This window comes from Cherax quadricarinatus, unplaced genomic scaffold (genome assembly GCF_038502225.1).
Source record: "Cherax quadricarinatus isolate ZL_2023a unplaced genomic scaffold, ASM3850222v1 Contig1389, whole genome shotgun sequence".
Lineage (NCBI taxonomy): Eukaryota > Metazoa > Arthropoda > Malacostraca > Decapoda > Parastacidae > Cherax > Cherax quadricarinatus.
The window spans coordinates 13,952-86,040 of NW_027196415.1; the positions used below are offsets into that span (position 1 = coordinate 13,952).

General features: G+C 41.9%; 2 protein-coding genes across 5 annotated transcripts in view; both read left to right on the top strand.

Moving 5' to 3' along the window:
- Positions 1-16,603: 16,603 nt before the first annotated feature.
- Positions 16,604-42,957, top strand: LOC128684546 (uncharacterized). The gene is made up of 8 exons (XM_070080973.1): positions 16,604-16,891; positions 18,034-18,172; positions 18,416-18,653; positions 19,269-19,461; positions 20,120-20,251; positions 22,944-23,084; positions 32,491-32,840; positions 41,447-42,957. Exons 1-8 carry the CDS (start codon positions 16,604-16,606, stop codon positions 41,601-41,603), a joined length of 1,638 nt encoding a protein of 545 aa, XP_069937074.1. The 3' UTR covers positions 41,604-42,957.
- Positions 42,958-52,066: 9,109 nt separating this feature from the next.
- LOC128705906 (glutathione synthetase-like) overlaps positions 52,067-72,089 on the top strand; it is a 23,502-nt gene continuing 3,479 nt past the window's right edge. The window contains exons 1-5 of one of the 4 annotated variants that reach the window (XM_070080974.1): positions 52,067-52,183; positions 63,301-63,416; positions 65,578-65,695; positions 69,878-70,061; positions 70,917-70,992. In XM_070080974.1, the coding sequence (XP_069937075.1) occupies positions 63,357-63,416; positions 65,578-65,695; positions 69,878-70,061; positions 70,917-70,992 (438 nt within the window). In that variant the 5' untranslated portion in view covers positions 52,067-52,183; positions 63,301-63,356. Of the gene's footprint in view, positions 52,198-52,291; positions 52,343-52,493; positions 52,607-63,300; positions 63,417-65,577; positions 65,696-69,877; positions 70,062-70,916; positions 70,993-72,089 lie in introns of those variants that run through there. The other 3 variants (XM_070080976.1, XM_070080977.1, XM_070080975.1) reach the window with 3 other exon arrangements.

A 72,089-nucleotide genomic window follows, 5' to 3' on the forward strand; every position in this document is an offset into this window, starting at 1 on the left:
GCAAGACTAAGATAAGTGACCAAGGTGCGAGGACTAAGTGGCTGACCAAGGTTCTAGGACCAAGTGGCGTGACCAAGGATACAGGACTGAGTGGAGAAACGATGTGTCCTGGACAAACTGGAGTGACCAAGATTACAGGACTAAGTGTAGTGAGCTGGGTTTAATTACTAAGTTGAGTGTCCAAGGTTCCAAGACAAAGTGGAGTGACCAAGGTTTGAGGAAAAAATAGAGTGACCAAGGTTGCAGGACTAAGTGGAGTGACCAAGGTTCCAGGACGAAGTGGAGTGACCAAGGTTCAAGGGAAAAGTTTAGTGATCAAGGTTCCAGGACTATGTGGAGTGACCCACTATTACAGGACTAAGTGAAGTGACTAAGATTCCAGGACTAATTGTAGTGCCAAGGTTCCAGAACTTAATAAATTTACCATAGTTCCAGGACTAAGTAGACTGACGAAGGTTCCAGGGCTAAGTGGAGAGACCAAGAGTCCATTACTGAATGGAGTGACCAACGTTCTAGGACTAAGTAGAGTGACCAAGTTTCCAGGTCTATATTGATTGATCAACGTTTCAGGACTAAATAGAGTGACCAAGGTTCCAGTGATAGGTATAATGACCAAGGTTCCAATACTAAGTGGAGTGACCAAGGGTCCAGGACTAAGTGAAGTGACCAAGGTTCGACGAATATCTGGTTGACCATTGTTCCAGAACTATGTGGTGTGGCCAAAGTTCCAGGACTAAGTGGAGTGACAAAGGGTCCAGGTCTAAGTGGAGTGACCAAGGTTCCAGGAATAAGTGGACTTAGCTGGGTTCCAGGATTAATTGGAGTGACCAAGGTTCCAGGACAAAGTGGAGTGACCATGGTTTCATAATTAAATAGATTGAGCAAGGTTCCAGGAGGAAGTTGAGTGACCAAGGTTCTAGGACGATGAGGAGTAACCAATGTTCCAGGACTAAGTGGAGTGATCAAGGCTCCAGGACTAAGTGGAGTGACAAAATTTCCAGAACTAAATAGAGTGACCAGGGTTCCAGTACTAAGTTGATTGACCAAGGTTCCAGGACAAAGTGGAGTGACCAAGGTTCCACGTCTACGTATTTAGTGACTAACGTTCTAAGACTAAGTGGAGTGTAAAAGTTTCCAGTTCTATATGGAGTGTCCAACTTTCCAGGACTAAAGAGAGTGACAAAGGTTCCAGAACTAAGTTGAGTGATCAAGATTCCAGGACTAAGTGGAATGACCATGGATCCATGACTAAGTGAAGTGACCAAGGTTCGAGCAGTAAGTGGAGTCAACTGACTTCCAGGAGGAAATGGAGTGATCAAGTTTCCTGGACAAAGTGGAGTTACCAAGGTTTGAGGACTAAATAGAGCGATCAAGGTTCCACGACTAAGTGGAGTGACCAAGGTTCCAGGACTATGTGGAGTGATAAATGTTCAAGGACTAAGTGCACTGACCAAGGTTCCAGGACTAAGTGCACTGACCAAGGTACCAGGACTAAGTGGAGTGACCAAGGTTCCAGGACTAGAGTGACGAGGGTTCCAGGACTAACTGGAATGACCAAGGTTTCAGGACTAAATAGAGTGCCCAATGTTCCAGGACTAGTTGGAGTGACCAATGTTCTAGGACTAAGTGGAGTGACCAAGGTTCCAGGACTATGTGGAGTGACCAAGGTTTCAGGACTAAGTTGAGCGAACAGTGCTCCAGGACTAAGTGGAGTGACCAAGGTTCCAGGACTAATTGGAGTGCGAAGGATCCAGAACTAAATAGAGTGATCAGAGTTCCAGGACTAAGTGGAGTGACCATGGTTACAGGGCTAAGTGGAGAGACCAAAAGTCCATGACTAAATGGGGTGACCAACGTTCTAAGACTAAGTGGAGTGACCAAGTTTCCAGGTCTACATGGAGTGAGCAACGTTCCAGGACTAAATGGACTGACCAAGGTTCCAGTACTAAGTGGAGTTACATGGTTTCCAGGACAAAGTGGAGTGGCCAAAGTTCCTGGAGTAAGTGGAGTGACCAAGGTTCCAGGACTAAATGGACTGACCAAGTTTCCAGGAGTAAGTGGAGTTACCAGATTTCCAGGATAAAGTGGAGAGACCAAGGTTCCAGTACAAAGTTGAGTGACAAAGATTCCAGGACAAAGTGAACTGACCAAGATTCTAATACTAATTGGAGTGACTAAGGGTCCAGGACTAAGCGGAGTGACCAAGGTTCCTGGACTAAGTGGAGTGGCCAAGGTTCCTGGAGTAAGTGGAGTGACCAAGGTTCCAGGACTAAATGGAGTAACCAAGGTTCAAGGAGAAAGAAGAGTGACCAAGGTTCCAGGACTAAGTGGAGTCACCAAGTTTCAAGGAGTAAGTGGATTGATCAAGATTCCGGGACTCACTGGCGTTACCAGAGTTCCAGGACTTAGTGGAGTGACCAAGGTTCCAGGAATAAGTGGAGTGACCAAGGTTCAACGACTAAATGGAGTGACCAAATTTCCAGAACTAAATGGAGTGACCAAGGTTCCAGGACTAAGTGGAATAACCAAGGCTCCAGGACTAAGTGGAATGATCAAGGTTCCAGAACTAAGTGGAGTGACCAAGGGTCCAGGACTAAGTGGAGTGACCAAGGTTCCAGAACTAAGTATAGTGACCAAGTTTCCAGGATTAAGTGGTGTGACCAAGTTTCCAGAACTAAATAGAGTGACAAGGGATCCAAGACTATGTTGCGTGACCAAGGTTTCAGGACAAAGAGAAGTGACCAATGTTGCTGGACTAAGTGGAGTGCCCATGGATCGAGGACTAAGTGGACTGACCAAGTTTCCAGGACTGTGGAGTTACAAGGGTTCCAGGACAAAGTGGAGTGACCAAGGTTCCAGTACAAAGTTGAGTGACAAAGGTTCCAAGACTAAGTGAACTCACGAAGATTCTAATAATAATTGCAGTGACTAAGCGTCCAGGACTAAGTGGAGTGAGCAAAGCTCGTGGACTAAGTGGAGTGGCCAAGGTTCCTGGAGTAAGTAGAGTGACCAAGTTTCGAGGACTAAGTGGAGTGACCAAGGTTCCAGCACTTAGTGGAGTGACCAAGTTTCCAGGACTAAGTGGAATGATCAAGGTTCCAGAACTAAGTGGAGTGACCAAGGGTCCAGGACTAAGTGGAGTGACCAAGGTTCCAAGACTAAGTGGAGTGACCAGGTTTCCACTAGTAAGTGGATTGACCAAGATTCCAGGACTCACTGGAGTGACCAGGGTTCCAGCACTTAGTGGAGTGACCAAGGTTCCAGGAGAAAGTGGAGTGACCAAGGTTCCAAGACTAAGTGGAGAGACCAGGTTTCCACTAGTAAGTGGATTGACCAAGATTCCAGGACTCACTGGATTGACCAGGGTTCCATCACTTAGTGGAGTGACCAAGTTTCCAGGACTAAGTGGAATGATCAAGGTTCCAGAACTAAGTGGAGTGACCAAGGGTCCAGGACTAAGTGGAGTGACCAAGGTTCCACGACTAAGTGGAATGATCAAGGTTCCAGAACTAAGTGGAGTGACCAAGGGTCCAGGACTAAGTGGAGAGGCCAAGATTCCAAAAGTAAGTGTAGTGACCAACGTTCCAGGACTATGTGGAGTGACCAAGATTCAAAAAGTAAGTGGAGTTACAAAGGTTCCAGGACATTCAAAGGTTCCAGGACTAAGTGGAGTTACAGAGATTCCAAAAGTAAGAGGAGTGACCAATGTTTCAGGACGAAGTGGAATGACCAAGGTTCTTGGAGTAAGTGGAGTGACCAAGGTTCCAGGACTAAGTGGACTGACCTAGGTTCTAGTACTAATTGGAGTGTCTAAGGGTGAGGGACTAACTGGAGTGACCAAGGTTCCTGGACTAAGTGGAGTTCAAGGTTCCAGTAGTAAGTGTAGTGGCAAAGGCTCCAGGAGTAAGTGAAGTGACCAAGGTTCCAGGAGTAAGAGGAGTTACCAAGGTTCCATAACTAATGGAGTGACCAATGCTCAAGTATTAAGTGGAGTGACCAAGGTTCCAGGACTAAGTGGAGTGACCAAGGTCCAAGGAGTAAGGGGAATAACCGACAATCATGGACTAAATGAAGAGACCAAATTTCCAGAACTAAATGGAGTGACCAAGGTTCCAGGACTAAGTTAATTGACCAAGGATCCAGTACTAAATGGAGTGACCATGGTTCTAGGAATAAGTGGAGTGACTAAGTTTCCAGGACCAAGTAGAGTGACCAAGGTTCCAGGACTAAGTGGAGAGACCAAGGTTCCAGGACGAAGTTGAGAGACCATGGTTCAAGGACTAAGTTGAGTGATCAAGGTTCCAGGACTATGTGGAGTGACCAAGGTTCCAGGACTAAGTTTAGAGAATTGGGCTCCAGGACTAAGTGGAGTGACCAAGTTTCTAGGATTAAGTGAAGTGACCAACGTTGCAAGACTAAGATAAGTGACCAAGGTTCGAGGACTAAGTGGCTGACCAAGGTTCTAGGACCAAGTGGCGAGACCAAGGATCAAGGACTGAGTGGAGTGACGATGTGTCCAGGACAAAGTGGAGTGACCAAGATTACAGGACTAAGTGTAGTGAGTTGGGTTCAATTACTAAGTGGAGAGTCCAAGGTTCCAAGACAAAGTGGAGTGACCAAGGTTTGAGGAAAAAATAGAGTGACCAAGGTTCCAGGACTAAGTGGAGTGACCAAGGTTCCAGGACGAAGAGGAGTGACCAAGGTTCAAGGGAAAAGTTGAGTGATCAAGGTTCCAGGACTATGTGGAGTGAACCACTATTCCAGGACTAAGTGAAGTGTCTAAGATTCCAGGACTAATTGTAGTGCCAAGGTTCCAGAACTTAATAAATTGACCATAGTTCCAGGACTAAGTAGAGAGACGAAGGTTCCAGGGCAAAATGGAGAGACCAAGAGTCCATTACTGAATGGAGTGACCAACGTTCTAAGACTAAGTATAGTGACCAAGTTTCCAGGTCTATATTGATTGACCAACGTTCCAGGACTAAATAGAGTGACCAAGGTTCCAGTGATAAGCATAGTAACCAAGGTTCCAATACTAAGTGGAGTGACCAAGGCTTCAGGACTAAATGAAGTGACCAAGGTTCGACGAATATGAGGTTGACGATTGTTCCAGGGCTAAGTGGTGTGGCCAAAGTTCCAGGACTAAGTGGAGTGACAAAGGGTCCAGGACTAAGTGGAGTGACCAAGGTTCCAGGAATAAGTGGACTTAGCTGGGTTCCAGGATTAATTGGAGTGACCAAGGTTCCAAGACAAAGTGGAGTGACCATGGTTTCATAATTAAATAGAGTGAGCAAGGTTCCAGGACTAAGTGGAGTGATCAAGGTGCCAGGACTAAGTGGAGTGGCAACATTTCCAGAACTAAATAGAGTGACCAGTGTTCCAGGACTAAGTTGATTGACCAAGGTTCCAGGACAAAGTGGAGTGACCAAGGTTCCACGTCTACGTATTTAGTGACTAACGTTCTAAGACTAAGTGGAGTGTAAAAGTTTCCAGTTTTATATGGAGTGACCAACGTTCCAGGACTAAAGAGAGTGACAAAGGTTCCAGAACTAAGTTGAGTGATCAAGGTTCCAGGATTAAGTGGAATGACCATGGATCCAGGACTAAGAGGAGTGACCAAGGTTCGAGCAGTAAGTGGAGTGAACTGAGTTCCAGGAGGAAGTGGAGTGACCAAGTTTCCTGGACAAAGTGAAGTTACCAAGGTTTGAGGACTAAATAGAGCGATCAAGGTTCCTCGACTAAGTGGAGTGACCAAGGTTCCAGGACTATGTGGAGTGATCAATGTTCCAGGACTAAGTGCACTGACCAAGGTTCCAGGACTAAGTGCACTGACCAAGGTACCAGGACTAAGTGGAGTGACCAAGGTTCCAGGACTAGAGTGACGAGGGTTCAAGGACTAACTGAAATGACCAAGGTTTCAGGATTAAATAGAATGTCCAATGTTCCAGGAATAGTTGGAGTGACCAATGTTCCAGGACTAAGTGGAGTGACCAAGGTTTCATAATTAAATAGAGTGAGCAAGGTTCCAGGACTAAGTGGAGTGATCAAGGTGCCAGGACTACGTGGAGTGGCAACATTTCCAGAACTAAATAGAGTGACCAGTGTTCCAGGACTAAGTTGATTGACCAAGGTTCCAGAACAAAGTGGAGTGACCAAGGTTCCACGTCTACGTATTTAGTGACTAACGTTCTAAGACTAAGTGGAGTGTAAAAGTTTCCAGTTTTATATGGAGTGACCAACGTTCCAGGACTAAAGAGAGTGACAAAGGTTCCAGAACTAAGTTGAGTGATCAAGGTTCCAGGATTAAGTGGAATGACCATGGATCCAGGACTAAGAGGAGTGACCAAGGTTCGAGCAGTAAGTGGAGTGAACTGAGTTCCAGGAGGAAGTGGAGTGACCAAGTTTCCTGGACAAAGTGGAGTTACCAAGGTTTGAGGACTAAATAGAGCGATCAAGGTTCCTCGACTAAGTGGAGTGACCAAGGTTCCAGGACTATGTGGAGTGATCAATGTTCCAGGACTAAGTGCACTGACCAAGGTTCCAGGACTAAGTGCACTGACCAAGGTACCAGGACTAAGTGGAGTGACCAAGGTTCCAGGACTAGAGTGACGAGGGTTCAAGGACTAACTGAAATGACCAAGGTTTCAGGACTAAATAGAATGTCCAATGTTCCAGGACTAGTTGGAGTGACCAATGTTCCAGGACTAAGTGGAGTGACCAAGGTTCCAGGACTATGTGGAGTGACCAAGGTTTCAGGACTAAGTTGAGCGAACAGGGCTCCAGGACTAAGTGGAGTGACCAAGGTTCCAGGACTAATTGGAGTGCGAAGGATCCAGAACTAAATAGAGTGATCAGAGTTCCAGGACTAAGTGGAGTGACCATGGTTACAGGGCTAAATGGAGAGACCAAGAGTCCATGACTAAATGGGGTGACCAACGTTCTAAGACTATGTGGAGTGACCAAGTTTCCAGGTCTATATGGAGTGAGCAACGTTCCAGGACTAAATGGAGTGACCAAGGTTCCAGAATTAAGTGGAGTTACAAGGTTTCCAGGACAAAGTGGAGTGGCCAAGGTTCCTGGAGTAAGTGGAGTGACCAAGGTTCCAGGACTAAATGGACTGACCAAGTTTCCAGGACTAAGTGGAGTTACCAGATTTCCAGGATAAAGTGGAGAGACCAAGGTTCCAGTACAAAGTTGAGTGACAAAGATTCCAGGACAAAGTGAACTGACCAAGATTCTAATACTAATTGGAGTGACTAAGGGTCCAGGACTAAGTGGAGTGACCAAGGTTCCTGGAGTAAGTGGAGTGACCAAGGTTCCAGGACTAAATGGAGTGACCAAGTTTCCAGGAGAAAGAACAGTGACCAAGGTTCCAGGACTAAGTGGAGTCACCGAGTTTCAAGGAGTAAATATAAACACAAATGCAGTATAATGTGATCCTTTATTGACAACGTTTCACCCACACAGTGGGCTTTTTCAAGTCACACACGAATCTACCTGGGGTTGGAAGGTACGAGAGTATTTATAGTCAGAATGTTGAAGTCAGGTGAAGAATGCTGCATCTGATGATCTACCGGGTGGGGTTATAGACTCTTGGGTAGCTTGGCAGGGGTATTGGACAAGTTGTAGACCTTCTGCAGTGTTCTTATGTGGGATAGCGATGAAGAAGTTTCTTGGCGAGTGGTTCAGCTATGTTATAGAAGCCATTGTTCTGGTTGAAATTGTTGGTTATAGAGATAAACGATGATTCCAGGATTCTTCTGTATTGAGTGTTGTCTTCTGTGGCTATAAGTCTTGAGTTTCTGTAGTTAATTAAATGGTTGTGTGAATTGCGATGTTGTACACAGGCATTCCTTGTATCGTCAGTCCTGCTTGCATATTGGTGTTCTGAAATACGTGTTTGGAGGTCTCTTGATGTTTCGCCCACATATAATTTGTTGCAGTCATTACAAGGGATTATGTATACCCCTGCAGAGGATGGAGGCTTGTCCTGTCTACTACTGGTGATGTCCTTGATGGTCGTGGTTGTGGAGGTAGATACTTGGAATGATGTTTTGGCAAAGATGTTGGAAACATGTTTGGCAATGGAGTTGGTGGGAAGGACTATGTATCTCTTCTCGGCAGTGTCTTCTCTGGGTGTGTTGAAGATGTTTAATGCTCGCCGTCTGCAGTCTCTGATGAAGTGACGAGGATAGTGGAGTTTGGAAAATACTTGTTCAATTATAGTGCATTCTTCCTCAAGGAACTCGTTGCTGCAGATTCTGAGTGCACGCAGGAAGAAGCCTATAATTACACCACGTTTGGTTTTGGTGTCGTGGTGAGAGTAGAAGTGGAGAAGATCGTTTTGGTTGGTGGGTTTTCGATAGACTTTAAAACGAAGTTCGTGGTCAGCTTTGCAACCACGACCATCAAGGACATCACCAGTAGTAGACAGGACAAGCCTCCATCCTCTGCAGGGGTATACATAATCCCTTGTAATGACTGCAACAAATTATATGTGGGCGAAACATCAAGAGACCTCCAAACACGTATTTCAGAACACCAATATGCAAGCAGGACTGACGATACAAGGAATGCCTGTGTACAACATCGCAATTCACACAACCATTTAATTAACTACAGAAACTCAAGACTTATAGCCACAGAAGACAACACTCAATACAGAAGAATCCTGGAATCATCGTTTATCTCTATAACCAACAATTTCAACCAGAACAATGGCTTCTATAACATAGCTGAACCACTCGCCAAGAAACTTCTTCATCGCTATCCCACATAAGAACACTGCAGAAGGTCTACAACTTGTCCAATACCCCTGCCAAGCTACCCAAGAGTCTATAACCCCACCCGGTAGATCATCAGATGCAGCATTCTTCACCTGACTTCAACATTCTGACTATAAATACTCTCGTACCTTCCAACCCCAGGTAGATTCGTGTGTGACTTGAAAAAGCCCACTGTGTGGGTGAAACGTTGTCAATAAAGGATCACATTATACTGCATTTGTGTTTATATTTCCATTGTGTCGGTATTTTATACCACTTATTTCTTTCAAGGAGTAAGTGGATTGATCAAGATTCCAGGACTCACTGGAGTTACCAGAGTTCCAGGACTTAGTGTAGTGACCAAGGTTCCAGGACTAAGTGGAGTTACCAAAGTTCGACGACTAAATGGAGTGACCAAATTTCCAGAACTAAATGGAGTGACCAATGTTCCAGGACTAAGTGGAATAACCAAGGCTCCAGGACTAAGTGGAATGATCAAGGTTCCAGAACTAAGTGGAGTGACCAAGGTTCCAGGAGTAAGTGGAGTGACCAAGGTTCCAGGACTAAGTGGAGTGACCAAGGTTCTGTAACTAAGTGGAGTGACCAATGGTCCAGGACTAAGTGTACTGACCAAAGTTCCAGGACTAAGTGGAGTGACCAAGGTCCAATGAGTAAGGGGAATAACCGACAATCATAGACTAAATGAAGAGACCAAATTTCCAGAACTAAATGGAGTGACCAAGGTTCCAGGACTAAGTGAATTAACAAAGGATCAAGCACTAAATTGAGTGACCATGGTTCGAGGAATAAGTGGAGTTACTAAGTTTCCAGGACGAAGTGGAGTGACCAAGGTTCCAGGACTTAGTGGAGAGACCAAGGTACCAGGACGAAGTGGAGAGACAAAGGTTCAAGGACTAAGTTGAGTGATCTAGGTTCCAGGACTATGTGGATTGACTAAGGTTCCAGGACTAAGTTCAGAGATCTGGGCTCCAGGACTAAGTGGAGTGACCAAGTTTCCAGGATTAAGTGAAGTGACCAATGTTGCAAGACTAAGATAAGTGACCAAGGCTTGAGGACTAAGTGGCTGACCAAGGTTCTAGGACAAAGAGGCGTGACCAAGGCTCCTGGACTGAGTGGAGTGACGAAGTGTCCAGGACAAAGTGGAGTGACCAAGATTACAGGACTAAGTGAAGTGAGCTGGGTTCCAGGATTAAGTGGAGAGTCCAAGGTTCCAAGACAAAGTGGAGTGACCAAGGTTCAAGGACAAAGTTGAGTGATCAAGGTTCGATGACTATGTGGAGTGACCACTATTACATGACTAAGTGAAGTGACGAAGATTCCAGGACTAATTGGAGTGCCATAGTTCCAGAACTAAATAAATTGACCATAGTTCCAGGATTAAGTAGAGTGACCAAGGTTCCAGGGCTAAGTGGAGAGACCAAGAGTCCATTAGTAAATGAAGTGACCAACGTTCTAAAACTAAGTGGAGTGGCCAAGTTTCCAGGTCTATATTGAGTGACCAACGTTCCAGGACTAAATCGAGTGACAAAGGTTCCAGTGATAATTGGACTGACCAAGGTTCCAATACTAACTGGAGTGATTAAGTGTCCAGGACTAAGTGAAGTGACCAAGGTTCGACTACAATGTGGTTGACCATTGCTCCAGGACTAAGTGGTGTGGCCAAAGTTCCAGGCTAAGTGCAGTGACAAAGGGTCCAGGACTAAGTATAGTGACCAATGTTTAAGGAATAAGTAGAATTAGCTTGGTTCCAGGATTAATTGGAGTGAGCAAGGTTCCACGACAAAGTGGAGTGACCAATGTTTCAGGTTTAAATAAAGTGAGCATGGTTCAAGGACTAAGTTGAGTGATCAAGGTTCAAGGACTATGTGGAGTGACCAAGGTTCCAGGACTAAGTTCAGAGAATTGGGCTCCAGGACTAAGTGGAGTGACCAAGTTTTCAGGATTAAGTGAAGTGACCAACGTTGCAAGACTAAGATAGGTGACCAAGGTTCGAGGACTAAGTGGCTGACCAAGGTTCTAGGACCAAGTGGCGTGACCAAGGATCAAGGACTGAGTGGAGTGACGATGTGTCCAGGAAAAAGTGGAGTCACCAAGATTACAGGACTAAGTGTAGTGAGCTGGGTTCAATTACTAAGTGGAGTGTCCAAGGTTCCAAGACAAAGTGGAGTGACCAAGGTTTGAGGAAAAAATAGAGTGACCAAGGTTCCAGGACTAAGTGGAGTCACCAAGGTTCCAAGACAAAGTGGAGTGACCAAGGTTCAAGGACAAAGTTGAGTGATCAAGGTTCGAGGACTATGTGGAGTGACCACTATTCCAGGACTAAGTGGAGTGACCAAGATTCCAGGACTAATTGGAGTGCCATAGTTCCAGAACTAAACAAATTGACCATAGTTCCACGATTAAGTAGAGTGACCAAGATTCCAGGGCTAAGTTGAGAGACCAAGAGTCCATTACTAAATGGAGTGACCAACGTTCTAAGACTAAGTGGAGTGGCCAATTTTCCAGGTCTATATTGAGTAACCAACGTTCCAGGACTAAATAGAGTGACAAAGGTTCCAGCGATAAGTGGACTGACCAAGGTTCCAATACTAACTGGAGTGACCAAGGGTTCAGGACTAAGTGAAGTGACCAAGGTTCGACTACCATGTGGTTGACCATTGCTCCAGAACTAAGTGGTGTGGCCAAAGTTCCAGGGCTAAGTGGAGTGACAAAGGGTCCAGGACTAAGTATAGTGACCAATGTTCCAGGAATACCTGGAATAAGTAGAATTAGCTTGGTTCCAGGATTAATTGGAGTGACCAAGGTTCCACGACAAAGTGGAGTGACCATTGTTTCAGGATTAAATAGAGTGAACAAGGTTCCAGGAGGAAGTTGAGGGACCAAGGTTCTAGGACTATGTGGAGTAACCAATGTTCCAGGACTAAGTGGAGTGATCAAGGTTCCAGGACTAATTGGAGTGACCAAATATCCAGAACTAAATAAAGTGACCAGGGTTCCAGGACTAAGCGGATTGACCAAGGTTCCAGGACAAAGTGGAGTGACCAAGGTTCCATGTCTATGGATTTAGTGACTAACGTTCTAAGACTAAGTGGAGTGACAAAGTTTCCAGTTCTACATGGAGTGACCAACGTTCCAGGGCTAAATAGAGTGGCGAAGGTTCCAGGACTAAGTTGAGTGACCAAGGTTCCAGGTCTAAGTGGAGTGACCGTGGATCCAGGACTAAGTGGAGTGACCAAGGTTCGAATAGTAAGTGGAGTGAACTGAGTTCCAGGAGGAAGTGGAGTGACCAAGTTTCCTGGACAAAGTGGAGTTAACAAGGATTGAGGACTAAATAGAGCGATCAAGGTTCCACGAATGAGTGGAGTGAACAATGTTCCAGGACTATGTGGAGTGATAAGTGTTCCAGGAGTAAGTGCACTGACCAAGGTTCCAGGACTAGGTGCATTGACCGAGGTTGCAGGACTATGTGGAGTGACCAAGGTTCCAGGAGTGGAGTGATCAGGGTTCCAGGACTAAGTGGAATGACCAAGGTTTCAGGACTAAATAGAGTGACCAATGTTCCATGACTAAGTGGAGTGACCAATGTTCCAGGACTAAGTGGAGTGACCAAGGTTCCATGACTATGTGGAGTGATCAAGGTTTCAGTACTAACTGGAGTGCGAATGATCCAGAACTAAATAGAGTGACTATAGTTCCAGGACTTAGTGTGGTGACCAAGGTTAGATGACTAATTTTAGTGGCCAATGTTCCAGGACTAAGTGGAGTGACCAAGGTTCCAGGACTATGTGGAGTGACCAAGGTTTCAGGACTAATTGGAGTGCGAATGTTCCAGAAATAAATAGGGAGACTATTGTTCCAGGACTAAGTGGAGTGACCAAGGTTACATGACTAATTAAAGTGCGAAGGTTCCAGAACTAAATAGAGTGACCAGAGTTCCAGGACTAAGTGGAGTGACCAAGGTTACAGGGCTAAGTGGAGACACCAAGAGTCCATAACTAAATGGGGTGACAAACGTTCTAAGACTAAGTAGAGTGACCAAGTTTCCAGGTCTATATGGAGTGAGCAACGTTCCAGGACTAAATGGAGTGACCAAGGTTTCAGTACAAAGTGGAGTGACCAAGGTTCCAGGACTAAGTGGAGTGACCAAGGGTCAAGGACTAAGTAAATTGACCAAGGTTTGACGACTAAATGCTGACCATGGTTCCATGACTAAGTGGCGTGACTAAAGTTCCAGGACTAAGGGGAGTGACAAAGTGCCCAGGACTAAGTGGAGTCACCAAGGTTCCAGGAATAAGTGCAGTGAGCTGGGTTGCAGGATTAAGAGGAGTGACGAAGTTTCCACGACAAAGCGGAGTGACAATGGTTTCAGGATTAAATAGATTGAGCAAGGTTCCAGGACGAAGTTGAGTGACCAAGGTTCTAGGACTATGTGGAGTATCCAATGTTCCATGACTAAGTGTAGTGATCAAGGTTCCAGGTCTAAGTGGAGTGACCAAATTTCCATAACTTAATGGAGTGACCAATGTTCCAGGACTAAGTGGATTAACCAAGGTTCCAGGACAAAGTGGAGTGACCAAGGTTCCATGTCTATGTATTTAATGACTAAGGTTCTAAGACTAAGTGGAGTGACCAAGTTTCCAGTTCTAAATGGAGTGACAAACGTTCCAGGACTAAATAGAGTGACGAAGGTTCCAGGACCAAGTTGAGTGACCAAGGTTCCAGGACTAAGTGGAGTGACCATGGATCCAGGACTAAGTGGAGTGACCAAGGTTCGAGGAGTAAGTGGAGTGAACTGAGTTCCAGGAGGAAGTGGAGTGACAAAGTTTCCTGGACAAAGTGTAGTGACCAAGGTAGTGACCAAGTGTAGTGACCACGACTAAGTGGAGTGACCAATGTTCCAGGACTATGTGGAGTGATCAATGTTCCAGGACTAAGTGCACTGACCAAGGTTCCAGGACTAAGAGGAGTGATCAAGGTTCCACAACTAGAGTAACCAGGGTTCCAGGACTAAGTGGAATGACCAATGTTTCAGGACTAAATAGAGTGACTATAGTTCCAGGACTAAGTGGAGTGACCAATGTTCCAGGACTAAGTGGAGTGACCAAGGTTCCAGGATTATGTGCAGTGATCAAGGTTTCAGGACTAAGTTGAGCTAACAGGGCTCCAGGACAAAGTGGAGTGACCAAGGTTCCAGGACTAATTGGAGTGCGAAGGTTCCAGAACTAAATAGAGTAACAAGAGTTCCAGGACTAAGTGGAGTGACCAAGGTTACAGGGCTAAGTGGAAAGACCAAGAGTCCATGAGTAAATGGGGTGTCCAACGTTCTAAGACTAAGTGGAGTGACCAAGTTTCAAGGTCTATATGAAGTGAGCAACGTTCCAGGACTAAATTGAGTGACAAAGGTTCCAGTACTAAGTGGAGTTACCAGGGTTCCAGGAATAAGTGGAGTGACCAAGGGTCCAGAACTAAGTGAAGTGACCAAGGTTTGAAGACTAAGTGGCTGACAATGGTTCCATGACTAAGTGGCGTGACCAAAGTTCCAGGACTAAGTGGAGTCACCAAGGTTCCAGAAATAAGTGGAGTGAGCTGGGATGCAGGATTAAGTGGAGTGACCAAGGTTCCACGACAAAGTGGAGTGACCATGGTTTCAGGATTAAATAGATTGAGCTAGGTTCCAGGACTAAATTGAGTGACCAAGTTTCCAGTACTAAGTGGAGTTACCAAATTTCCAGGACTAAGTAGAGTGACCAAATTTCCAGAACTAAGTGGAGTTACCAAGGGTCCTGGACTAAGTGGAGAGACAAAGGTTCCAAGGCTAAGTGTAGTGATCAAGGTCCCAGGAGTAAGGGGAATGACCTATGATCATATACTTAATGAAGTGAAAAAATTTCCAGAACTAAATGGAGTGACCAAGGTTCCAGGACGAAGTGGAGTGATCAGGGTTCAAGGACTAAGTTGAGTGATCAAGATTTCAGGACTATGTGGAGTGACTAATGTTCCAGGAGTAAGTGGAGTGACCAAGGTTCCAGGGCTAACTGGAGTGCGAAGGTTCCAGAACTAAATAGAGTGACCAGAGTTCCAAGGCAACGTGGAGTGACCAAGGTTACAGGGCTAAGTGGAGAGACCAAGAGTCCATGACTAAACGGAGTGACTAACTTTCTAAGCCTAAGTGGAGTGACCAAGTTTCCAGGTCTATACTGTGTGAGCAACGTTCCAGGACTAAATAGAGTGACCAAAATGTCAGTACTATGTGGAGTGACCAAGGTTCCAGTACTAAGTGGAGTTACTAAGGTTCCAGAGCTAAGTGGAGCGACCAAGGGTTCAGGACTAAGTAGAGTGAACAAGGTTCCAGGACTAAGTTGAGTGACCAAGGTTCCAGGACTAAGTGGTGTGACCAAGATTCCAAAAGTAAGTGGAGTGACCAACGTTCCAGGACTATGTGGAGTGACCAAGTTTCCAGGAGTAAGTGGAGTGACCAAGGTTCCAGGACTAACTGGACTGACCAAGGTTCTAGTAATAATTGGAGTGACTAAGGGTCCGGGACTAAGTGGAGTGACCAAGGTTCCAGGACTAAGTGAACTGACCAAACTTCTAGCACTAATTGGAGTGACTAAGGGTCCGGGACTAAGTGGAGTGACCAAGGTTCCGGGACTAAGTGTAGTGGCTAAGGTTTCAGAAGTGGAGTGACCAAAGTTCCAGGACTAAGCGGAGTGACCAAAATTCCAGGAATAAATGGAGTGACCAAGGTTCCAGGAGTAAGTGGAGTGACCAAGGTTCCAGGAGTAAGTGGAGAGATCAAGGTTCCAGGACTAAGTGGACTGACCAAGGTTCTAGTACTAATTGGAGTGACTAAGGGTCCGGGACTAAGTGGAGTGACCAAGGTTCCTGGACTAAGTGGAGTGGGCAAGGTTCCAGGAGTAAGTGGAGTGACCAAGGTTCCAGGACTAAGTGGAGTGACCAAAGTTCCAGGACTAAGTGGAGTGACCAAGGTTCGAGGAGTAAGTGGAGTGACAAAGGTTCCAAGACTAAGTGGAGTGACCAAGATTCCAGGACTGACTGGAGTGACAAGGGTTCCAGGATTAAGTGGAGTGACCAATGGTCCAGGTCTATATGGAGTGACCAACGTTCAAAGACTAAGTGCAGTTACAAAGTTTCCAGGTCTATATGGAGTGACCAACGTTCCAGGACTATGTGGAGTGATCAAGATTCAAAAAGCAAGTGGAGTTACAAAGGTTCCAGGAATAAGTGGAGTGACCAAAATTCCAGGACTAAGTGTAGTGACCAAGGTTCCAGGAGTAAGTGGAGTGACCAAGGTTCCTGGACTAAGTGGACTGACCAAGGTTTTAGTACTAATTTGAGTGACTAAGGGTCCGTTACTAAGTGGAGTGACCAAGGTTCCAGGACAAAGTGGAGTGACCAAGGTCCAAGGAGTAACGGGAATAACCGACTATCATGGACTAAATGAAGAGACCAAATTTCCAGAACTAAATGGAGTGACCATGGTTCTACGAATAAGTGGAGAGACCAAGGTTCCAGGACGAAGTGGAGACACCAAGGTTCAAGAACTAAGTTGAGTGAACAAGGTTCCAGGACTATGTGGAGTGACCAATGTTCCAATTCAAAGATCAGAGAGCTGGGCTCCACGACTAAGTGGAGTGACCAAGGTTCCAGGACTAAGTGGAGTGACCAAGGTTCCAGGACAAAGTGGGGTGACCAAGATTCCAAAAGTAATTGGAGGGACTAACGTTCCAGGGCTATATGGAGTGACCAAGATTCAAAAAGTAAGTGGAGTTACAAAGGTTCCAGGACTAAGTGGAATGAACCAGATTCCAAAAGTAAGTGGGGTAACCAAGGTTCCAGGAGTAAGTGGAGTCACCAAGGTTCCAAGAATAAGTGGAGTGACCAAGGTTCCAGGACTAAGTGGACTGAACAAGGTTCAAGAACTAATTGGAGTGACTAAGGGTCCAGGACTAAGTGGAGTGACCAAGGTTCCTCGACTAAGTGGAGTGACCAAAGTTGCAGGACTAAGTGTAGTGACCAAGCTTAGAGGAGAAAGTGGAGTGACAAAGGTCCCAGGATTAAGTGGAGTGACCAAGTTTCCAGGAGTAAGTGAATAGATTAAGATTCCAGGAGTAAGTGAATAGATTAAGATTCCAGGCCTCACTGGAGTGACAGGTTCGACGAATGTGTGGTTGACCGTTGTTCCAGGGCTAAGTGTGTGGCCAAAGTTCCAGGACTAAGTGGAGTGACAAAGGGTACAGGACTAAGTGGAGTGACAAAGGTTCCAGGAATAAGTGGACTTAGCTGGTTTCCAGGATTAATTGGATAGACCAAGGTTCCACGACAAAGTGGAACGACCATGGTTTCAGGATTAAATAGAGTGAGCAAGGTTCCAGGAGGAAGTTTAGTGACCAAGGTTCTAATACTATGTGGAGTAACCAATGTTCCAGGACTAAGTGGAGTGATCAAGGTTTCAGGACTAAGTGGAGTGACCAAATTTACAGAACTAAATAGAGTCACCAGGGTTCCAGGACTAAGTTGATTGACCAACGTTCCAGGACAAAGTGGAGTGACCAAGGTTCCATGTCTACGTATTTAGTGACTAACGTTCTAAGACTAAGTGGAGTGTAAAAGTTTCCAGTTCTATATGGAGTGACCAACGTTCCAGGACTAAAGAGAGCGACAAAGGTTCCAGGACTAAGTTGAGTGATCAAGGTTCCAGGACTAAGTGGAATGACCATGGATCCAGGATTAAGTGGAGTGACCAAGGTTCGAGCAGTAAGTGGAGTGAACTGAGTTCCAGGAGGAAGTGGAGTGACCAAGTTTCCTGGACAAAGTGGAGTTACCAAGGTTTGAGGACTAAATAGAGCGATCAGGGTTCCACGACTAAGTGGAGTGACCAAGGTTCCAGGACTATATGGAGTGATCAATGTTCCAGGACTAAGTGCACTGACCAAGGTTCCAGGACTAAGAGCACTGACCAATGTACCAGGACTAAGTGGAGTGACCAAGGTTCCAGGACTAGAGTGGAAATATTGAGGTGATAGTCCAACAGTGGCAGTGATACGATGTTTATGGTTAACAAATTAACAGTGTTCCTGCGTTCCTATGTTCTTACGTCCTTATGAAGAACTGAGAAGCGAGAAGAATTTAATTTGAAAAGGATGTGCCAAGTATAAGCCAGTAGGCCTGCTGCAGTGTTCTTCCATTCTTATGTTTTTAGAAGAGCCAAGCTTATGGCTAACAGTACTACAGTGGCTCAATTCATCAACAGGTGGTCCTTGTGGAGATTGTGAGGGCACGGTTTCCGAGGCGAAGAGTCAAGCTTGTAGAAAGCTATGGTTTCGTTTTTCCTCTCTACGTCAGAAGAATTCTTCGCTTCCTCTGTGAGTATTATTATTATTATTATTATTATTATTATTATTATTATTATTATTATTATTATTATTATTATTATTATTATTATTATTATTATTTTTATTAGCTTTATGTCCAATGGGAGCAATACAGCACTTGGTCCTCAGCGCTGTGTGCGGGACAGCTGGAGAAAGTGAACTACACCTGCTATAAACGGTAACCTTAGCTATGGAGTACATAGCTAACTCCTCTTTCATTGTGCCTTCCCCCAGGTGCCTTCCTTCTGGGGGGCTCAGCCACCGGGGTGCTGGTGTCGGTGATGAAGCTGGGGATGGCGTCTCCCAGGCCTCACCTGCTAGCAATATGTAACTACAGTGGCGTCGACCTCAGCAGCAAATGTTCTGAAGACCTCGTCTGGTCCCCCAACGATGTGTGCCAAGGAGACCAAAGGGAAATGCACGAGGCTCTCAGGTCCTTTCCCTCCTATCACGCAGCCCTCGCTGTCTATTGGTTAGTTTTTCACACTGGAAAAAAGGACGCAAAATGCAGTCACTTAGAAAATGCTCATGACCCAATAAACATGATGTCCTAAGTTATTATATTTTTTTCACTAGTTATTTGTATCATATACATTTGTATCCAAGTCCGTTGTCTCCCTCATCCACGTCTCTTTTCCTCATCCCATGATCGCTGTCTACTGCAAACACTGACTGAAGGCCTGATAGTTTCTGTGGCTGCGTTGGCACAATACCTGCTAGTGCTGCTATAGCAATATTGACACAAGACCTGCTAGTGCTGCTATATAAATATTGACACAAGACTTGCTAGTGCTGATATAGAATATCGACACAAGACGTACTAATGCTGGTCTCTGTCCACGTTACGATCTTCCATCCCTAAACTGTAATCCTAGTAACAGCCCCTTCCTTCTCTATTTACATAAATAACAGTTATGTTCCGTATTCTGTATTTCATGATGCTTCCAGGAATACATTCTGTAACATTCTGTACATACAGTACTTCATGTGTGTAGTATTTCTACATGTAGAAAACTAAGGGAAAAAAAACACACACACTACTAACGAAATACGAAGTGTATTAGCTTTAAAGAAACTTTATTTCCAGCGGAGTGTGGACGTGGGTGTACTTTGCTAGGATGGCGAGAGTATCAGGCATGTATGGCAGCTCCTTCCTTACTGTGGGTGGCGTGTTGGTCATGACATCAATAGGAGCCACCCACGGCTACCTCACTTACCAGTCATCCTCTACTGACATCATCGCTGGCGGCCTCATTGGTGCTGTTGCTGCACTTTATGTGGTCAGTGATCTTGCAACTTTATGCTCACCATGAGAGGTTGAGTATTTTCATGAATATAAAGACATTCATTTAACAGTTCGTGACAAATAGATATCGAAGATTCAAATGTGATAATAACAACAATTCCTGAGGAAATAACAACGCGGAATATAACAGTAAGTTGTTAGTAATTTACACTGTCATCATGCACCATAAATCACGTACCATCATGAGCGAGCCTTATACTATCGCATTTGCATTGTCTGTTTCGTAAGGTGAAGTCTAGGATGTTTCCTTAATTCATGGTATAGCTTAACAAATCTTTGAGGACAATTGTGTTGTAGAGGTCTGAGCAAAGCTCAGATTTGTTAAGTTATACCATGAATTAAGCCAAGACCCTAGACTTCATCTTACGAAACAAACAAAGCAAATGCGTTACTAATTATAAACAAGGTAGATTTATAGTAGAAAAATGATTATTAGAAGACAGGGGAACTTACGTGCTTCTTAAGATATACAAGATGATCTTCCTGTGATGGGGGAAATTTATTTTGATATTTTCACTCTCAGCGTTGTTAAACTTACTTATATTCCCTTTTTAGTTTAGTTTAGTTGACCGCCAAAGTCTTGAATTGAGTGGTTACTACCAACCCTTCAGTCAAACCGGTTTTCCTCGCAGGTGTACAGCATACTCAACCGGTTCAAGGAGCGAAGGTGGCGCGTCAGGATGGGGACTCAGAAAGGTGTTCCTGACCACTGCAACCTTCTGCCACTGGCTCCTCTCAAAGGTACTCCACCGCCACTCCAACAGGTGAGTGCCCTCAAAGTACCCATTTATCTTGACTACGGTGAGTCCTCCACCCCATTCATTCTTCTTGACTACGGTGAGTCCTCCATCCCACTCATTCTTCTTGACTACGGTGAGTCCTCCACCCCACTCATTCTTCTTGACTACGGTGAGTCCTCCACCCCACTCATTCTTCTTGACTACGGTGAGTCCTCCACCCCACTCATTCTTCTTGACTACGGTGAGTCCTCCATCCCACTCATTCTTCTTGACTACGGTGAGTCCTCCATCCCACTCCTTCTTCTTGATTACGGTGAGTCCCCCATCCCACTCATTCTACTTGACTACGGTGAGTCCTCCATCCCACTCCTTCTTGACTACGGTGAGTCCCCCATCCCACTCATTCTTCTTGACTACGGTGAGTCCTCCACTCCACTCATTCGTCTTGACCCACCCGCCTTAACTAAGATTCCCCCACCCGCCTTAACTAAGATTCCCCCACCCGCCTTAACTAAGATTCCCACACCTGCCTTAACTAAGATTCTCCCACCTGCCTTAACTACGATTCCCCCACCTGCCTTAACTAAGATTCCCCCACCTACCTTAACTAAGATTCCTCCGCCTGCCTTAACTAAGATTCCCCCACCTGCCTGAACTAAGATTCCCCACCTGCCTTAACTAAGATTCCCCCACCTGCCTTAGCTAAGATTCTTCCACCTGCCTTAACTAAGATTTCCTCACCTGCCTTAACTAAGATTCCCACACCTGCCTTAACTAAGATTCCTCCACTCGCCTTAACTAAGATTCCTCCACCTGCCTTAACTAAGATTCCTCCACCTGCCTTAACTAAGATTCCTCCACCTGCCTTAACTAAGATTTCCTCACCTGCCTTAACTAAGATTCCCCACCTGCCTTAACTAAGATTCCTCCACCTGCTTTTACTAAGATTTCTCCACCTGCCTTAACTAAGATTCCTCCACCTGCCTTAACTAAGATTCCTCCACCTGCCTTAACTAAGATTCCTCCACTCGCCTTAACTAAGATTCCTCCACCTGCCTTAACTAAGATTCCTCCACCTGCCTTAACTAAGATTCCTCCACCTGCCTTAACTAAGATTTCCTCACCTGCCTTAACTAAGATTCCCCACCTGCCTTAACTAAGATTCCTCCACCTGCTTTTACTAAGATTCCTCCACCTGCCTTAACTAAGATTCCTCCACCTGCCTTAACTAAGATTCCTCCACCTGCCTTAACTAAGATTCCTCCACCTGCCTTAACTAAGATTCCTCCACCTGCCTTAACTAAGATTCCTCCACCTGCCTTAACTAAGATTCCTCCACCTGCCTTAACTAAGATTCCTCCACCTGCCTTAACTAAGATTCCTCCACATGTCTTAACTAAGATTCCTCCACCTGCTTTAACTAAGATTCCTCCACCTGCCTTAACTAAGATTCCTCCACTTGCCTTAACTAAGATTCCTCCACCTGCCTTAACTAAGATTCCTCCACCTCCCTTAACTAAGATTCCTCCACCTGCCTTAACTATGATTCCTCCACCTGCCTTAACTAAGATTCCTCCACCTGCCTTAACTAAGATTCCTCCATCTGCCTTAACTAAGATTCCTCCACCTGCCTTAACGAAGATTCCTCCACCTGCCTTAACTAAGATTCCTCCACCTGCCTTAACTAAGATTCCTCCACCTGCCTTAACTAAGATTCCTCCACTTGCCTTAACTAAGATTCCTCCACCTGCCTTAACTAAGATTCCTCCACCTGCCTTAACTAAGATTCCTCCACCTGCCTTAACTAAGATTCCTCCACCTGCCTTAACTAAGATTCCTCCACCTGCCTTAACTAAGATTCCTCCACTTGCCTTAACTAAGATTCCTCCACCTGCCTTAACTAAGATTCCTCCACCTGCCTTAACTAAGATTCCTCCACCTGCCTTAACTAAGATTCCTCCACCTGCCTTAACTAAGATTCCTCCACCTGCCTTAACTAAGATTCCTCCACTTGCTTTAACTAAGATTCCTCCACCTGCCTTAACTAAGATTCCTCCACCTGCCTTAACTAAGGTTCCCCCACCTGTCTGTACTAAGGTTCTTCCCACCTGTCTTTACCAAGGTGCCCTCCCATACTGACAGGTGTCGACCAGCAGGTGTCGACCAGCAGGTGTCGACCAGCAGGTGTCGACCAGCAGGTGTCGACCAGCAGGTGTCGACTAGCTGCCCTCATCGTCTTCACAATTAGCAAACATATTTGCATTGAGCAGTACTTTAAAAATATACTATATTATATAACAAAATATACTATATTATATAACAAAATATACTATATTATATAACAAAATATACTATATTATATAACAAAATATACTATATTATATAACAAAATATACTATATTATATAACAAAATATACTATATTATATAACAAAATATACTATATTATATAACAAAATATACTATATTATATAACAAAATATACTATATTATATAACAAAATATACTATATTATATAACAAACTAACCTTACAGATACAATACATAATAAAACGAGTAAATAATATGATTAAACAATTTATACATAACATATTAGAGCTAAATCCAGTTTTTCTCTTGCAAAAGCATTCATTACAAAATAAGAACATTCATTATATCATATATTATATATGTATCAAGCTGCAGTCACTGAGCTAGTCTGTGATGGCGACCAACAGGTGAATGACAGAGTGAATGTTGGGGAGGATTCCGAGTCCGAGTCCGAGTCTGATTCAGAGTACGAAGGAGGCCAGTACGACAACCTGGCTCTCACCAGCGACGCCTTCCCCTTCATTCCTCGTGCAACCACCTTCACCAGGGTGAGTGTTGACAAGTGGGGGGGGGGAGGGGGTTGCTGGGGTGTAGACGAGTGTGGGATAACGCGAGGGTGTGGGTGAATGTGAGGAAATGCGCTAGGGTGTGTGTGTGTACTCACCTAGTTATACTCACCTAGTTGAGGTTACAGGGGTCGAATCCGAGCTCCTGGCCCCTCCTCTTCACTGATCGCTACTAGGTCACTCTCCCTGAACCGTGAGCTTTATCATACCTCTGCTTAAAGCTATGTATGGATCCTGCCTCCACTACATCGTTTCCCAAACTATTCCACTTCCTGACTACTCTGTGGCTGAAGAAATACTTCCTAACATCCCTGTGATTCATCTGTGTCTTCAACTTCCAACTGTGTCCCCTTGTTACTGTGTCCAATCTCTGGAACATCCTGTCTTTGTCCACCTTGTCAATTCCTCTCAGTATTTTGTATGTCGTTATCATGTCCCCCCTATCTCTCCTGTCCTCCAGTGTCGTCAGGTTGATTTCCCTTAACCTCTCCTCGTAGGACATACCTCTTAGCTCTGTGACTAGTATTGTTGCAAACTTTTGCACTTTCTCTAGTTTCTTTACGTGCTTGGCTAGGTGTGGGTTCCAAACTGGTGCCGCATACTCCAATATGGACCTAACGTACACGGTGTACAGGGTCCTGAACGATTCCTTATTAAGATGTCGGAATGCTGTTCTGAGGTTTGCTAGGCGCCCATATGCTGCAGCAGTTATTTGGTTGATGAGCGCTTCAGGAGATGTGCCTGGTGTTATACTCACCCCAAGATACTTTTCCTTGAGTGAGGTTTGTAGTCTCTGGCCCCCTAGACTGTACTCCGTCTGCGGTCTTCTTTGCCCTTCCCCAATCTTCATGACTTTGCACTTGGTGGGATTGAACTCCAGGAGCCAATTGCTGGACCAGGTCTGCAGCCTGTCCAGATCCCTTTGTAGTTCTGCCTGGTTTTCGATCGAGTGAATTCTTCTCATCAACTTCACGTTATCTGCAAAAAGGGACACCTCAAAGTCTATTCTTTCCGTCATGTCGTTCACAAATACCAGAAACAGCACTGGTCCTAGGTGGTCACAGGTGCCCACTCTGACGCCTCGCCACGTACCATTACTCGCTGCTGTCTTCCTGACAAGTATTCCTTGATCCATTGTAGTGCCTTCCTTGTTATCCCTGCTTGGTCCTCCAGTTTTTGCACTAATCTCTTGTGTGGAACTGTGTCAAACGCCTTCTTGCAGTCTAAGAATATGCAATCCACCCACCCCTCTCTCTCTCTTGTCTTACTGCTGTCACCATGTCATAGAACTCCAGTAGGTTTGTGACACAGGATTTCCCGTCCCTGAAACCATGCTGGCTGCTGTTGATGAGATCATTCCTTTCTAGGTGTTCCACCACTCTTCTGATAATCTTCTCCATGATTTTGCATACTATACATGTCAGTGACACTGGTCTGTAGTTTAGTGCTTCATGTCTGTCTCCTTTTTTAAAGATTGGGACTACATTTGCTGTCTTCCATGCCTCAGGCAATCTCCCTGTTTCGATAGATGTATTGAATATTGTTGTTAGGGGTACACATAGCGCCTCTGCTATCTCTCTCAGGACCCATGGGGAGATGTTATCTGGCCCCATTGCCTTTGAGGTATCTAGCTCATTCAGAAGCCTCTTCACTTCTTCCTCGGTTGTGTGCACTGTGTCCAGCACATGGTGGTGTCTCCTCTGTGAACACTTCTTTGAATCTCTTGTTGACTTCTTCACATACTTCACGGTCATTTCTTGTCTCTCCTCCTTCCTTCCTTAGCCTGATTACCTGGTCCTTGACTGTTGTTTTCCTCCTGATGTGGCTGTATAACAGTTTCGGGTCAGATTTGGCTTTCGCTGTTATGTCGTTTTCATATTGTCTTTGGGCCTCCCTTCTTATCTGTGTATATTCGTTTCTGGCTCTACGACTGCTTTCCTTATTCTCCTGGGTCCTTTGCCTTCTATATTTCTTCCATTCCCTAGCACACTTGGTTTTTGCCTCCCTGCACCTTTGGGTGAACCATTGGTGAACCATGTGTGTGTGTGTGTGTGTGTGTGTGTGTGTGTGTGTGTGTGTGTGTGTGTGTGTGTGTGTGTGTGTGTGTGTGTGTGTGTGTGTGTGTGTGTGTGAAGATATTAGAGGATGGTAACTGGAAGTTGAAGTGTAAGAATGTCTAGGGATGTCATAAAAAGGCGATGGAATTGTGTGAACGACTGGAAGATGTGTTTGTTACTCACGGCCTGTGTAGTAAACCGGAAATCACCTTATCAGTTTATTGGTGAATCAGAAATTGTTGGTTTTCCATTATTTTTTTGCAGATTTATTATCGTCTGTGGTACCTAATTACAGCATTCGCTAAATGCCGTTATAACAGAATTAAGTATCGTGTAGAATTTTCAGAAACCAAAGATAATCAGAAACCATACTGACAAGGATTAATTATTATTATTATTATTATTATTATTATTATTATTATTATTATTATTATTATTATTATTATTATTATTATTATTATTATTACTGTTATTAAGTTCTTGGGGGAGCGCCAAAGCCATAAGGGTCATACAGCGCCTGGAGGAATAGAAGGCATTCAGATTAGATTCAAGGAACTGGAATACTGGTCCAATTCTTTAAATCAAGAGCCCCTCACCAACATCAAGGAACCTCCCTTGAGCGGTGACTAGAATTAAGAACATTGTATTTGGTTAAGTGTGAGTCCAGCTGCGCGTGAGTCACTCACTCGAATATTTTTTTGATAACATTATTGATAGATAAGATACTGGTCTGTAATTGCTGACATCGTGTGATCACCACCTTCGTGGATCATATATATAGATATATATATATATATATATATATATATATATATATATATATATATATATATATATATATATATATATATATATATATATATATATATATATATATATATATATATATATATATATATATATATATATATATATATATATATATATATATATATATATATATATATATATGCAAAACAACCACCGTGAAAGAGTAGTGAAATTCCAAGCGCTTTCGTGACTACTCACATTGTCAAGGAACTATGACAATGTGAGTAGTTTCTTGACAATGTGAGTAGTCACGAAAGCGCTTTGAATTTCACTACTCTTTCACAGTGGTTGTTTTGCATAATTTAAAATCACCTGTTTACTGTGATCTTATTGCATATACATATATATATATATATATATATATATATATATATATATATATATATATATATATATATATATATATATATATATATATATATATATATATATATATATATATATATATATATATATATAACAAGTCGGCCGTCTCCCACCGAGGCAGGGTGACCCAAAAAAAGAAAGAAAATCCCCAAAAAGAAAATATTTTAATCATCATTCAACACTCACCTCACTCACACATAATCACTGTTTTTGCAGAGGTGATCAGAACACAACATTTTAGAAGCATATACCTATAGAGATACACAATATATCCCTCCAAACTGCCAATATCCCAAACCCCTCCTTTAGAGTGCAAGCATTGTACTTCCCATTTCCAGGACTCAAGTCCGGCTATATAAAAATAACCGGTTTCCCTGAATCCCTTTACTAAATATTACCCTGCTCACACTCCAACAGATCGTCAGGTCCCAAATACCATTTGTCTCCATTCACTCCTATCTAACACGCTCACGCACTCTTGCTGCAAGTCCAAGCCCCTCGCCCAGAACACCTCCTTTACCCCTTCCCTCCAATCTTTTCGAGGAAGACCCCTATCCCGCCTTCCTTTCCCTACAGATTTATACGCTCTCCATGTCATTCTACTTTGATCCATTCTCTCTAAATGACCAAACCACCTCAACAACCCCTCTTCTGCCCTCTGACTAATACTTTTATTAACACCACACCTTCTCCTAATTTCCACACTCCGAATTTTCTGCATAATATTTACACAACACATTGCCCTTAGACAGGACATCTCCACTGTCTCCAACCGCCTCCTTGCTGCTGCATTCACAACCCAAGCTTCACACCCATATAAGAGTGTTGGTACTATTATACTTTCATACATTCCCTTCTTTGCATCCATAGATAACATTTTTTGTCTCCAAATATACCTCAATGCACCACTCACCTTTTTTCCCTCATCAGTTCTATGATTAACCTCATTCTTCACAAATCCATCCGCCGACACGTCAACTCCCAAGTATCTGAAAACATTCACTTCTTCCATACTCCTCCTCCCCAATATGATATCCAATTTTTCTTTATCTAAATCATTTGAAACCCTCATCATCTTACTCTTTTCTATGTTCACTTTCAACTTTCTACCCTTACACACACTCCCAAACTCATCCACTAACCTTTGCAATTTTTCTTTAGAATCTCCCATAAGCACAGTATCATCAGCAAAAAGCAACTGTGTCAGTTCCCATTTTGTATTTAATTCCCCATAATTTAATCCCACCCCTCTCCCGAACACCCTAGCATTTACTTCTTTTACAACCCCATCTATAAATATATTAAACAACCATGGTGACCTTACACATCCATGTCTAAGACCTACTTTTACTGGGAGGTAGTCTCCCTCTCTTCTACACACCCTCACCTGAGCCTCACTATCCTCATAAAACTCTTTACAGCATTTAGTAACTTACTACCTATTCCATATACTTGCAACATCTGCCACATTGCTCCCCTATCCACTCTATCATATGCCTTTTCTAAATCCATAAATGCAATAAAAACTTCCCTACCTTTATCTAAATACTGTTCACATATATGCTTCAATGTAAACACTTGATCTACACATCCCCTACCCAATCTGAAACCTCCTTGCTCATCCGCAATCCTACATTCTGTCTTACCTCTAATTCTTTCAGTTATAACCCTACCGTACATTTTTCCTGGTATACTCAGTAAACTTATTCCTCTTTAATTTTTACAATCTCTTTTGTCCCCCATCCCTTTATATAAAGGGACTATACATGCTCTCTGCCAATCCCTAGGTACCTTCCCATCTTTCATACATTTATTAAACACAAGGACCAACCACTCCAACACTATATCCCCCCCTGCTTTCAACATTTCTGTCATGATCCCGTCAGTTCCAGTTGCTTTATCCCCTTTCATTCTACGTAATGCCTCACGCACCTCCCCCACACTCACATCCTGTTCTCCTTCACTCCTAAAAGATGGTATACCTCCCTGGCCAGTGCATGAAATTACCGCTTTCCTTTCTTCGTCGGCATTTAAAAGTTCCTCAAAATATTCTCACCATCTACCCAAAACCTCCATCTCCCCATCTTCTAACTCCCCTACTCTGTTTTTAACTGACAAATCCATTCGTTCTCTAGGCTTTCTTAACTTGTTTAACTCCAAAATTTTTTCTTATTTTCATTAAAATTTCTTGACAGTGCCTCTCCCACTCTATCATCTGCTCTCCTTTTGCACTCTCTCACCACTCTCTTCACCTTTCTTTTACTCTCCGTATACTCTACTCTTCTTATAACACTTCTGCTTTGTAAAAACCTCTCATAAGCTAACTTTTTCTCTTTTATCACACCCTTTACTTCATCATTCCACCAATCACTCCTCATTCCTCCTGCACCCACCCTCCTATAACCACAAACTTCTGCCCCACATTCTAATACTGCATTTTTAAAACTATTTCAACCCTTTTCAACCCCCCCCACTACTCATACTTGCACCAGCCCACCTTTCTGCCAATAGTTGCTTATATCTCACCCGAACTTCCTCCTCCCTTAGTTTATACACTTTCACCTCCCTCTTGCTGGTTGTTGCCATTTTCCTCTTTTCCCATCTACCTCTTACTCTAACTGTAGCTACAACTAATTAATGATCCGATATATCAGTTGCCCCTCTATAAACGTGTACATCCTGGAGCGTACCCATCAACCTTTTATCCACCAATACATAAACTAACAAACTACTTTCATTACGTGCTATATCATATCTTGTATATTTATTTATCCTCTTCTTCATAAAATATGTATTACTTATTACCAAACCTCTTTCTACACATAGCTCAATTAAAGGCTCCTCATTTTCATTCACCCCTGGCACCCCAAATTTACCTACTACTCCCTCCACAACATTTTTACCCACTTTAGCATTGAAATCCCCAACCACAAGTACTCTCACACTTGGCTCAAAACTCCCCACGCATTCACTCAACATTTCCCAAAATCTCTCTCTCTCTCCTCTACACTTCTCTTTTCTCCAGGTGCATATACACTTACTATAACCCACTTTTTACATCCAACCTTTATTTTACTCCATATAATCCTTGAATTAATACATTTGTAGTCCCTCTTTTCCTGCCATAACTTATCCTTCAACATTATTGCTACTCCTTCTTTAGCTCTAACTCTATTTGAAACCCCTGACCTAATCCCATTTATTCCTCTCCACTGAAACTCTCCCACCCCCTTCAGCTTTGTTTCACTTAAAGCCAGGACATCCAGCTTCTTCTCATTCATAACATCCACAATCATCTCTTTATCATTCGAACAACATCCACGCACATTCAGACATCCCGCTTTGGCAATTTTCTTCTTATTATTCTTTTTAGTAATCTTTACAGGAAAAGGGGTTACTAGCCCATTGTTCCCAGCATTTTAGTTGACTTTTACAACACGCATGGCTTACGTAGGAAAGATTGTTATTCCACCTCCCCATGGATATAAAAGGAAAAGCAATAAGACCAAGAACTATTAAGAATAAAATCAAAGAAAAATCAGATGAGTGTGTATAAATAAACATGTACATGTATGTGTAGTGTGACCTAAGTGTAAGTAGAAGTAGCAAGACGTACCTGTAATCTTGCATATTTATGAGACAGACAAAAGACACCAGCAATCCTACCATCATGTAAAACAATTACAGGCTTTCGTTTTACACTCACTTGGCAGGACGGTAGTACCTCCCTGGGTGGTTGCTGTCTATCAACCTACTACCTAATATATATATATATATATATATATATATATATATATATATATATATATATATATATATATATATATATATATATATATATATATAGATAGATAGATAGATAGATATTTAAAGTCAGGAAAGGTGCGTTCAAGTGATTTGTTGAAAGTATAGAAAAAGGTGAAGATAATATTTTTGCAACTTTCTTATACATAATGGTTTCCTTTTTTTTTTTTTTTGCGCAACTGGCTGATTTTTTTCCTTAGTAATTTAATAAGTGATTCATTTTGAGAGGTTGTGCCGGAAGCAATTAGAAGGAGTTTGAGAAATTACACTCACAAGGGATGCCGAGTGCTGTTATGCTTTTTCCCTGAGTTCAGACTTAGCTTGTTTTCATAAAAAAATTATCATCATAATCACGAAAACCCAACAGAATTGCACAATCATTTATACGTAGCACCAAAATGGCATCACCAAAATATTTAACCAGGTTCCCTAAGAGACATTTACGTGCCACTGTGCCACCATTTCTCGTGTATATCTCATGGAAGTCCACTGTTGTCTACTGTTGATGTTGATTCTTTTACATGTTACCTACTGCATTAAGTAGAGGAAGATCAGTAACACTTTTCCTATTTAGAAAGTACTGCTTAACTGTCACTTGGCAGAACTAGTTATGACAATCTTTGTCACAGTGTGCCTCTGCTTGATGTAAATTACATGTTGCGTGGAACGGCTTGAGCCCAGCTATCATCCTTTCACATGCGTCAAGAAGACAGTCTTTAAAGAGTTTTTTCATGTGGTCTATGAGCAGTCCTGCGCTGTTCTACCTTGTGTCGTCTCTTTGTATTCTTCGGCTCTCTAGATGAACAGTTCACCACAGAAGATACAATGTTCCTTTAAGTAGGAATGTAGACTGAGAATGACTGCATCTTTGCTCAGTAGGCTCGCTACTAGGTCTTGAGCCTCGTCTGTGGATGATGAGCAGCTGCGTATCTTGAAACACAATTTTTATGACAAAACACAACATAATCGAGATCAATGAAATTTTTTTTCTGTAGTGTGCCACTTCTCTTCACATCGTTCTTCCTAATTGTCTGAACTTGCTGCTTGGAGCAGTTCAAAGGCTCTCCTGTGCTGATACAGTCAAAAAAAATGATTATACAACATATATTATAAAATATTAATGTGTCGTGAATGTTATGCCTATAAATCAGAGCGCAAAAATTAACAGACGGTGTGAGAGTCACGAACATAATTCAGAGACTGGACAAGGGGTTAGTTATGTGGTTTGTGCATTTAAAGAGAAATGATCAGAAGAGGATGTCAAGAGAGTGTTTTATTATACGGTAGAAAGAAGGAAGAAGGTTGGTAGGGGATGTCCCAGAAGGGTTTTAGGGTGTGAAGGCGATTTTATGTGGTAGAGCTTAAGCATCAGTCAGACGTGTGTAATCATTGTACATCAGAATGAAGACGAGTGGTTGTTTATGATGTAAGGGCAGAGTGTGAGCATAGGTATTCAGGGAAACCAGTTAAATGGACTTGAGTCCTGGAGGTGGGAAGTACAGTGCCTGCACTCTCAAGGAGGGGTCGGGATGTTGCAATTTGGAGAACGTTGGAACTGTGATGTCTGATCCCTTTTGCATGGTGGTGAATGTATTTTTGGGTCTCCATATCTTGGCAGAAGACGCCGATGTGGTAATTTAATATATATGTGTCGTGTGAATATAATGCAGAGAATTCGTAGTTCGGAAATTAGGAGAAGGTGTGGGATTACCAAAACTATTATCCAGAGGGCTGAGGAGGGGTTGTTGAGGTGATTCGGACATGTAGAGAAAATGGAACAAAACAGAATGACTTCGAGAGTGTATAAATCTGTAGTGGAGGGAAGGCGGGGTAGGGGTAGGCCTAAGAAGGGTTGGAGGGAGGGGGTAAATGAGGTTTTGTGTGCGAGGGGCTTGGACTTCCAGCAAGCGTGCATGAGCGTATTTGATAGGAGTGAAAAGACAAATGGTTTTTAATACTTGACGTGTTCTTGGAGTGTGAGCAAAGTAACATTTATGAAGAGATTCAGGGAAACCGGCAGGCCGGACTTGAGTCCTGGAGATGGAAAGTACAGTGCCTGCACTCTGAAGGAGGGGTGTTAATGTTTCAGTTTTATAACTGTAGTGTAAACCACCTCTCTGGCAAGACAGTGATGGACTGAATGATGATAAAAGTTTTTCTTTTTCGGGCCACCCTGCCTTGGTGGGAATCGGCCGATGTGTTAATATATATATATATATATATATATATATATATATATATATATATATATATATATATATATATATATGTCTAGTTAATATTTTCATAACAATTTCTAAATTTTATTTATGTGAGACTCTTGAGCCACGGGCATCTGTATTTATCGTCAGAATCGCAGTAAGAGGACGGTGTTCTCTAAGCCTCCAGCACAAGCCATCAACTCTGCTTTCCTTGGCACCACCACCTCACTATCACCACCTCCTCCTCCTCCTCCTCCTCCACCACCACCACCACCACCACCACCTCCTCCTACTCCACCACCACCACCTCCTCCCCCTCCACCTCCAACGCCTCCTCCACATTCAGGCCCACCTCCAAGCTACTCCAGACCAGAAACTTCTCCCTGGGCCTCAAACACCACCGGCCGGTACAATGTTCCATGGACCACCAGCACCACCAGCCGGTCCAATGTTCCATGGACCACCAGCACCACCAGCCGGTACAATGTTCCCAGGCAAAGGTGAGTACCATACATGTGACTGTTCATAAGCTTTACCTTCGTGATTTGAACTGAACTATCAGTGGCTAGGATTCTCATGTTTTGAAGGTTCTCGTTATCCACATTGGTTGCATTTGTCTTATTGCATCTGACATTATTAATATCTTTTACATGTCCCTATCGTTCTATAAGATGATCTTCCTCATTTTATATCCTGTGCTCTTTGTCCTTCATTCTTTCCATATGTAAACAGTCGGAATTTGTCCTCAGAAGCTGTACAACCCTTACAGGTTTAGTGCTGCCCGTAAGTCAGCATATAAACTATTGCTACCTTACAAACAGACAACTTTGCTACGCTCTTTGCATACAGGAGTGAACATATTTTCAAGCACTTTGCTCCATGAAGGCCTGAGTCGATTAGTATTTTAACATGTGTACAAGCAGCCTAACCTGGAGTTTACCTGAAGAGAGTTCCGGGGGTCAACGCCCCCGCGGTCCGGTCTGTGACCAGGCCTCCTGGTGGATCAGAGCCTGATCAACCAGGCTGTTACTGCTGGCTGCACGCAATCCAACATACGAGCCACAGCCCGGCTGGTCAGGTACCGACTTTAGGTGCTTGTCCAGTGCCAGCTTGAAGACTGCCAGGGGTCTATTGGTAATCCCCCTTATGTATGCTGGGAGGCAGTTTCTCATCCTCATATCTGACATAGACAAGGATATCAGCCACAGCACCGTGTCTTCCTTTGCAGTTGACACCCGAATCTGCATGACAGTGTCTTCCATTGCAGACACTGCAAGGCTCCAGGCAGACATCAACCAAATCTTTCAGTGCGCTGCAGAAAACAATATGAAGTTCAACAATGAGAAATTTCAATTACTCCGATATGGTAAACAAGAGGAAATTAAAACTTCATCAGAGTACAAAACAAATTCCCTCCACAAAATAGAGCGAAAAACCAACGTCAAAGACCTGGGAGTGATCATGTCGGAGGATCTCACCTTCAAGGACTAATTAGCGAAAAAAAATATCCAAGAGAAAAATGTATCCTAAAGCAGTACTGACACCAGTGCCGGATTTAGGTGGTGGGGGGCTCGGGGCCCAGTTTGGTGGGGGGCTCGGGGCTCAGTTTGGTGGGGGGCCCAGGATCCAGTTTGGTGTGGGGCCCCATGCACTGAAAAGGTCTAACTTCTAGGTTTCTCTTTGAAAAATTTTCACCACTCTCAATATACGTACCATCTTCTTTCCAGGGACAGAAGTGTAACTAAAGACTTTGAATTAGGAACCCCACATGGAGGTGTGCTCAGTCCCACACTATTCAATATTCTAATTAATGCCTTACTTAATGCTATGCCTAGCCAACCCCATCATTATATGATTAGTTTTGCTGATGATATAATGATTCACACCACCGGATTCTCCAACACCCAAAACATTCTTAATCATGTACTATCCTCGTGTCGGGACCTGGGGTTGATAATCTCTACTGATAAAACAAAGATACTCAATAGGCGTCCTCCTCGACAGAGAGGCACAGTTCGTCAGATCCAATTGCATGATGGGTCTCTTCTAGAATATGTAAGCAGAAACAGGTATCTAGGCTTTGAGGTTCCACTACTTGGACCTGTTGTAACAAGACTTTGTCGCCAATACAAAGAAAGACTGAGAGCACTTAGTCTTTAACATTAGCACAATACCTGAGGGTTTCACCCCAGGTATGGTGCTAATGTTAAAATTGTGAAAATGATGTATCTTGCTTATATTAGATCATTGGTTGATGCTGCGCCACTACTTGCTCTTGTGTCTGACTGGAAGCTTGGAGGGCTGGAAAAACTGCAGAACGAAGCAATGAGGATCATTTTAGGATGCCTTCGTACTGCCAAAATTTTAAATATGCAAAAAGAACTTGATATTCCAAGCATCATAGATCGTGTTACTGAAAGAAATATCCTAATTGGGGTTAATATGCTCAGGCAAGCCCATTCAAACCCCTGCATAGAAGCCATCCAAATTTTCCTCAGCACTGGCGAACACTCCTCCAGATGGATCGAAAAAACTGGAACCGACCTCCGCATGAATCAGATACATGATCTATGTCAAGTAAAGCAATAACGGCACTTCTCCTCTCCATGGGATATTACCCCATTCCAAACTACCATTCCTCCATTTCCCCCCAAACTACTTCTTAAATCACAACCAAAACTTCGCTTTGAAGCCAAACATGATGCCCCCTCTGCTTCCTGAGCTTTGTCATACCTCTTCTTAAAACTATGTATGGTTCCTGCCTCCACTACTTCACTTGCTAGGCTATTCCACTTCCTGACGACTCTATGGCTGAAGAAATACTTCCTAACGTCCCTGTGACTCGTCTGAGTCTTCAGCTTCCAATTGTGACCCCTTGTTTCTGTGTCCCCTCCCTGGAACATCCTGTCTTTGTCCACCTTGTCTATTCCCCGCAGTATCTTGTATGTCGTTATCATGTCTCCCCTGACCCTTCTGTCCTCCAGTGTCGTCAGTCCGATTTCCCTCAACCTTTCCTTGTACGACATTCCCCTGAGCTCTGGAACTAGCCTTGTTGCAAACCTTTGTACTTTCTCTAACTTCTTGACGTGCTTGACCAGATGTGGGTTCCAGACTGGTGCTGCATACTCCAGTGTACAGTGTCTTGAACGATTCCTTATTAAGGTATCGGTACGCTATTCTCAGGTTTGCCAGGCGCCCATATGCTGCAGCAGTTATTTGGTTGATGTGTGCCTCCGGTGTCGTGCTCGGTGTTATGGTCACTCATCCCTGAGTGAGGTCTGTAGACTTTGTCCACCTAGCCTATACTCTGTCTGCACTCTTCTTTGCCCCTCCCCAATCTTCATGACTTTGCATTTGGCAGGGTTGAATTCGAGAAGCCAGTTTCTGGACCACATGTCCAGCCTGTCCAGGTCTCTTTGCAGTCCTGCCTCATCCTCATCTGATTTAATTCTTCTCATCAACTTCACATCATCTGCGAATAGGGACACTTCAGAGTCTATTCCTTCCATCATGTCGTTCGCATATATCAAAAATAGCACTGGTCCTAAAACTGACCCCTGTGGGACCTTGCTCGTCACAGGCGCCCACTGTGATACCTCTTCACGGACCATGACTCGTTGTTGCCTCCCTGTCAGGTATTCCCTGATCCATTGCAGTGCCCTCCCTGTTATATGCGCCTGATCCTCCAGCTTCTGCACTAATCTCTTGTGGGGAACTGTGTCAAAGGCCTTCCTGCAGTCTAGGAAAACGCATTCAACCCACCCCTCTCTCTCGTGTCTTACTTCTGTTACCTTGTCATAAAACTCCAGAAGATTTGTGACACAGGATTTGCCTTCCATGAACCCATGCTGGTTTTCATTTATAATCTTGTTCCGTTCCAGGTGTTCCACCATTCTCCTCCTGATAATCTTCTCCATGACTTTGCACACAATACATGTCAGAGACACAGGTCTGTAGTTTAGTGCCTCATTTCTGTTTCCTTTCTTAAATATGGGGACTACATTTGCTGTCTTCCATTTCTCAGGTAGTTGCCTAGTTTCAAGGGATGTGTTGAAGATTGTGGTTAGGGGCACACACAGCATCTCTGCTCCTTCTCTAAGGACCCATGGGGAGATGTTGTCCGGTCCCATCGCCTTTGAGGTATCAAGGTTACTTAGCAGCTTCTGCACCTCCTCCTCGGTTGTTCGTATGTCATCCAACACTTGTTGGTATATTCCCTCTTGATGTTCCCTTCTGTGCTGTCTTCCCAGAGCCCTTCCTGTCTCTACTGTAAAAACTTCCTTAAATCTCCTGTTTAGCTCCTCACATACCTCCTGATCATTTCTTGTGAGTTCTCCACCTTCTGTCCTCAGTCTGATCACCTGGTCTTTGACTGCTGTCTTCCTCCTGATGTGGCTATACAACAGTTTCGGGTTATTTTCATACTGTCGCTGGGCCTCCCTCCTTACCTGTGCATACTCGTTCCTGGCTCTGCGACTGATTTTCCTATTTTCATGTGTTCTCTGCCTTCTGTACTTTTTCCATTTTCTATTGCACTTTGTTTTTGCCTCCTTACTCCATCGGGTAAACCAGGGGCTCGTTCTGGTCTTCCCATTGTTTCTGTTGCCCTTGGGAATAAACCTTTCCACTTCCTCCTTGCATTTTGTTGTTACATATTCCATCATTTCATTTACTGGCTTTCCTGCCAGTTCTCTGTCTCACGGAACCTCCTGCAGGAAGTTCCTCAGCCCTATGTAGTCCCCTCTTTTATAGTCAGGCTTTTCCCATTCAACTCCTGTTACTCTCTTCACTTGCAACTCTACTGTGTATTCAAAGAACAGAACCACGTGGTCACTAGCTCCTAGGGAACTCTCATATGTGATGTCCTCAATGTCTGAACTGCCCAGGGTGAACACAAGGTCCAATATTGCTGGTTCATCCTCCCCTCTCACTCTGGTAGTGTACTTAACATGTTGGTGCATGAGGTTTTCCAGCACCACATCCAACATCTTGGTTCTCCAATGTGTGTGTGTGTGTATGTGAGTGTGTGTGTGTGTGTGTGTGTGTGTGTGTGTGTGTGTGTGTGTGTGTGTGTGTGTGTGTGTGTGCGTGCGTGTGTGTGTGTATATGTGTGTGTGTGTGTGTGTGTGTTTGTGTGTGTGTGTGTGTGTGTGTGTGTGTGTGTGTGTGTGTGTGTGTGTGTGTTTGTGTGTGTGTGTGTGTGTATATATGTGTATGTGTATGTGTGTGTGTGTGTGTGTGTGTGTGTGTGTGTGTGTGTGTGTGTGTTTGTGTGTGTGTGTGTGTGTGTACTCACCTATTTGTACTCACCTATTTGTGGTTGCAGGGGTCGAGTCACAGCTCCTGGCCCCGCCTCTTCGCTGATTGCTACTAGGTCCTCTCTCTCCCTGCCCCATGAGCTCTATCATACCTCGCCTTAAAACTATGTATGGTTCCCGCCTCCACTACATCACTTTCTAGGCTATTCCACGGCCTGACTACTCTATGACTGAAGAAATACTTCCTAACATCCCTTTGATTCATCTGAGTCTTCAACTTCCAATTGTGACCTCTTGTGTCTGTGTCCCTTCTCTGGAACATCCCGTCTTTGTCCACCTTGTCTATTCCGCGCAGTATTTTATATGTCGTTATCATGTCTCCCCTCACCCTTCTGTCCTCCAGTGTCGTCAGGCCGATTTCCCTCAACCTTTCTTCGTAGGACAATCCCCGTAGCTCTGGGACTAGTCTTGTTGCAAACCTTTGCACTTTCTCTAATTTCTTGACGTGCTTGACTATGTGTGGATTCCAAACTGGTGCTGCATACTCCAGTATGGGCCTGACGTAAATGGTATGCAGAGTCTTAAACGAATCCTTACTGAGGTATCGCAACGCTATCCGTAGGTTTGCCAGGCGCCCGTATGCTGCAGCAGTTATCTGATTGATGTGCGCCTCAGGAGATATGCTCGGTGTTATACTCACCCCCAGATCTTTTTCCTTGAGTGAGGTTTGCAGTCTTTGGCCATCTAAACTATATTGTGTCTACGGTCTTCTTTGCCCTTCCCCAATCTTCATGACTTTGCATTTGGCAGGGTTAAATTCAAGGAGCCAGTTGCTGGACCAGGCTTGTAGCCTGTCCAGGTCTCTTTGTAGTCCTGCCTGATCCTCATCCGATTTAATTCTTCTCATTAACTTCGCATCATCTGCAAACAAGGACACTTCTGAGTCTATCCCTTCCGTTATGTCGTTCAAATATACAGCACAGGTCCTAGGACTGACCCGTGTGGAACCCCGGTTGTCACAGGCGCCCACTCTGACACCTCTGTCTTACTTCAGTCACCTTGTCATAAAACTCTATTAGGTTTGTGACACAGGATTTTCCTTCCCTGAAACCGTGCTGGTTGTCAATTATACACTTGTTTCTTTCCAGGTGCTCCACCACTCTCCTCCTGATGATCTTCTCCATGACCTTGCATACTATACACGTTAGTGATACAGGTCTGTAGTTTAGTGCCTCATGTCTGTCTCCTTTTTTAAAAATTGGGACTACATTTCCATTTTCCATACCTCAGGGAGTTGCCCAGTTTCAAATGATGTTGTTAGGTAAGACACATATGCAACAGTTAGACAACTTTATTCCGAAACGTTTCGCCTACACAGTAGGCTTCTTCAGTCGAATACAGAAAGAAGGCAGCATATGTGTCTTACCTAACAACCTGTCGGTATTGTATACCATTTTGATGTTCATCTTGTCAGACACTGCAACACGTGGCATCTTGGTACAGAAAACACCTTGGACAAGCTTTTCATGTGAGAAGTGTTGGATCTGAGAGGGACATGACCTCTCAGTGGCCTCTCACTACTACTACTACTACTACTACTACTACTACCCTGCACCTCTCCTTCCGACAGTATTTAAGTCTCCGCACTGTCGCTTGATCTTCAGATAGTTCCTGACTATGGAACTGAACTTCTCCAGGCCGAGGGACTGACAACCTCAAATTCTACGACTTTAAGGGTGATGGACTGATTACATCGTCTTCACATCTCTACTGTTCCTGCCTTCTTTCTGTATTCGACTGAAGAAGCCTACTGTGTAGGCGAAACGTTTCGGAATAAAGTTGTCTAACTGTTGCATATGTGTCATACCTAACAACCTGTCGGTATTGTATACCATTTTGATGTTCAAATGATGTGTTGAAGATCTTTGTTAATGGCTCACACAATATCTCTGCTCCCTCTTTAAGGACCCATGGAGAGATGTTGTCTGGTCCCACCGCCTTCGAGGTGTCAAGTTCGCATAGCAGCTTCTTCACCTCCTCCTTGGTTATATGTACCTCATCCAGCACTTGCTGGTGTGCCCCCCTGTTCTGATTTCCTGGACTCCTACTGGTTTCCACTGTAAATACCTCTTTAAATCTTGTGTTGAGCTCCCGACATACCTCTCGGTCGTTTCTTGTGAATTCCCCATCACCCTTCCTCAGTCTGATTACCTGGTCCTTGACTGTTGTTTTCCTCCTGATGTGGCTGTACAACAGCTTCGGATCAGTCTTTACTTTTGATGCTATGTCATTTTCATATTGTCTCTGAGCCTCCCTTCTTATCTGTGCATATTCGTTTCTGGCTCTTCGGCTAATCTCTTTATTTTCCTGAGTTTGTGTGTGTGTGTGTGTGTGTGTGTGTGTGTGTGTGTGTGTGTGTGTGTGTGTGTGTGTGTGTGTGTGTGTGTGTGTGTGTGTGTGTGTGTGACTCAACAATCAATATTTGCACCAATAACTAATTACAGTTGTGACCGGGTGTGGAAGTGTGAATTGCTCATTACTCTATAATTTGTTCATGATTGTAGCCATGTATAAAGGTAAGTAACCATTCTTACAGGATTCATTACCTTTGTAACTTGTGAGTTCATTACCTTCGTACCTAGTTCAGCTATCAAAACTTTGGGGGCCCAGTCCCTGGACCCATTACGTACCTCTGTAATCTGTAAATTCCTTTGTAACTTGTCATGATTGTGACCACACCTACCTGGAGTTCATTACCTTTGTAAATTGTGAGTTCATTACCTTTGTAATTGTGAGTTCATTACCTCTGTAACTTGCTCAGTTATCAAAACTTTGGAGTCCAGTCCCTGGACCAATTATGTACCTCTGTAATCTTTTGACTACCGCCCACAGGATGGGTATGGGGTTCATAATAAACATATTAAACTAAACTTCTTAAGATGATGAAATGAAACAATAAATTGGATTTATATTGTATTTTAGCAGCCTTTCGGTTCATTTGCAAGTGTAACTCAAAAGCAATCTACAGACTTATGAGGAGTTATCTTCAATCAGATTAAATATTATAAGCCAGGTACATTCCGTGCTTTTCTGATGGAAAAGTCTCTGATGACTCCATCAAAATCCAACGAGCGCAGGATGTCAGATTCTTTGCCGCCTTTGCTTCATGCTCGTTCATAGTCGGTTCTCACTACCACACTGTTGTTCACATACTGACCACGATCAAGCAGTCATTCATACTTCAGCGCCCTGCACACCCAGGATGATGATGTGCTGTGAGTCAACCTTGCGTCATGCAGCTAACAATGCGCTCGCACCAATGATGACTCAACATGACAATCCCAACACAATTCAGACTCTTGCATACATTTTCTCTTTTTGCGTTCTTTTAAATTCTCAGTATAATGTGTGTCATAATATTTTTTATCATTTGATAGGGGGCCCCGGGGCCCCTCCCCTAAAACCGGCCTTGACTGACACTAGCCACTACAATTACTTGTTTTATTAATCAGATTTAAAATTTAGTATAATTTGTTTCAATTCTTACAGTATTATGTAGGAAAATGTAAAAAAAAAAAGAGGGCCTATTGGATAATATCATACACACAAGCTAACTTTCAAAAGAGAAACAAACTGAACGATGTCCCAGCCGGTTCTGGACCAATCGTCATTCAATTTCAATTTCGAATTGGCCCAGCTACTCTACTGTAACTTATTCTTGACTGTATCGCCACTCAATGACTCTTTGGAGTCATTTTGTAAATGATTATATCAAACCCAATCAACTGTTCTACTCAGTTGCCTCCTGTATTATCATTGTACCGCAGTATTAATACCCTTTCCTATAGGTACTCCGTACCTGTACCCATGCCCCAGGCCCCGGTATACCAGCCGTCGAGGACCCTGCGTCACAACCAGGCACAGAGCAACCTTCTCTTCGCCTACAAGAGCTCCGACACTGACACGCTACCTCGGGCCAGGACGGAGACGTCATCCTACTTCTAACAGAGAGAATGATCCTGGTCATCCACCTTCTACACGCTGTTTGAGTTGCGCTGTGCAGTTATACTTACTGGGAACTCTTAAAATATTCACACCTTTTTATTTAATATATATATATATATATATATATATATATATATATATATATATATATATATATATATATATATATATATATATATATATATATATATGTGTATATAGGGAGGTACCACTTCTAGAACTGTTATAGGGACCCTCATCCTCAGATAAAAGAATAAACTTGCTTCAGGGAAAACTCAAGATTCTCCCTGAAGCTGTTTGAGAATTTTCTCCTACCACCCCCTATATTATATATATATATATATATATATATATATATATATATATATATATATATATATATATATATTATTTAAAGACAAAATACATTGACAAAACATTCACAATATATATATATATATATATATATATATATATATATATATATATATATATATATATATATATATATATATATATATATATATATATATACATATATATATACCCCTCCTACTGTAACATTATCAGCCCTCCTTTAGAGTGCAGTTACTGCCCTTCACACACACACACACAGCCAAGTGTCCGTCGTCAACTGCTTTTGACAAATAGTAATTAAAATACAATATATATTACATATATTTTGGAGAAAAATTTTAAGGAACAATTTTCTCATGAGGGAGTGTGGAAGCCTCGAACCGGAGGCAGTAATTACAAGGCCTCCACTCTACCACATCGACCACTGATGTTAATTTTCAGAGGCTCCGTCCTGATACGAAAACCTTCCCATACCCTACACGTATAACCCGCACTTAGGAGACACACTTATGACGACGTTTCGGTCCAACTTAGACAATTAACTAGTCACACGGAAACTTGAGGGAGTAAGGGAGCCAGGTCATAGTTTACTGTACTCTGGCAAGATTGTAGTTGCAGAGTGAGGGCTAGAATGGACGGATTGTAATTTCATTCCTCTGGTTCGAAACGCCTCACACTCCCTCACGTAAAAAAAAAAATATATTTATAATATAACAAATACAGTTAAGTACACTGAGGCTCAAAAGTGCCAACAAACGCAAGTGTAGACCAACACATTGATTCACTAAATAAAATTTTATTACGGAAAAATCGCGAGAATAATTTATTGTTAAGAATTAAGCTAACAGGCACAAATTCTGATTTATATATATATTTATATATGATATTTACCCTCAGTATATTAGTACAAATTTGTCTCTTTCACGTCATGTTGTCTTCACGAGTTTGAATTATTAACTCAGATTTTTGCAGGACTTACCAAAACTTTTTGTTTATATATATATATGTGACAAATTATTGCTGTGTTTTATTTTCCACATTCTCAAATGTATCTATGATGTGCAGCCGTGTTAATAATAATAATAATAATAATAATAATAATAATAATAATAATAATAATAATAATAATAATAATAATCTTTATTTCTACAAGCACATGTACAATGTATACAGTCCTAGCTGACATCAATGACATGCTATATATAATAGAAAGCCCTTTGTTATGCAGAGCATTTCGGGCAAATTAGGTCAATTTTCTCCCCAGGATGCGACCCACACCAGTCTCCTAACACCAAGTTACGGGACACCGTGAGGTCCTAGGTTCGATCCACCAAGTTTCCCTACACCTCTGCTGTCCCTTCTCACCTAACAATAAAATTATGTTCCCAGATATAAGTTAGTGCATACCATTTACGGGTTTAACGCTTCCCTATTAATATATAATAATGAATGTAATTCGGCTGTCAGGAGTCTCCTCCCGGTAATCAGTTTACTAAACATTCTATTTTGCTTAATTTGGTGTTTAGGGGTACATTAGTGCTTTTAGCAGAATTAGGATCATTGAGGTTGGCAGCGCCCTCAGCTCACATACAGAGTTTCTGTGGTTCTATCTCCGGCACGGGTGGAAACGTCGGGCATGTTTCCTTGCATCTCTCTACTGCCCCTGTTCACCTAGCAGTAAATAGGTACCTGGGTGGGTGGCATCCCAGAGGGAGCTACAGTATACCTTAAATATGATAGGGCTGGTCTTGGAAATGAGCTGAGGTAGGAAAACAGCTATAATCCGCTAGCTCGGTGTCTCGTAGCTTGATAGCTAGCGAACTCAGCTCACACACTGAGGTCCGGAAATCGATCCCCCGGTACGGCTGGAAAACATTAGGACGTGTTTCCATAAGATACCCGCTGTCCCTGTTCACTTATCAGTGAAATGGGACGGTACCTGGGTGTTAGTAATAATAATAATAATCTTTATTTACTACAAGTACATGTACATGGTATACAGTCCTAGCTGACAACAATGACATACTACTACATAGAAAGCCACTTGTTATGCTGAGCATCTCGAGCAAATTAGGTCAGTGTCCCAGGATGCGACCCACACCAGTCGACTAACATCCAGGTATCCATTTTACTAATGGGGAACATAGACAACAGGTGGAAAGAAACACGCCCAATGTTTCTACTCTGGCTGGGAATCGAACCCAGGCCCTCACCGTGTGAAGCGAGAGCGTTAACCACCAGGCCACCAGGTGTGGGTCACATCCTGGGACAAAACTGACCTAATTTGCCCGAAATACTCTACATAGCAAGGGGCTTTCTATATAGTAGTATGTCATTGATGTCAGCTATGGTCTGTATACCTTGTACATGTACTTGTTGAAATAAAGATATTATTATTAAAGTTGATATGTGTAAAAGAAAAGGGGGTCACCCTTGGGAACAAGGCCGTCTCCCTAGGCAGAGGGATCCCAAAAAGAAAAAACACTTCCACCATCATTTGCACTATCACTGTCTTGCCAGAGGCGCACAGATACGACAGTTTAGATGTTACTCAAAACTGCAAATATCCCAAACCCCTTCTTTAGAGTGCAGGCATTGTACTTTCCACCTCCAGGTCAGGAGACAACAACACGACACAACCCCCGATAAATGGAATTGAGGGGGATTTGGAAGGATAAAACCATGGATTAAACCTTTCTGGTCTACCAGAATGGAAAGGAGTTAGAAGTTAATTGGTGAAGCCAGACTGTGAAGTGAGGTGGGTAGGGGAGGGTGAATAAGGGGTTAAATGTAAGGGTGTTGTGAAGTTAAGGGAAAAGTGTGCAGTGAAGATGGTTTCTGAAGAGGAAATTTTACTAGTAATGCAGTGGTGATTGCTAAAGCAGATACTAAGTGTACTAGGGACTGGAAAAGAGAAATAAATATTATTGTATATGAGTAAAAGAGCGAAGAGTGAAAATGGCAGGCATTAGGGGGGTACAGGCTGGCATAATTATATTTATATTTCTTCTTCAATTCCATGAAGAAAGAAATCAGTCATGGGGGTTGGAAAAGGTGAATGGAGTAACAGCGCCCTGGACAGTAAAAGCCCAACAGTTGCCATCCTACCAGAAAAGTAAACCTCACTATCGCCGCAAGGTATGGCAACACCGCATACCTAAACAGAAACAGTGGCACACAGCTCTTATTGTAGCGCTCTTAAGTGGTGATATCCAAATTAATCCAGGACCTCAAACTATTGTGCAGAGGCAAAACAGACAGATAAATGACGGCAATAATGACGGTCTAGTAGCTAGGAATGATAACCTTAACTCCATATGTAATGCATACATAGGTCAGTGTGAGACAATACAGCCATTATTATCTCAAACACTACCAAACAGGTGCATACACTGTACTAAAGTACGCATGAAAAACAGAAAAGGCACCTTATGTAAAATGTGTAAGGGGTGGGTGCATGATGGATGTATGTACAATTATAGCAACGGTGCCAGAATTCATTTTGTGTGTAACAAATGCACTTTGGCACAGTTACCCTTTAGCAGTGATGACATTGATTTACCAAATTTTAATACAAATGACCCATTACCATATATTGATGATTATGATTGTTTTATGAAAACAGGCCTTCACTTTATTCATGTCAATGCAAGATCACTTCTTCCTAAATTGGCAGAGATTAGGATTCTAGCTAACAAAATTAGGGCGGCAGTTATAACCATCTCTGAATCTTGGTTGGATGATACGGTGACTGACGACGAGGTCAAAATAGATGGTTACAATATAAAACGCTTAGATAGGAACAGAAAGGGTGGTGGAGTATGTGCCTACATTAGAAATGACTTAGCTTACAACCCAAGACCTGATTTAAATAACAATAAACTGGAGATTCTATGGTTTGAAGTGCTGCTTCCTAAGACCAAACCCATCTTAGTAGGAACTAGTTACCGCCCTCCTACCCAGGACCAGTTCTTAGAAGACTTTTCCAGAGTCTTGTCCGGAGTTGAAAACAATTGCGAGACAATAATACTGGGCGACTTCAATATCTGTTTTCAGCAGCAAAATAACGGGCTATGCAAAAGGTATAAGCAAATTCTAGGATTAAATAGTTACACTCAACTTATTAATACTCCAACCCGGATCACACAGTTCTCAGCCACCCTAATTGACCACATACTTTGTAACCGCTCTGAGAACATTAGTCAGTCAGGCGTCATTACCACAGGTCTTAGTGATCATTTCATCATTTACTGCACCAGGAAAATAACTAGGGATAGGATAGGCCTACACAGGACAATAAAAATGAGGTCAACTAGAAACTACAGTAAAGAAACACTGGTAAATAGGCTACACAATTGTGACTGGACAGAGATAACAAGTTGCACGGACGTAAACGATGCCTGGGAAAAATTCAAAACAATGTTCACTACCATCCTTGATAATATTGCACCAGTTAAAGAGGTTAGGATTAAACGAAGAACTGAACCCTGGATGAATACTGAGATATTAGATAATATGAAATTCAGAGACCAGCTGCTAAAAAGATTTAAAGCAAACAGACAGGATATTGCAGCACTAAATGAATTCCAAAGGGTGAGGAACAGAGTACAGAGACTTATAAAAGGAGCAAAGGCAAAGCACTACTGCTCAAAAATTGAAGAGTATAAGCATAACCCCAGAAAGCTCTGGCAACAACTAAAACAGTTGGGGTATAGCCATAAGCCAGTAGATAGGTCTAACATAGTACTCACTATCGATAATGAGGTATGCCACGAAACATCTAAGGTGGCAAATTGCTTTAATTCCTACTACACATCTGTTGCATCAACACTAGTAAGTAAACTACCAGCTGCATCAAATACCTTTAACACAGACTCTGATAAGTTTCAAACATACTATACCAATAAAGGGGTAACCCCAAACAGTTGTCAACTAGTAAGTGTATCTCATGACTTTATTCAAAAAGAACTAAGCAGGTTAAACCCAACTAAGAGCACAGGCCCTGATAACATCCCGTCTAAGTTCCTAAAAGATGGTGCTTCTGAACTGTCAATCCCTATTGCTCACATAATAAATCTATCAATCACCACTAATACAGTACCAGAGGGGTTCAAGGAGGCCAGAGTCACTCCTATCTTCAAGAAAAATAGTAGGTCTGATGTAAGCAACTATAGGCCTGTTAGTATACTCAGTATAATATCTAAAATTCTAGAGAGGGCGGTGTATTCTCAAGTAGTTAAGTACCTTAATGACAACAACATTCTCCATAGCTATCAATCGGGCTTTAGAAGATCCTACTCAACCGACACCTCCCTTATTAATCTGATGGATTACCTGAGAACTGAAATGTCAAAGGGGAACCTCATAGGCATGGTAACCTTAGACCTGCAAAAGGCCTTCGATACTGTCAACCACAATATATTATGTAATAAACTTCAAGCTATTGGTATAGGTTCTGTAGACTGGTTTAAGTCCTACCTTAGCAACAGGAGACAAATAGTCAAAATCAACAAAACAGAATCAGAACCCCTGCCGATAACATGTGGAGTTCCCCAAGGTAGTATTCTGGGTCCCTTATTATTCTTATGTTATGTCAATGATATGCCTATCAGTGTCAAGTGCAAACTCCTACTGTATGCAGATGACAGTGCTCTGTTAGTGTCAGGTAAAGACCCACAAGATATTGCTAATGTTTTATCACTGGAACTGGAGTCCTGCAGCAAATGGTTAGTAGACAACAAACTATCATTACACCTAGGGAAAACTGAAGCCATTCTCTTTGGCACGAAACATAAACTGAGAAGGGTAAATAATTTTAATGTTCAATGTAATGGGGAGCCCATCACTTTGGTTTCATCAGTAAAATATTTGGGAATCCCCTTTGACCCATGCATGTCAGGAGAATTGATAGGGAACAGTGTAGTAAAGAAAGCGAATGCCAAACTGAAGTTCCTGTATAGACAAGCACAGTGTCTACCTACTGAGGCTCGCAGGACCCTATGTCTAGCCCTTATACAATGCCATATGGATTACGCTTGCTCTTCTTGGTACTCTGCCTTGACAAAAAAACTGAAAGATAGACTGCAAATCACCCAGAACAAAATCGTAAGATTCATCCTGGGGCTGGGACCAAGAGAACATGTAGGCCAGGATGAATTACAGCAGTTGGATATGCTAAATGTTGAAGACAGAGTAAAACAACTGAAGCTAAATCATGTTTATAAAATTGCTCACAAACAATGTCCAGAATATCTTGCTGTCAGTTTTGTCAAGGTTGGGAACCAAAGCAATCATAGTACTAGGGGGAGAGAGCACAACTTTGTAGTACCCACAGTCAGTGGCCAGGCTTCAAACACCTTTTATTGTACAGCAATAAAGGAATGGAACAGACTACCCGCACATGTCAAAGCCAGTCATAGCGTGAACCAGTTCAAGAAGAGTGCCAAAAGGTGTCTGATGAATGTAGCTACAGAAAGGGAGGGGAATGATTTTCTATTTTTTAGCTAACATACGTGTAAATTTTACCTTATTCCTTGTAATGACCCTCGTATTGTAGATAGTCTTAATGACCTTGGTGTAGCAGATAGTCTTTTTAGTATGATAATAAGATGTTATCTTCATTGTAGAATAATAAGAAAATATTATAACCTTTATACTATAATAATAAGGTAAAAGGACCCCAATGGAAATAAGTCACTCTGTCTGACTTTTTTGGGTTATCCTAGGTTCCCTACACATATGCTGCTATGTATGATAATTCTATGTAACTGTATTTGTGTTTACCTGAATAAACTTACTTACTTACTTACTTACTTACTCCAGGACTCAATTCCGCACAACCGATATCCCTGAATTCCTTCACAAAACATTACCCTGCTCACACTCCAACCTCTTCTGGTACTGAGTCTCAAGATAAGCTCTGTTCGGATTTTTAACCCCAGAGGGTTAGCCACCCAGGATAACACAAGATAAGACACACATAATAAGACAGTGGAGACAGTTGACTTGCTATATGTACAGCAGTTCTTTCTCGAAGTCTAAACCATACCCCCGGGCTGGAGTTTTGAGACTCTATGACCGCGGGTTCAATCCCGGCCGGGGGTATGGTTTATTTGCAATCGTGTCATTACGATTTCTTGAGTCTCGAAGTCTGTTTTAAACATTTAAAATTTCCAGGATATTTTTTTTCTCTTAATCCATTTTTTTTATTTTTATATATTAAAGAGTCATATTTCAACAGACATGTTTAGCTCAGATGAACAGTCTATACTATTTTCGTCAAGACTTTTCTCAAAATGACCGTTAAGAGCTCCAGACCCCAGACCATATCTAACTTGAGTGTTTATTGATGTAACTCTTGGAGAAAGTCAATCAGCAGAGCATGACAAAGTAATAGGTAGAGCATGACAAAGTAATCAGCAGAGCATGACAAAGTAGTCAGCAGAGCATGACAAAGTAATCAGCAGAGCTTGACAAAGTAATCAGCAGAGCATGACAAAGTAATCAGCAGAGCATGACAAAGTAATCAGCAGAGCATGACAAAGTAATGGGTAGAGCATGACAAAGTAATCAGCAGAGCATGACAAAGTAATCAGCAGAGCATGACAAAGTAATCAGCAAAGCATGACAAAGTAATGGGTATAGCATGACAAAGTAATCAGCAGAGCATGACAAAGTAATCAGCAGAGCATGACAAAGTAATCAGCAGAACATGACAAAGTAATCAGCAGAGCATGACAAAGTAATCAGCAGAACATGACAAAGTAATCAGCAGAGCATGACAAAGTAATGGGTAGAGCATGACAAAGTAATCAGCAGAGCATGACAAAGTAATCAGCAGAGCATGACAAAGTAATCAGCAGAGCATGACAAAGTAATCAGCAGAACATGACAAAGTAATCAGCAGAGTATGACAAAGTAATCAGCAGAACATGACAAAGTAATCAGCAGAGCATGACAAAGTAATGGGTAGAGCATGACAAAGTAATCAGCAGAACATGACAAAGTAATCAGCAGAGCATGACAAAGTAATCAGCAGAGCATGACAAAGTAATCAGCAGAGCATGACAAAAGGATAATTAGACTGTCAGACAAGCACACGGGTAAAATGCAGTGAGCCGATGCAGCAACACAGTTAAAAAAATGTAAGGGAACCTTGTATATTATTTAAGAAGAGCTAAATCCTTACGGGTCATTATTATTATTGCTATCATCAGTTTAAATCCGAAAGGGTCATATAACGCCCCTAAAATCGGCATAATTAACTTAGTGTCTGTAACATATGTCCTAAGCATAGATTTTTAGATTTTGCCACCGAAGTGGCTAGTTTATTGTGCACCCCATATCCATCCTGTGGACGGTAGCGCGAGAGCATATGGATACACAAAAGGCCTAGGAACTAGGCCCCAAAGGGTTAACAGGAATACATATGGATTTATATCTACATATCTATAGTTCACTTATCTGTTACAAGCAAATTTAGGAAATTTGCTTAGTATATCTGGTATCTTATTTTCATTAATAAGATATCTTGACATGTCACATAGGTTATTATACTGTCTGTCTCTGTATTCCTCAATAAGTGGACAATTAAGCACATAGTGTTCAAGAGAGTGACCATATGCCTGATCACATAATTTACATTTAGTTTGATCATCATCTGTGTGTCTCCCAAACTGCCAGAAGTACTTGTAACCAAGCCTAAACCTGGCCACTACAACATCAGTCAGTCTGTTCACATTGCAAGTTGCTCCATAAACATACTTATCTACGTTCATGTTATCATAGTGGGTTATAGATCTACTCAGGCTTCTAACTGCATTCCTATAACAATCATTTTCATTATTTACTTCTCTCCTAATATTATTCCTAATGCTAGACACAGTTATACCAAAGTTATATTCTACATTCTCCTTCTCGATACTCTTCTTGGCTAACATATCAACTTTATCATGAAGGAGTAATCCAATGTGTGTTGGGATCCATAGCAATTGTACATTAATTCCTTTGTCCCTAATTTTTGAGTATCTATACCTGGCTTCCCCAATGAGCATGTTGTTGGAGTCATTATATGAGCCAAGAGCCTTCAATGATGACATAGAATCAGTAATGATGATAGAGTCAAGCTCAGTGTCATAGGTTAGCTTTAGCGCCATTAGGATTGCAAACAATTCAGTTTGCAGTGTAGACGCCCAGTTGTTAATTCTTATGCCTAACTCAACAAATTTATTATCGTTCTTAACTAGGGAGGTGGCAACAAGAGCAGATGCAGCCCTGCCAGAACTAAGCATATAAGCTAGCTTGGTTACAAGATGGTCCAGCTTGTTTTGACAGAAGTTGGGTTGATTACTTGTTATTTTCATTGGGGTCCTTGATTGTTTTTTTCTGGTCCTTGATATTTCCATTGAGGTCCTTGATATTTCCATTGGGGGTCCTTGATATTTCCATTGGGGTCCTTGATATTCCCATTGGGTCCTTTATTATTTTCATTGGGGTTCTTGCTATTTCCATTGAGGTCCTTGGTTATTTCCATTGGGGTCCTTGTTATTTCTATTGGGATCCTTGTTATTTCCATTGGGGTTCTTGCTTTTTCCATTGGGGTTCTTATTTCCATAGGGGTCCTTGCTATTTCCATTGGGGTCCTAGTTATTTCCATTTGGGTCCTTGCTATTTCCATTGGGGTCCTTGTTATTTCCATTTGGGTCCTTGCTATTTCCATTGGGGTCCTAGTTATTTCCATTTGGGTCCTTGCTATTTCCATTGGGGTCCTTGTTATTTCCATTGGGGTCCTTGCTATTTCAGGTGGGGTCCTTGACTAATTTCGGCTAGCGACCAGCGAAAGGGCGGGGTCCAGGAGCTGTGAATCGACTCCCTGCCACCACATATAGATGAGTACATCTAGTTATCACCCAATAAGTTAAATATATTTATGTACCCCATACCCATCCAGTGAGCGGTAGTCAAAAGATTACAGAGGTACATAATGGGTCCAGGGACTGGACCCCAAAGTTTTGATAGCTGAGCAAGATACAAATGTAATGAACTCCAGGTAGATCTGGTCCCAATCATGACAAATTACAAAGGTATTTACAGATTACAGAGGTACATAATGGGTCCAGTGACACACATTGTCCTCAGACACCCGGGAACAAGGGTTCAAAAAACAGACATAAGCCACGGTGCCCTTAACAATCCCAACAACGTCGTGTACAATATTCACAGTCTCACTGCATTAACCTGAAGAAGTGAGTTTATTTAGGTACAGGTACACTTAAATACAATTATCGTACATCGTAACATATGTGTAAATTACCCAGGATAACCCAAAAGAGTCAGACGGAGTGACATTTCCATTGGGGTGGAGCCCTTAAAGATTGAGATTTATTTCTTTGTAGAGGATTTAGGTACAAGTTTACACAGTTTTAGGGATGATTTACAATTGTCTTAACATAGTAACATATGCATAATAACCACTACTTTTACGATTACTTATTGAATAGTAACATACGCGTAAATGGCCCAGGATTATCCAGAAACTGACTTTTTCTCCCTCGATTCCCCTCAAAGAAGGTTCCTTGATGCTGGTGAGGGGCTCTTGATCTAGGGAATTTGATCTGTGCTCCAGTTCCCTGAATTAAGCCTGAATACCTTCCACATCCCGCCCACAGGTGCTACATAATCCTACGGGTTTAGTACTCCCCCTTGATTATAATAATAATTTCTCTCGATTTCCTTGAAATATTTTGCATTTAGTAGCCTGGCTGTGTGACCCTTGTGTGTTTAGCGCTTTGTTTTGATTATAATAATAATTTCAGTAGCTCTATTAGATACATGAAATAAGAATATTATCAGTAAGAATGAAATGGTAAATCAAATGTATGAAAACGAATTAGAATAATAATAGATATTATAGTGATGAAATGGAGTAAATTAAATATGTGAAAATTAAGTTACATTATCACTTAAAAGGAAGAGATCAGCTGAATATAACATGACACAAGTGTTAACTATGATAGAAATCACATTCCTCTATTGTGGCTTTACTCACTGTTTTTTTTTTTATTAGTCAAGTATATTCAGATACAGGTATACAGAAATACAGATACATAAATTATCATAAATTATCCTAGGTAATCTTCACATATGCTATCATGTACGATATTTTTTTTAAACATAAATTAGCATGACAGCATGTGTGTAGAATACCTAGGATAAACCCCCCCCCCCCAAAAAAAAAAAAGTCAGAGTGACTTATTTCCACTGGCTTTTGTTAATATTTACCTTGACATGGTCAGGCAGTAAGTTCCACACTGTTAATACTACCCAGAATGCCTTGTCCATATAATTATCTGTTATTGCCTTACTTAAGTTAGTATTAAGTTCGCCCGCATTGCTCCGCATGCAAAGGGGCTTTTGGCATATTACACCCAACTGCTATACTCCTTTGTACAACTATGTATCACGTCAAAATAAATTTCTTGTTCTTATTCTATATCAGTCACCCTAATTTTATAATGTACAGTTCTCCACTTATAGAAACAAATTTTGTTATATGAGATGTTTGAGCACTGACCACCTACTGTAAATACTGTGTTCACTTAACCTTAGGTGGATACACATAAGTACAATTATACTACTACTACTATACTACTACTACTACTACTACTATACTAATTGTGAATTTTATTTTGTCAATTTAAATCTAGTTATACTCTTGATCTTGTCAACAACCTATACCAGACTCTTGTGCAATTACAAGTACCATTTCAATTTGTATTTTTATATTATAAGTTTATATTATAATTCCTACTCTAAGATTGTTTTCATATCTTAGTGACTATATTGTGTGTGCAATTAGTGTATATTTCAATTATATTATTGTTCAAGGCCCTTAACTATCTTTTGCTAACTAGTACCAACTACCTCATATATCTTTTTTTTTTTTCTACTTTTTTTTATTCTTTTGCTACCTTAACTTGTATATTTTATCTTGTCAATTTAAATCTAGTTATACTCTAATTCTTGTAAACAACTTATATAACACCTTAGTGCAATTACAATTGAGAGTCTTGTGCCTTTTTTATATTATTAGATTAAACTCAGTTGTACTATAGTCAATACCAAATTCATTATATTAGACCATATTGCAATTACTAGTGAGAGACTGGTGCTATTTTTAATTTGTATTTTTATATTATTAGATTAAATCTAGTTGTACTATAGCTCATTCTAATTCAAAACATAGACTCCACAAAAGTCATTACATTAGACCTTAGTGCAATTACAAGTGAGTCTTGTTCTATTTTAAATTTGTATTTTTATATTACTAGTTTATACCTAGTTGTACTTTAGTTCATTCCAGCACAACACATAGACAACATCAACTTCATTATGTGTAGTAGTGACTATACTCTATATGACCAAAATACTCTAGCTATATACTTATCCAAGCTTCCCACCACTACAGATATCAGTACTAGAACTCAACACATAACTCAGGATATAAATAACCATAATTTAAACCTAGAAGATGATTGATCACGTTGACCCTGATCTAAACCTCCATAATCTGACACCCAATCAAAACCTATTGGAAAGTAACTGCCTTTATTACACAGCATCACAAGCCAGCACTATCCTAAACAATGCTAAAAGCCTATCAGTACTTAACTACAACATCAGGTCCTTAAGCAAACACTATGATGACCTCCTGGCACTCCTTGAATCACTAAAGACACCCTTCTCCTGTATTATTCTTACTGAGACCTGGCTTAAGCAGGACACAATAGATATCTACCCTCTACCAGGATACACAGCAATTCACAACTGCAGACCAAACCAAGTTGGGGGTGGTATTGCAATCTATTACTCTAACCAATTATCTTGTATTAGCACCACTTGCTTTAGTGATGAATATGGGGAATACATTTTTGCTAATTTTACTGTAAAAAACCTTAAGACACCTATAACAATCGGTGCCATTTACCGGATACCTCACACAAACATCCCAAATTTCAGTGAGAAATTAAAGTCACTAATAACAAACAGACAAATGAATAAGCACCACCTTCTCTTAGCTGGAGACTTCAACATCAACCTTGGCTTACTAGATGATCAGCCTGTAACTGATTTCATCAACAATATGAACAACACACTTCTCATACCAACAATAACTAAACCAACCAGGCTCACTGAGACAAGTGCAACCATAATAGACCACATATGGACCAATATACTAGACCCCTTAAATCAGGGATAATCACAGATAACACTACAGACCACTACCCTACCTTCCTCCTGACAAACATTAATAAACCACCACTTGAATACAACTAAGTCTCATTTAGACTCCATGACGAGGCCTCAATAAGGAAGCTCACAACTGACCTAGAGATTGTTGACTGGCCTACAGAATTCTCCAAGGCCAATGGTATTGATGACTGGACAGACATTTTTCTTAACAAATTACTTAGACTATACAACAAACATTGTCCTATAAAAACGAAACAGATCACAAACAAACGGCTTGGTTGCCCATGGCTAACCAGCACCATTCTGAAATCCATTGACAAGAAACAACAATATGAAAAGCAATATAGACAGGGCTTAATACACAAAGATATTCTTAAACACTATTCATCAGTTCTCACCAAAGTAATAAAGAAAGCCAAACAATTATACTACTCCAGTAGATTCACAGACATTAGAGGAGATATAAAAAAGACCTGGAAAACACTCTCTCAGATTCTAGGGACCCACAAACTGAAAAAAACCAAGAATATTGTCCTAACTAAACCTAATGAAACACCACTACATCCCACTGACACAGCTAACAAGATAAACGACTTCTTCTCAACCATAGGATCTAATCTCGCCAATAAAATCCCACATACTAATGCCCATGCCGGGAACTACCTAGATGGGAATTTTCCAGATTCCTTCTATCTTGCACCAACTGAGCCCTCGGAAGTCACCGAGATTATAAAGTCACTTAAAAACAACTCAGGGAATCTGTCTAATGTCCCACCATTACTGTACAAGCGAGCGGCCCATATCCTTTCGCATGCTATTTCATTACTTTTTAACAAGTCACTAGAAACTAGCACCTTCCCGAAACTACTCAAGATGGCAAGGGTTACACCAGTACATAAAGGTGGTAACCCTACAGACTTAAACAACTATAGGCCAATATCAAACTTACCATTGCTATCTAAAATCTTTGAGAAACTCGTGCACAGGAGACTATATTCATTTATAACAGCACAAAACATACTCAACCCCTGCCAATTTGGATTTAGGAAAAATAAAAGCACTAATGATGCAATCATAAAAATGCTAGATCTGCTTTACACAGCATTGGAAAATAAGGAATATCCACTAGGAATTTTTATTGACCTAAGAAAAGCTTTTGACACAGTAGACCACGACATCCTACTCCACAAACTTGACCATTACGGTATAAGAGGCCATGCGCTTGCTTATTTCAAATCTTACCTTACTAATAGGTATCAGTATGTTACCATTAAAGACACAGCATCAACAACACGGCCACTTGATACTGGAGTTCCGCAGGGAAGTGTCCTTGGTCCCCTGCTCTTCCTCATATACATCATTGATCTTCCAAACGTATCCCAACACCTGAAACCCATTCTCTTTGCTGACGACACGACTTATGTCATCTCTCACCCTAATCTTGTCACCCTCAACACCATTGTTAATGAGGAGCTGATCAAAATATCGACTTGGATGACAGCCAATAAACTTATGCTTAACACTGACAAAACCTACTATATTATGTTTGGTAGCAGAGCAGGAGATGCACAAATTAACATTAAGATCGACAACACTCTAATTACCAGACATAATGAGGGCAAATTCCTAGGCCAATACCTTGACAACAACCTGAATTTCAGCACCCATATCCAACACATAACCAAAAAAGTATCCAAAACAGTTGGGATCCTCTCCAAGATACGATACTACGTGCCGCAAAATGCCCTTCTCACACTATACCACTCACTTATTTATCCATACCTCACCTATGCTATTTGTGCTTGGGGATCAACTGCAGCAACACACCTAAAGCCAATAATAACCCAACAAAAAGCTGCAGTAAGAATAATCACTAAATCCCATCCCTGGCAACACACCCCCCCACTCTTCATAGATCTAAACTTACTCCCTGTTCAGTACATCCACACTTACTACTGTGCAATCTACATCTACAGGACCTTAAACTCCAATATCAACCTTGACCTAAAACGCTTTCTTGATAGTTGTGACAGAACCCACAGGCATAACACCAGACACAAACATCTCTACGACATTCCCCATGTCCGACTAAACCTTTACAAAAATTCAATGTATGTCAAAGGCCCTAAAATCTGGAACACCCTACCTGAGAACTCTAGAACTGCAGACACATTCATCACCTTCAAAACTACCATTAGAAAACATCTTATCTCCCTGATAAACCCCATCAACTAACTACACTTATACTCACTCACCCATTTGACCATAAACAGAAATATTAATCTCAATCTTAAAATAATGAATCCTATGATACTCCAATACTGAAACTATGTACTGTGCCAAAACAAAAGCATTCACATTGCTAAACTCACTAACTAGTATTTAGTCACTTAGCCATAATACCAACTTATCTCATAATTTGTAATATTTTAAAATAAAGAATTAAACTAAGTCTGCCCGAAATACCTAGCCATGCTAGGCTTTCTGGTGGTACACTCTGTAATCATTATTTAACTACATGTAAACCACACAACAACCAAATTCTGTAAATTCAACATTGTAATCTTTATAGAGAATAAACTTTGAATTGAATTGAACTACTACTATACTACTACTATACTACTACTACTATACTACTATACTACTACTACTACTACTACTACTACTACTACTACTACTACCCACCACCACCACCTACCACCACCTACCACCACCACCACACCACCACTACCTACCTACCACCTACCACTACCACCACTCCATACTCATACTACTACTACCACCACCACTACTAATACCATACCACCACCATACAACCACTACCACATACCACTACCACTACCACCATACCCACCATACCACCACCGCCTACCACCACCACCACTACCACTACTACCACCACCACCACCTACCACCACCACCACCACTACTACCATACCACCACCACCACCACCACATACCACCACCTACCACCTACCACCACCATGCCACTACCACCACCATACACCACCTACCACCACCACCACCATACCACCACTACACCACCACCACCATACCACCACCACCATACCACCACCACCACCTACCACCACCACCATACACCGTCACCACCACCACCATACCACCACCATACCGCCACCACCACCACCATACCACCACCCCACCATACCACCATACCACTAGCACCATACCACCACCACCATACCACCACCATACCACCACCACCATACTCACCACCTACCACCATACCACCATACCACCACCATCCACCATACCACCTTACCACACCATAGCAATTACCACCGCCACCACCTACCATACCACCACCACCATACCACCACCACTCCACCTACCATACCACCTACCACCACTATCCACCACTGCACCACCACCACCACCTCCATACCACCACTCACCTACCGCCTACCACCACTACCACCACCACCACCTACTACCTGCCACTACTATACCACCACCACCATACCACCACCACCACACCACCACCACCTACCACCACTCCACCACCACCATACCACCACCACCTACCACCACCTACCACCACCTACCACCACCATACCCACCACTGCCACCACTACCACTCCACTCCACCCCACCATACCATTACCACTATACCACCACCATACTCACCACTCATACACCACCTACCACCACCATACCACCACTAACAACCACTACCACCACCACTACCACTAATACACCATACCACTACCACCACTACTACCTACCACCACCACATACTTACCACCTACCACTGGCATACCACTACCACTACCACCACCATACCACCATACCATACCACTACCACTACCATACCACCACCATACCACCTACCACACCATACCACCTACCACTACCACCATACCACTCACTACCACCTATACCCACCACCACCACCTACCACCACCACTACACCATACCACCACCTACCAACTACCACCAATACCACTATACCACTACCACCATCCACTACCACCATACCACTACCACTACCACCACCACCTACCACACCATACCACCACCTAACCTACCACATACCACCACCACCACACCATACCACTATACCACCTACCACCACCACCACCATACCACCTACCACCACCCACCTACCACCATACCCACCACACACCATACCACCACTACCATACACCACCACCATCATACCACCACTCACCACCACCAATACCACCACCACCACTACCACCACCACCATACCACCACCACCATACCACCTATTCACTACCACCACCCCATACTACCACCATACCACCTACCACTACATCCACTACTCAATACCACCTACCTACCACCATACTCACCTCACCTACCACCACATACTCACTACACCACACCACCTACCACCACCTACTACCACCACCACCTCCACCACCACCACCACCTACCACCATACACCACCATACCTCCACCACCACCTCCACCATCACCACCTACCACCACATACTCACTACCACTACACCACACCATACACCACCACCACCACCACCACCTACCACACCACTACCACTACCACCACACCACCACCACATACCTCACCTACCATACCACCATACCATACCACATACCACTACCACTACTATACCACTACCACTACCATACTCCACCACCACACTATACCACCACATCCACATACCACCACCACCATACCTCCACCACCACCTAACCACTACCACCACCACCACCTACCACCATCACCAACCATACCACCCACCACCACCATACCACCACCACCACCACCACCATACCACCACCACACCACCACCACTCACCACCACCACACCACCACCACCACCATACCACCTCCACCACCATACACCACCACCAGCGCCTGCACACCCTTGTGGCCTACCGCCTTCCTTTGATCCATAACCAACCACACCACCACCACACAGCACCTACCACCACCACTACCACCATACCACCACCTACCACCACCTACCATCCACCTCCACCACTACCATCCACCACCACCATACCACCACCACCATACATCACCACACCAGCACCACCTACCATAGCACCTACCACTACACCACCACCACCATACCACCACCACCATCCACTACCACCACCACCATACACCACCACCACTCACCATACCATCCACCTACCACCTACCACCACCATACACCACCCCACCACCACCACCTACCACCACCACCATCCACCACCACCACCACCTACCACCACTACACCACCATACCACCACTCATACCTCCACCAACACCACCACATCACCACATACTACATCAGCACTACATAACACTACCAACACACTACACTACTACTACTACTCATACTACATATACATACTACTACACATACTACTACTATTTATTTATTTATTTATTTAGAAATTTTAGCATACATACAGAGGTACAAAAAAATACAGGTAAGAGTAGCATGCCAAAGCCACTTATATGCATAGCATTACGGGCTGGCTTAAAATTAACTTAAGATTAACTAAGCATTGATGAAATCAGTGATAAGACATTATTGTAAACAGATAACTATAAAGCACAAATGAATATTACAAAGACAGGTCATATGGTTGCATGCATTGCTGTTCATTCAATAGAATGGAGTATTCTGTTAGGTAGTGTATTTAAAAAAATAAAGTTAGATTGGGTCCTAGGTTTAACATTTATGTGATATAATTGTGAGTAACATTTTGGATACACAATTTATAAGGTTCAGTTATTCAGTATTTATTTGGTTTTGAGTGAGTAAGTGAACTTTGAGAAGAGACTTGAATTTATAAACAGGTAGTGTTTCTTTTATATTTACAGGTAATGAATTCCAGATTTTAGGGCCTTTTATGTGCATTGAGTTTTTGCATAGCGTGAGATGGACACGAGGAACATCAAAGAGTGGTCTGTGCCTTGTGTTATGGTCATGTGTTCTGTTGAGGTTGGCAAGGAGATGTTTGAGGGGAGGGTTAATATCAGAGTTAAGTGTTCTATGTATGTAATAGGTGCAATAATAAGTATGGATGTTTTGTATGGTGAGTAGGTTGAGTGTTTTGAATATTGGTGGATGTGTTGGCTGTAGTGAGAATTTGTTATCATTCTAACTGCAGCCTTTTGTTGGGTAATTAGTGGTCTGAGATGGTTAATTGTTGTTGAGCCCCATGCACAAATTCCATAGGTGAGATAGGGGTAAATAAGAGAGTGATAAAGGGCCAGGAGGGCTGACTGTGGAACATAGCACCGCATCTTCGATAGTATGCCTACAGTCTTGGAAATTTTCTTAGAAATTTGTTGTACATGTGTATGAAATTTGAGTCTATTATCGAGGTGGATTCCTAAGAATTTTCCCTCTGTTAGCTTTGTGGATAGGTGATCCGCTTATCGTTATATTAAGAGGTACATCTGTAGCTCTGTTACCAAACTGAATGAAGTAGGTTTTGTCAATGTTTAGTGTAAGTTTGTTAGTCCTCATCCAGGTAGATATTTTCTGTAATTCGGTGTTTACAGTATTGGCTAGCGTGACTGGGCTCGGGTGAGAGAAGACGATGTAGTGTCATCTGCAAAAGTGGGTGGGTTTGATATTGGGAAGACATTTGTAGGTCATTTATGTATAGGAGAAAGAGAAGAGGGCCAAGGACACTTTCTACTACTACACTACTACTACTACTACACATACTATACTATACATACTACTACTACTATACTCACTACTACTACACTACTCTACTACTACTACTACTACTACTACTACACCACTACTACCACCACTACTACCACCACCACCACTACACACCACTACCTACACCACCACCACTACACCACTATACCACCACTACACCACCACCACCACACCACACCACCATACCACCACCTACTACCTGACCACCACACCACCTACCACTACCACCACCACCACCACCATACCATCCACCATACCATCCAACCACCACTACCACCACCATCCACCACCACACCACCACCACCTACCACCACCACACCACCACCACCACACCACCACCTACCACCACCATACACCACCACACCACCATCCACCACCACCACCATACTCACCACCACACCACCACCACCACCACCACCACCACCACACCACTCCACCACCATCCCCACTTCACCACCTACCACCTCCCACCAATACCATCCACCACTACCACCATCCACTACCACCACCTACCACTACATACCACCACCTACCACCACCACCTACCACCACCACATACCACCACATACCACCACCACCATCCCACCACCACTACCACCACCACACCACCACCACCACCACCACCACCACTACTCCACCACCACCACCATACCACCACCACCACCACCACCACCACACCACCACCACCACCACCACCACCACCACCACCACCACCACCACCACACCACCACCACTACCACCACCACCATACTCTCACCACCACCACCTACACCACCACCACCACACCACTACCACTATCACCACCACCACCATACCACCACCACCACCATACCACACCACCACTACACCACCACCACCACCACCACACCACCACCACCATACCACTCCACCTACCACCTATACCACCACCTATACCACCCCACCATACACCACCACCACTACACCACCACTACCACATACACCACCATACCACCCCACTCCACCTCCATACTACTACTACTACTACTACTACTACTACTACTACTACTACTACTACTACTTATTATTATTTTTATTATTATTATTTCTAGAAGTACCTGATACATCTTATATAGACCTAGCTGACATCAATGACATACTATATAGATAGTAAGTTTATTTAGGTACAGGTGCACATAGATACAAGTATCATACTAACACATGTGAAAATTACCCAAACCTGACAAAATTTGTAGCAGGATATTCTGCTATTGGTTTGAGCTCCACCCATTCTGTAGTTAAGATACAAGTTACAAGTTTATTCCTTGGAAAAAAAAATAGTTAATTTAAAAATAGTTGCATGGTAATAGTTTTTGGAATTATTCTACAAAGGAATTTCCCCCCAAAAATGGGTAAATAAATATAATCCCAGAGAAAAGTTGATATTTTTAAATTTCTTTGACTTTAGAAAGAGTGAGTGAGCATCATTGCCAACAGCAGTGTCAGCAACAGCTACTGTGCATTATGATGGCAGAGTGTAACAATGATTGCCACAACTGTTGCAAGGAGGATACTGATAACAAGGTAAGCCTTAATTCTATATGAGGGTGAAGAGTTTTTGATCCAAGGACCTGGAACTATCATGTCTCCCAAAATCAAATGATTTTCTTAAATTTCTCAGGCTTTGTTTGACCCCTTTGAATTGAACTCTTCCTCAAGTATATTATAATAATAATAATAATAATAATAATAATACAGTAATTAAAGCTTGAATGCTTGGAGATGTACATATTACAATTAGTGACATGAGAGATATGTACTCTCTGTGTTATGTAAGAATGGAATGACTTGTATATTTCAAGGTCGAAGATGTGTTTACTTACACAATACTGTATAATGAATGATATACTAGAATGTAATTCAGGCCAGACTTGTATTATAGTTTTCTAGAAACTGTATAGTTTAAGATAGCATTGACCAAGACTAAATACTATACATCAATTTCAGCCAAATAAATGTAATAATTGTACATTAATGTGTATACAGTATACATGTATGTATAAGGAATTGATCTTAATTGTAATGTCAGTAAAATATTGCTGAACAGTCATAAAAGAATGCAAATATTTTTAACATGTAAGTACAGTGTTTACCACTAAGAAGATGGGCCTACCAGGCCACAGGCCTGGTAGGCAAAGCTCTCACTTTATACGCTGAGAGTCTGGTGTCAGTTCCCGGCAAGGGTGGAAAAACTGGGCTTGTTTTCTTACACCTGTTGTCCATGTTCACTCATCAGTAAAATGGGTACCTGGGTGTTAGTTGACTGGTGTGTGTTGCATCCTGGGACAAAATTTATCTGATTTGCCCGAAATGCTTTGCTTTGGCTCTGGTGGCCTGGTGGTTAACGCTCTTGCTTCACACGGTGAGGGCCTGGGTTCGATTCCCAGCCAGAGTAGAAACATTGGACGTGTTTCTTTCCACCTGTTGTCTATGTTCCCCATCAGTAAAATGGGTACCTGGGTGTTAGTCGACTGGTCACAGACCGGGCCGCGGGGGCGTTGACCCCCGGAACTCTCTCCAGATAAACTCCAGATAACAAGGAGCTTTCTGTATAGTATGTAACTGATGTCAGCTGTATACCTTGTACATGTACTTATAGAAATAGTAATGATATTATCACTCGCTTGTAAGCCTGAAAGCACTCCAGTGGAAATAATTTACATTATTTGATTTTACTGGCTTATCCTAGTTTCAATTCCTTGTGACTTACACCAGTACAGTACTATATAGAACAGTTATAAATGTTTAGAAATATGTATGAGCTTTAAGCATTTACCACTAAGCCATGTGCCACCCACAAATGTATGCATGGCTCTAGTAAATGAGTAACTAAGCTTCTGTTTAGGCTTAGTGTAAATAACATACATTTTTTTTTTTACAATATTCAAGAGGGGTATCTGGCAAAGTCACCAACTTTTCAGATTACTGACATCAGCGAGTTGTCTCATTGACCTGGTAATGTCAGTGAGATCATTTGTATTTATCTTGAGACATACAGATGTTGAGTGCATAAAACATCCAGTATATAGATTTAGCCTAGGATAATATACTAACAATAGTAATATCTTTATTTACTACAAGTACATGTACAAGGTATACAGGCCTAGCTGACATCAATGACATACTACTATATAGAAAGCCCCTTGTTATGCAGAGCATTTCAGGCAAATAAGGTCAGTTTTGTCCCATGATGTGACCCACACCAGTCGACTAACACCCAGGTATCCATTATTACTGATGAGCGAACATAGACAACCGGTGTAAGGAAACATGTCCAATGTTTCCACCCCTTCGCTGGGAATCGAACCTGGACCCTCACCGTGTGAAGTGAGAGCTTTTGCCACCAGGCCATGGGGCACCTAACCCAACAAAGTAAGTGTGACTTATTTCTATTGGGGCACTTATGTGTGTCTCGTGTAGAGTACAGTAGTGTCATGTAGACTATTCTTGCAGGTACCTTTAACTTGGTGCTCTGATGAAAAATTATGCAAACAAATTACAAGTTGTTTAAATTACTGTTACAGTTACATTGTGTAGGCCTTTAATAAATAAAAACAGATTTTTTCATGTTAAGGTATAGTTGTACAATATACGTATCTTAAAATATTTATACTGTAATATGCTTAATAATTTTTATTTTAAAATAATATTTATTATGCATTTTGAAACTTCATTTTTCTTTTAGGAGGAACCTTGTAGAAAAATCACAACTACTGTCTTGGAGCCCTGTCTGCCACTGCCCCTGCAAGACGACATTCTGAATGATATCGTCCCAAAAGCCAAAGACTTTGCTCTTCTGCATGGTATGTAAGGGTAGGCAGAAAAGTACTGATAAAATAGAGAAAAGGAAGAAGATAAATAGATTAGGGATATAGGAATAAAGGGAGACAGGTATGAATAAAGTATATATAGAGTAAGTATGACTGAAAAATTACGAATTTCATTTAAAATTTTTTTTTTTATTTACTTGTTAACACTTATTTTATTTTTCTGTTTACCCACTGATACCTGACTTTGTTTGTTTTTCAGTGATTTAAACCCTCATCTCTGGCTGTAAATATATTAAAATTAGGGCATTTTCACGTAGATTACTGATCATTCATTTTACTATCTTATGAACATATAAGATGGCAGGTAAATTTTAAAAAAAATTATTCACTATATACATTTTTTTTTTTTACTTTCTTTTGCCTTCCTTAGAGTTCGTAATCCTGTAACTCTGTACAGGTTGGCCATCACTAATCTGGCATCATTGGGACCTGTAGTGTGCTGGATTAGTGAGTTTGCCAGATTACAGAATGGTTAGGCTAGAATAAACTTAATTAAACCATCAGTAGAGACTTTCTGCTACATCTTCCTCATTTTCATCACTGCTTTTTCCTTCACTGACTTGCTGCTGTGGATTTACAACCATCTGCACAATTTCTGAGTAAGTATAATGATAAAATTTGAGCGAGTGTAATGATTTGAGTCAATATCATGATAAAATTTGAAATTATGCTCGCCGAAATTAGTGCCGAATTCCTGATGCAACCGGATAACTGATTGCCAGATTAGTGATGGCCAACCTGTATTTCATTTCTAATTTAAGAGACCTGGTCTGAGACTTGGCTACTATACTTGCTGGCAGGCAGAGCCAGCAAGTATAGTAGGAAGCCACTTTGTGCATAGCAGACCTTGACTAGAGATTATGTTTTTCCCTAAAGGCGAGAGGTACAGTGCCTGCACTTTGAAGAAGGGGTGAGAATGTTGCAATTTGGAAAGTCATCTGAATTGTGATGTCTTTACGCTTCTTGCAAGACAGTGATTGAATGATTGATGGCAAATGTGTTTCCTCTTTATTGGGTCACCTTACTTTGGTGGGAGACAGCCAGTGTGTTAGAAAATTAAGGAATAATTAGACATTACATACAACTAAAGTGATGGGGAGAGTGATAAAATACCAGTAGGTCATGGTCTGGTCTCATTGTGGTGATGATGTAAGTGGTCTTTGGCATCACTTGTTAGTTTTCTCCTGTAAGATGAATTTAAACAGTAGCTTGGCAGTAGTAAGTGCAGCAGAATCAAGGGGTATTACCATAAACTACTGGATGCCTATTTTTCTTCCTTGCCTTTAAATATTTCGTGCCAAAATGTAATCATACATAAATACCTTATCATTACATTGAGGAATTTAGTTGATATCATCTTATCTATTTTCATTTATTTTTACAAACATTAGTTATCATGCCTGCTCTTTATTTTGTTTAACCCTTAAACGGGCCAAACGTATATACAGTGGTCCCTCGTTGTTCGTAATTAATCCGTTCCTGGAGCCGTTACTATAAACAAAATTTACGATTTACGAATCAATTTTCCCCATAAGAAATAATGTAAATACAATTAATCCGTTCCTGACACCCAGAAGTATTAAAACAAAAAAATTTTTAACATGAAATATGCATGTAGTACATAAACAATACAATGGGAAATGATGAATGAAACATTAACAGCATAACATTTACCTTTATTGGAGATTCTTCTTAGTGTATGAGAGACTGGAGGAGGAGAGTGGATTGTTTATAGTTTGGAAGGGGAATCCCCTTCCATCAACACCTCAGGTACCATTTGCTTTTCTGGGGTTGCTTCTTTTCTCTGTTTCTTAATGCCACTAGGACCACCTTGAGAATCACTGGAGTCCTGTCTCACAAAATAACTGTGGAGAGAGCTCTGTTTCTGGCGTCTCTTTAACACTTCCCTAAAATGGCCCAAGACTTTGTCACTGTACATGTTGCCAACCTGGCTTGCAACAACCTTGTTAGGGTGATGTTTCTCCATAAAGCTTTCCATCTTACCCCACATAGTAAAAATCTCTTTAATTTCTGAAGAAGACACCTTCTTCCATCTCTCTTCCTCCTCCTCTGCAGCAAGATTCTGAGCTGCGATGTGTTGCTCTTCCTGCTGAAACTCTTGCAGCTCCTCAGTGGTGAGCTCTTCATTGTGGTCTTCCACCAATTCTTCCACATCCTCCAAACTCACATCCAACCCCATGGAACTCCCCAGTGCCACAATTGATTTTACAACAGACATAGGCTCATTAAGGTCAGTCCCAAATTCTTCAAAATCCCTCTTGTCGACACAATCTGGCCACAATTTTCTCCAGGCAGAGTTCAAAGTCCTGGTAGTCACTCCCTCCCAAGCCATACCTATAAGGGTTATGCAGTGGAGGATGCTGAAGTGTTCTCTCCAAAATTCCCTTAGGGTCAAGTGAGTGTCTGTGGTCACAGTCAAGCACCTGTGAAACATTGCTTTTGTGTAGAGTTTTTTAAAGTTTGCAATAACCTGCTGGTCCATGGGTTGGAGGAGAGGAGTGGTATTCGGGGGCAAGAACTCTACTGTGATGAACCCAAACTCCTCGAAAATTAGGTCATCCAAGTTTGGAGGATGAGCAGGTGCATTGTCCATTACTAGCAGGCACTTGAGATCCAATTTCTTTTCCAGGAGATACTCCTTCACACTAGGGCCAAACACTTCATTGAACCACTCGACGAAAATTTCCCTCTTGACCCATGCCTAACTATTAGATTTCCAAAGCACACACAATTTACTCTTCATAACATTGTTTTTCCTGAACACTCTGGGATTTTCAGAATGGTACACTAGTAATGGCTTCACTTTGAAATCCCCACTAGCATTAGCACAGAACATTAGCGTCAGCCTGTCTTTCATAGGCTTGTGTCCTGGCATTGCCTTTTCCTCTTGTGTAATGAAGGTCCTCTTTGGCATTTTCTTCCAAAAGAGGCCTGTTTCGTCACAATTGAACACTTGTTCAGGTTTCAGTCCTTCAGCCTCTATGTAATCCTGGAATTCATGCACATATTTTTCAGCCGCCTTGTGGTCCGAACTGGCAGCCTCACCATGCCTTACCACACTGTGTATGCCAGTACGGTTCTTAAATCTCTCAAACCAGCCTTTGCTGGCCTTAAATTCACTCACTTCACCACTATTTGCAGGCAATTTCTTTACCAAATCTTCATGCAACTGCCTAGCCTTTTCACAAATAAACGAAGTCATAAGAGTATCTCCTGCTAATTGTTTCTCATTTATCCACACCAATAATAACTTCTCAACCTCTTCCAGTACTGGTGATCTCATTTTTGTGAGCATAGTTACTCCCTTTGCAACAACAGCATCCTTTATTTCATTTTTCTTGGCCACTATGGAACATAAGGTTGTGTACGGTTTCTTATACATCCTGGACAGTTCGGCCACACTTGTACCACTTTCATATTGTTCAATGATGGTTTTCTTAAATTCAATCGCATTTCTCACCTTCTTTACCACAGGCTTGGCACTAGGAGCTTTCTTTGGAGCCCTGGTAGCTTATTTAGTACTTGCAAGCACTAAAATAAATGGAATATTATGAAATATTTCGCTGGAGCACGTGAGGGGACCTTCACTCACTGGTAAACAATGCCAGACTGGCTGCCGCCCTGGCTCACGCCAGGTACGCGTCCCGGACGAACTACGACTCGCAAGTCAACCTATGAAAAGCGAGTCCATGTTTATATGAAAATACCTCTACGATTGGCGAATTTTACGATTGCCGGGAACTATGAAAAGCGGGGGACCACTGTATATGTTCACCTGCGCAGCGCCCTGAATATTTTGAGAATTTTTTTTTGTTTTTTATAGGAAAAAAGAGCATGTGGTACCCAGGTACTCCCCAATTTTTTTCATATGGCATACACTGAGTGTGCACACCCATTCTCTCATGTCTAGGCGATTCAGGCCTATCGTGCCAATGTTGAATGAATGACAAATGAAATGTATACATACGTTTGGGGCATTATGCAAGAGAACATATATATATACGTTTGAACCGTTTAAGGATTAAGAAAGAAGGTTTTTTAAGTTTTGATGTTCATGTATTAGCATATGTGATGTGAATGACACCTAAGATGATGAATGTAATTACAGTAATGAAATCCAAATTTTTTTTCCAGGTGCGGGAATGCGATACAGAGACAGCTATGATCCAGATATTATACAAATGGCCCCATTCTATCTTCTCCCCTCTGCTTTTCCCAGACGGGAATTTGACCGTGTAGTGAAGCTGCAGCCCCTCATCAATCTGCTGATGCACAATATTGCTCACGATGATGAGTTTTTAGAAAATTGTCTTAGAAAGTTGGTGTATTTTTTTGTGTTAATCTTTTATCATTTAAATTGAAATTTTTGTGGTTCATAGTCTCCTACAATATTGTCATGGAAATTAAAATTCACAATGGTATGATTGTTACACATAACAATCTAGGAGCACTCTATTGATTGAAATTGCAACTACTTGAAGATTAATTGTATTTGCTTTCAGTTGCACTATGGACAAGTGTAATGTTTCCAAAATTGAATAACATGTGCATAAAGGCCTCTCCAAGCACTATAAAGTTTTGGTGCACTTTTTCAGTCACATTTATAAAAATTACTCTTTATAGGGGATCATTATAAGAAAGCTATCTACTCAACCATATCACAGTTTCCTCTATCTTACAAGTCAGAATGTCATGCTACACATTTTTCCTTATTACACATACCATGTTATACTAGTGCCTTTAATAATGCACATGTTGCTCAACATGTCACTTTCTAGTTCATAATTTAACAGGTTATGTTTAGGACACTCCATAGGGATGAAGAGAATAATCCTTCTTCCATAAGCCATGCATGTCACAAGAGGTGACTAAAATGCCAGGAGCAGTGGGCTAGTAGCCCCATCTCCAGTATAAATTACTAAGTGTAAAAGGAAGAAAAAGTTTAGTTTTCTTCTGTTTTGGGTCACCCTGCCTTAGTGGGAAACAACCTTTGTGCTAACAAAAAATATTTAGGACAATGATATATGTATCGCTTGAAAACTCCCAAATAAAATTTATTTTAGACTATATAGAATCACAGTAGAGTATATTTTGTGTGTTATAATTAAAGAAACAAATTGATAAATATAATCCAGGAATGTGTAATGTTTCATATTTGATGATTTTTCAACAGAACCATTAGGGTTGATGACTTCACTGCAAGGCTTTGGAAAATATACACAACAGTGAGAGATGAGGGGATGACCCAGGTAAGAATGCTTGCGATGTTGGACCAGCCTTCTAACACAGTGCACTAAACAAACTCTTGTAATTCTATACCCTGCCATTTGATTATTTCTTGCTTATTCAGCTATTTCTTTTATAGTTTTTTCAGCTTATATAAGTGGATATAGAAGAATATATCTGACTGGGGTATTGTCAAATTCTGTACATTGATGAGAAATTGATATCTTTGAACTGAGGTATTGTCTGATATGTTGATGAGAAAGTAATAGTGCAGAACTGGGTTATTGTCTGATATGTTGATAAGAATAGTATAATAGAAGTGCACAAGTGCCTGCCCCAAATAGTTTGTCATGCATAGTAGAAGCAATTTCTTATTTTCACTGTGGCTTGTATCTAAATTTAATCCATGTTGGCATGTAGTTCTATAGATTGAACATTTATCATACATGTATATGTAACACAACCCTAAAATTTTGAAATTGTAGGTTATCCACAGCTAATAATTAAATTGAAGTAGCTAAAAGAGAAGATGAATTAAGAATGAAGACAACAACATGTGTGAATCAATAAAGAAATTGATAAATGTGAAAGTAATGAGAAGAACTGTTAAACTGTAGGGTAGGTGAAACTAATGAGGAAGAGGTGGTGTTGGTGCTAAAATGAATGGTAATGAAAAGATGACTAGTGAAAAAAGATAACAAATACATGAAGAGAATAGTAAATTTGAATTAAATTAAATTTTAAATCGTTTATAATAAAAAATAATATATGATAAAACATTGGCCTTTTTAATACTGAACTTTTTAAATAACACAAAATGTCAAATTATCAAAAAGTCATTATGTAGAAGATAAATAATTATAAAACTGAAAGGTAAAGAGTACCTTGCCCATACACAGACTGATCTATTGATCAGATGGACTTGGGCTGCAGGTTTTGTTGACATCAATATACATACATAAAGAGAGGACGAGAGTAAGAATGAGTAGGTAAAAAAAGAATGAATATCCCCGTAAGAGGAGTCATGAGGAGTAAATCAATAATTGTTGCTTGTACATCTGAGGTTGAGATGAGGATAATTTTACAGCATAACATCTGCATAGAACATTTTTAATGTTGC

What these genes read in the sequence shown, in the direction of transcription:
- LOC128684546 (XM_070080973.1), top strand. Translation starts at nt 16,604, where the DNA reads ATGAACCAGATTCCAAAAGTAAGTGGGGTAACCAAGGTTCCAGGAGTA. An exon ending in GCAGCCCTCGCTGTCTATTG is followed by an intron (nt 18,654 to 19,268) that starts GTTAGTTTTTCA and finishes CTTTATTTCCAG; the next exon opens with CGGAGTGTGGACGTGGGTGT. An exon ending in CTGTTGCTGCACTTTATGTG is followed by an intron (nt 19,462 to 20,119) that starts GTCAGTGATCTT and finishes TTTTCCTCGCAG; the next exon opens with GTGTACAGCATACTCAACCG.